Source organism: Juglans regia, chromosome 4 (assembly GCF_001411555.2).
Source record: "Juglans regia cultivar Chandler chromosome 4, Walnut 2.0, whole genome shotgun sequence".
Classification (NCBI taxonomy): domain Eukaryota; kingdom Viridiplantae; phylum Streptophyta; class Magnoliopsida; order Fagales; family Juglandaceae; genus Juglans; species Juglans regia.
This window is the reverse complement of record NC_049904.1, coordinates 1,476,721-1,537,668: the sequence shown is the minus strand read 5'-3', so window position 1 is coordinate 1,537,668 and position 60,948 is coordinate 1,476,721. Positions and strand designations below refer to the sequence as shown.

The following is a 60,948-nucleotide window of genomic DNA, read 5'->3' as shown; positions in this document are numbered from 1 at the left end:
CTATCCAACCCCCGGTTCCCTGACCACACGCCGCACTCCTGACGTGCCCGAACCCGGTTCTATCCCACGAGTACTCCACGTCACGGTTTATCAAATAAAAACTCATTCTTTTTTATTTCTTACCCTTACAGTGGCTCTCGGCAGCAGCAACCCAGTGGAGGAGCCACGCACTCGGTGGATTTAACGTCACTCGGTGCTATACGCCGTGATGGAGCCACCCACGCACTCCCGGAGTGATGGAGACGCACGGGGCTGGCAGATGGTGAGGCCGGCGGCGAAAGGACACCAGCTGGGGGAGTGGAGGAGAGAACGCGGGGGAAGGCGACGACGCAGAACGCGGGGGAAGGGAGACGAAGCAGAACACGGGGGAAGGGAGACGAAGCGAACTCGGGGAAGGAGACGGCGGGTATGAAGGTAGACGGCGATCGCATCAAGGAGACGACGCAGTGTTACACGGGCGTAACGCGCGACGCGGAGACGGTAACGCTGGTCGGGGAAATTGAAATCAAACTAAAAAGATAAACGCACGTTTTCATTAAAAAAAAAAAAAAAAATACACGTCGGATGGAGTACGGTGGATGGGTGAACAGTAGGCACCTGTATAGTAGAACTCGTGGTTCAAACCTCTACCTTCAATCTTCAAGGTAGATAGTGATAGTCAATACCACTGAGCCACTCGACAACTTCGACAATAACAATGGACCCAAATTATTATAACCATAAGCAATAGTTTACAAACTTTCCTTAATCTCTTTTTCTAAAATAATTCATAACTTTCAAAATAAATCTCCAAAATATTATAAATAATAAATATAATATATTATTTTAAAAATATTCTACCAGTCTAGGGTTCATTAATATTTAAATTCATATATATATATATACACACACACGCAGCGAGAACATGATCATGAGCAAATTATTAAAGACCTAGAATGATGCATGTTGGGGGCATTTGTTCTCTCTTTTTCACTTTATTGAATGTTAAAAACTCAACCAATAATCCAAAAATTTTAGGACTCATGCAAGTTGGATGTTAATTTGGTTAAACATTTAACCATCATGATCATAATATTCTATTATACTTTCAAATCAGATGCGTCCACGACGACCCACTCTATTGACACTAACCTGGTGGTAGCCTTTTCCCTTTTGGCCGATTCACTCATCTATCAATATTTAATGACTTTGGTACTGTGTTTGACCATACATAGTACTAAAGTATTTTAATCTAGCCTATAGGTCGCCCTCTCCGTGACTTGAACTCGTGATGTGGTCCTTATTCTGATACCAATTGTTAAAAATTCAATCATTGATTCAAAAATCCTAAGACTATTAGATAATAATTTGATTAAATCTGTTGCAAATATTTTAAAAATAATATATATTATATTTATTATTCATAATATATTGAAATTTATTTATGAAAGTTATGAATTATTTTAAAAAGAAAGAATATATGAAAAGTTTATAAGCTATGAATTATGCTTATAATAAATTAGATCAACACAAGGATATTAAGCAGTCAATGACTTAATGATATTGAGTAACACCATTGATCCTTATGGTGATGGTTCGCTTTTCTATCCAAGACATGAATAGCTAGCACAAGTGCAAAACAACTTTGAAAGCCAGGGGTGCACCATGAACCTAAGATCCAAAATCCTTGGGCTGAATACAAGGCTCCCAGTAGTTATTGCAAAACCTGAAATTAACTTCCCTTTGCAATCTCTAGCAAATAGCTCTGTCTGCACCCGATGAACCTGTGTTCCCCAACGAACAACCATCCATGTTTTTCTTGTGCCAACCTTCCTTCGGTTTCACCCATTTCAAAGGCAAATAAGATATATGTTTTTGCTTGATAGGTATATTAATCATCAATAATATCTCCTCATCTCGCTTAGATAATTCGGAAGAAGCCTTCAGATTTTCCCAAATCAAACCCAACCAATATTTAATCGGATTCCACACCGAAAGTAAGGACTTATGTTTTCCTTCCATTCTAGCCATGCATCGTCGAGTCCATAGCTTTCAAGTGATTATGCTAGGAAGAAGACCAATTAATTGGCCTTGTTGAGTTGAAAATTTAGCACGCCTAAACCATATTTCTACTTTGTCTCTCGAGTTTTGACCTTCCATCCGAGGTATAGCAAGTGTAGAGCAACATTTGCTCCGTACCTGTTTGGCAAAAGTCCCAAATGCCAGTACATGACTCTGATCCTTGTATCCCCCATTGTCATAGCAATCACACTTAGATGCCAATGGAATCCCTGCTCTGCGAACATGATCATCCACCGGCAAACAATTATTTTGTGCCTTCCACATTATTAGAGACATTTTTTTTGGTTGTGCAGGATGCCACAACCATTTATTCCAAGGCACTTTTGGGCCTCTAGACCTGATACATGATTCCCATGCAGAACGAGTGGAAAAAATTCCTTGGGCATTCGGTAACCAAATAAAAGTATAATTTCCCTGCTTCACTCTACCCAATTCTTCTAATATTTGTTCCGACTATTCCATGCCAACTAATCGGCCAAATAGTTCCACATTTCCAAGTAGATTCAGCAAATCCCGAACTTCATGTCTTTGAATAAGAGGATCATCATTGAACCATTTGTCTTGCCAAAAGGAAATGTTCCCTTCTTTCACCCTCCATTTGGAAAATTCTTGTACAACAACCATGTTATTTAAAAGCATCTTCCATAAATTCGATCCTTTAGAGGAATCCACACAGGAGATATGATTATTACCGACATATTTAGCAACCAAAAATTTCGACCAAACCGATTTTCCTTGAAACAAATTCCAGACTAACTTCATATGAAGGGATGTCTGCACGTCATGCAACTTTCTGAGCCTAATACCCCCCTCTGAAACTGGTTTACAAAGCTCATCCCAAGCCTTCCACTGTTTCTTAGGCTTCCCATCTCTAACACCCCAAAAGAAGCTACTTATCAGTCTCTTCGATTTATCCAATACCACTTTCGGAGTGTGTAAAATAGAAAAGCTATGGATAGGAATGTTTTGCAAAACATGCTTTAAAAGCAAAAGCCGAGAGCCATTTGAAAGCAATTGGGCCTTCCAACCCTCTATGCGATCTCTAACTTTCTTAATCAATCCTTCAAAATGTGCCACTAGAAGTCTTCCTAAAACAATGGGGTCTCTGCTATATGAAAGGAGTTTCTATTGTATTTGTTTTTTGTGAATTTCTGTTTTTTGTTGTTTGTGAGTTTCTAATTCCAGCAATTGATAACAAAGTGGTGTACCTGTCATGGATGTGGGTACATAGACCTCAAGTTATTGAATTACTCCACAAACGAAGTAACTTCAATGGTTTAGGATAATGAATATTCAGTCATATGGCACGAAAATGAGAGCTTCTTCAAATGGAGATAGAAATAATGAAAGAATACGTTAATATGAATGAAAAAGAAGAGAATGAAGTAAAATATGAATCAATAACTAGGTGGGGGAAAAAGGCTATATTATCAAGAAGAAGAGCATCTGGTCTCAACAATACAAAAGATATGGCCAAGAAATGGTTTACTTGCTGCATAAATTACGATCTCAATCCTTTAGACCTCCTTTCAATTTAAGAGGTTTGTTATCTCAATACGCAATAGATGTGGGAAATTGTGCAAAATGATAAGTTGAAAGATTAGTAGCAGCAGTTATCACTTTTCAGTAGTTAAATCAATGCTGGAATAAGCTTTGTCCTGCCTTTTGTTGCTACGAAAATGAAGAAATGCTTTGAGATGAAATTTTATTTTAAAAAGAAAAAAAAAAAAAAAGGAAGACTTTGTGGTCTCTTCTATCCTACAGGAGTTTCTATTCTATTGCTTTTGTTGTTTGTGAGTTTCTGATTTCATCATTGTCTAATTAACTTTAAAATGACTGACATTAGCATGAGCATGGTTGGTTGTGAGGTTATTTTTCACCTTTATAATCTTCTCGGAATCTTCAAATCTTGTTGTCTTTGTTTTAATTTTCCAATTTTGCATATCTCCATGAAATGCCGTGCATGCCTAGGACTTGGTGCAAATCAATGGCTGAGTTTGAGCAACAATTGGTTAAGATGAATTGGTGTAACAAATGGGGTATGGAAATTATTTTTGTAAATGGGGTATGGAATCCAAAAATGTGATTGCAAAATGGTTGAATAGGGTATGGAAATTTTTTTTGTTGTGACTTAATAAAGCCGGATGGTCGGTCTTATACATTAAGAAATTATGGTGGACTTGTAAATGTGTAATATGTAAATGATCAGATTATGGAGCCCAATGTATAATATGTAAATTATGGAACCCTGAAGGGTGTTAATTTTTTTTTTCACTAAAGATCAGATTATGGTTGTGGTTGTAGTTAATGTTTTTATCAGTTGAGGAAGTGATGGTGGTTATGTTGCTAGTGATTTTTTTTCACAGGTTATGGTTATGAGAAATTGATGGTCGTTATGTTGCTACTGATTTTACATGTTATTGTTATGAGAATTTGATGGTGATTACGTTGCTGGTGTAAATGGTGGTTATTGGATGTAAATGAGCTTGTGGCAAGAGCTGCCGCAATAAACTCTGACCAAGCCTTCAAGGGAGATGTGCAAAGAGCGTTTGGGCATGGTAGATGTAGGCTCATAAATTGCCAAAAAGATCACCATAATAATTCCTGAAATACTGAATGCTTGGATGTGTTTAAAAACTTGGCTTTATGGTTTGTTAAGCATAATTTCTATACTCAGAATTATCCTTAACCTTGATAATTCCTTTGTAGTAGTCCATCTATAAGCTTATGAGCAAATATCAGCAGTATCCTAAAGGTTAGGAATGTGAGAAGAATCTTTTTTTTTTTTTTTCCTTTTTTGGTACTTCTTGTTGTTTAAGCTTGCAGACGTATCTTAATGGGTATGGCACTATAGACGCTTTTGAATGGGCATAGAAGAATGAAAGCACGGGCAAGAAAATAGAAAGTAACGGCTGTCATCCAAATGAAAATATTACAAGTAAAGCTCATATTACATAATCATATACGAAATATTACAACTACCAGACTGAAAATGCCATTACATTCTTGGACTTCAGAAGTATTACAAGAGATCAACTGACTCCAGTACCACCCAGAAGTATTCAATTGGTTCTATATACAACTAACTCTCGAGTCTTCATTTCGAGCACAAGACAACTTTGGAATTACCGCCAGTAAAAGCAGAAGCCACAGCAAGTGTTCTATCTTTAGCTTCCATCACTACGATCTGAATGGGGGCAAAAGAGAGTTAATAACATCAAGGTATTTTAATAGAGACACATAACACACACAATATGCTAACCCATTTCCTATATACACACATATATTGACATATATGGATAAGCTAGCTTTCACACTACCACAGGAAGGAAAGCAATAGCTAGGTAGAACATGAGGAATAAAAGTTCACAAAACAAACATAACAACAATTCTTCTATGCAAATTCTGAACATAGATCATGAACGCATGTTTCAATAAAAGCCTCAAGAGATCTGATGGGCCTTCTGTTTTCAGTTATGTGCCTGTGAAAGTGGTGGAGTCTATTGAAAAGATGTTTGGAAAGGAAAATGATAGAGATTAGTGTTTTTAGTGTTTGCAAAAAATGAAGGGGTCCACTTTAAGTATAAAAGTTCTGTGAGTATTTTTTGGGTTTTTGTAAATGCGATTATTAATTTTTGGAGTTTTTATGAGAATAGTGGGGTCCAATAATAATCACATGAAAACTTTCTTGGAGAGATGAAAAAGTATTTTTGGGTATAAACACGATTGTGTTGAAACTTGAAAGTTGAAGGAAAATGATTCTTTTTTTATTGGTAAACATAGACCAAGCTACATTGACAAACTTAAGGATTATCAACTTCTACTCAACATCAAATCACGAAAACAGATCATCCCTAGGTCAAATATCTGGTCTCCAAACACAAAAAAAAAAATAGAATTGTTACATGAAGAAAGCCAAACCCAGTTCCTTTTTCTTTATTTTTGTAGATATTGTCTATTATAATTGGTCAGAAAGGACACAAGTAGCTAAAAAATTAACCACCACCAACCAACTCAGTTCTATCTAATAGAGGCAAAACAGAAACAACATTTTCAAAAACCAAATCCCATAAACCACAATCTCACCTCCTTGAAACGAGCAGAACAGGAGGAAAAAGACAAACATGAAAAGGACAAGCTCTAAAGCACTCTGGTTCTACTTTTTTTTATCGGATTTTATAAATTACAAGTAGTAGAAAATTACACGGAAAACCGAAATAAAAAAATCCACACGAAACGGGAAAAAAATAAAATCAAAACATCCTTCAGATTCCAAAAAATGGTCCATACCGACGAACAAAAATCCAACAAGCAGATTCACATCAAAAAAAAATGGAGAACAAATACCTAACAAGCAAAAAAATGAAATAAAAAAATCCACACGAAACGAAAAAAAAAACCATCCTTCAAATTCACATCCCACAGAGTGAAAAGAAATAGAATCAACAAAAACCATACCCACACAGCACTGACACAAAAACGAAGATGAATCGCAGTGGTTTGGGAACCCACGCGTTTCCTTTAAACCGCGCGTCGGCGCAACGCGCCGCTCCGATTGGCTCCGAATCCAGTCGACCACAAGATCGGCGGATGAGGCTTCTCCCGGTGGTGTGCGTGTCGGACGATGGTCACCGGAGGAGCTCGAAACGGCTACCCCCTTTATTCGGCCAAAAACCTGAAAAAAAAAAAAAAAAAACAAAAAAACTCAACAAAACCACCGAAGACGAAGGGACGGCGGGGAGAGCGAGGAGAGGAAGAGGAAGAAGAAGCCGAAACTCCCCTTCCCCCAGTTGGATTCGAAAGAGCGAGTCTCTAGAGAGAGAGGGTCCGGTTTCTGTCGAGAGAAGCTTCGGTTTCTGTCGGGAGAGTATGGTTAAATAGCCCACTTATATATATTTCCGTTAAACTCCGTTAAATAGCCACTTATATATATTTCCGTTAAACTCCGTTAAATAGCCACTTATATATCTTGCCTATAACTTAAAAGCATGTATAACATCTACAGTAATTAACTTAAAAGCATGTATAACATCTACAGTAATGAACAGTTAAAACAGTATACGTACAACACTTTCTCTTCATCTCTCATTCTTCTGCGTCTCATTCTTCTGCATGATATTTTCTTTATTTTCAGTTACAATTTTACTTCTTCGTTGATTCTTCGTTGAGTACCAACATCTGGTTAGCAATATATTGTGGCGGTCGGAAATATCTAAGCTGTGTCGATAGAAGGCATGCAGTCCATATATATCTCGTGCTTTTCAGGCATTTGCAGATTTTTCGGACTGAAGTGGAAGAAGAAAAAAATTTTGCAGTGCTGTTTGAGGATTCTTCATGCCTTTGGTATGCAAAATTATTCTAATTCTACTTCTATATCTTCTTTCCATATTTTTCCAGTGCTGTTTGTTTTTCTCTTTCTCGCATATTTCTCTATTTCTCGCATATTCTTCTCGGCAATTCTTTTTGTTTTTCTTCTTCGTTTCCCTTCTTCGGCAATTCTTCTTGTTTTGCAATATCTGTTTTCTTTGTTCTTCGTTTGCTTTTGGTTTGAAAAGAGCGAGAGAGAAAGTTGCCGTGTGTGTCCGAATGGTAGTGTGCGATGGAGAGAGAAACGGAGGTTCGTGGTGGCCGGGTCTGGTGGAGGTTGTCGCCGGTGTGAAGTGGTGGAGGTGCAGTGGCGTGGGTGGCCACGTACGGCGGCTCACGTTCACAGAAATCGGACAAACCCATTTCGGATGGGTTTCCGCGGGGGAGAGACACAGTTGCGCGTGGGGGACATCTGTTGTGGCTGCGTTGGTCGCCGGCGTGGCCGGGTCTGGTGGAGGTTGTCGCCGGTGTGAAGTGGTGGAGGTGCAGTGGCGTGGGTGGCCGCGTACGGCGGCTCACGTTCACAGAAATCGGACAAACCCATTTCGGATGGGTTTCTGCGGGGGAGAGACACAGCTGCGCGTGGGGGACATCCGTCGTGGCTGCGTTGGTCGCCGGCGTGAGGGGGACTTGCCGGTGGAGGCGGTGACGCTGGCCGACGCACGGCAGAGCCGAGCTGGGCTGAAACACAATCGCTCCGTCGGATGAATCGCGCACCAGAGAAGAGAGAAACCGTGAGGGGAAAAAAAAAAAAAAAAGGTATAAAATGAGGTCCGTGGGATGAATCGGGCACCAGAGAAGAGAGCGTGAGGAAAAAAAAAAAAGTATAAAATCACTTAAAAAAAAAAGTATAAAATCATTAAAAAAATTATTAATCTGTAAAAAACAATCCTTATTTTTAATTAATAATAATAAATTTCTATTTTTTGAAAGATCTAATATCAGATTATTAAATCTTTTGAAAAATATGTAAATCACTATATAGTGTATAAGACTCTCTAAATATTATATATATTTCTAATAAGAACTTTAAATTATTAACATAACTTGATGAAACATAATCGAACCAAAATTTACAAATTTTAAAAAAATAGGACTCATAAGTAGAACAAATACCGCACTATTTTTGTTTTCAACCACCTTATGTGAGGAGTCTTTGTCAACTATAAATGTGTGGGCCTAAGGTTAAGCAGTAGATGGAACCTGAACCCGTGACAACCATGTAGTAACATAAATGATGGGGATGGTGATTTGTAAGCCCAACAGATAACGTATGGACGGCCCAAGATTTTACTTTGTCTATATTAGAACTGACAATAACATAGCTTGGTAACACAACTGGTCGCATACTTTGGATCTATTCAAAAATAATTAAAAAAATCCACAACTGCGCCTACTATTTGCATGAGTTATTGGGATGTTGGGACAGCTGCCCGCTACGACCCTCCATACACACGTAAGTTGGCACAGTGACTACTATGCTCCTGATTCCAACCTATTTAAATCGATCCATATTATTTGATAGTAAAACTAACACTGTTATTAAATTCGCACGCATGTATAATCAGCTACAGTTTGTTTTGGAAACGACGAGGGACAGTTCCCGTCGAGCAACTTGTTCGCGTCGGCCGGAGATGGAATTTGGGACAATGGGGCATCGTGTGGGAGGCTATACTTGGTGAGGTGCATCAGTGCTGAGGTTCAACGAACCTGCGTTCCAGACGAGACCATTCAGATAAGGATCGTGGATCGTGCAAACACTTCGGATTCTAAGCCAATATCCAGGAATGCCACTACCATGTTTCTGTCCACCACTGCATTTGGTACAATCGCGAACCTTTCGGCTACCTTCATCAACATCGAATTCCAACAGTAAGTGATATTGATAATTTTGACTTTGATTTTTCAGCTTCTAATTGGTATAATAAACGTCTGAATTAAAGACTAATTTCTTTGCATCTGCAGGGTTTGAAGGGCAGGGGACATGATACTCTATGAATTGATTCATCAAATTACTGCAGAACCTGACTGTCCTGACTTGAAGAAGATCTTTAAGTGATTACTTGAAGAAGATCTGCAGAAACTTGAATTGCGTTATAATTCTCTGAATGGGAGCATTCCAGCCTCTCTGTTTTCCTATTTATTATTACAGACTCTACAACTTTCCAACAATAATTTTTCTGGTCGATTCCCGGACATTGCCGCATTTTATCTGTAACCTTACCGTGTTGTCTAGAATGGATTTTTCAAGTTGCAATTTCAGAGGATCAATTCCAGCAACAATGGCAAATCTTACCCAATTGTTTTACTTGGACATGTCATCCAACAATTTCATTGGACCAATTCCATCCTTCAGCAAGGCCAAGAATCTGACTGAAATAAACCTTCCTCATAACGATTTAACAGGTCAGATTACCTCTACTCATTGGCAAGAGCTGAAGAACCTGGTAAAACTTGAATTGCGTTATAATTCTCTGAATGGGAGCATTCCAGCCTCTCTGTTTTCCTATTTATTATTACAGACTCTACAACTTTCCAACAATCATTTTTCTTGTAACATTCCAACAACCATTTTTCTGGTCGATTCCCGGACATTGCCGCATTTTATCTGTAACCTTACCGTGTTGTCTAGAATGGATTTTTCAAGTTGCAATTTCAGAGGATCAATTCCAGCAACAATGGCAAATCTTACCCAATTGTTTTAATGACTCTATTTTTGTATATAATCCAGTTGTTGAAAATTGAATAAATCGTACAAAATTCAAAGCAGTGTTCTTCATCTTTTATCCTTTTCTCTACACCCTAGCTTTGAGTTTGTGCTCTCCATTCAATGAACTTCAATGTCCATATTTAATTTCAAAAATTTTATTCATCATCTTCATATCACACACTACATATAATTTTTAAGTTTTTTTTCTTATCAAATATGTGATATATAGATTATGAATAAGAGAATTCAATTAATTTTAAAAAATAAAATAAAGTAAAATAAATAAAGCTAATATAATGTAAGAGAAATTATATTTTCAAGTTAGAGTATAGAGTACACCGAATAAAATGATAATATGTTATAATTTCATAAATCAAATATTATCATTTCAGCAATATAAATGGTGCGCTCTACACACCGACTTAAAAATAGAATAACTCATAATATATTAACAAATAATATATATATATATATATATATATATATATATACACACTTATTCATATTTTGGAAAATTGATATTAGACTATGAAAAGGATGTCTTCGGCAGTTTAATTTCCGTCAAACAGAAAGAGAGCTTGATATCTATCTCTGTATATGCCGATGTCAACGCTACAATTAACTTAATTCCTTTCTTTTTTTCTCCTAATTTCTATATTGTATCTAACGTTACTTTTAATTTAACTCTCTCTATATATATTTTGAAGAATTAGTTTAACACTAATATTTTAAAAACTCAAACATGTGGATAAAACATTTGGATTTTAACGATTAATGTTGACTTTTCTAAGCATAGCATTTCCAAGAAAATATTGAATTAATATAAAATAATCATGTTGTCGTACATACCATTAAAATTTAAAACAGGGATAAATTCAAATTCAATCACTACTCATGAGTCATAACTATTTATAAACATTCTATAATACTTATCACTATTATATATAAATAAAAAATAAAATATTTATAATATTTATCACTATTAAATATAAATAAAAAATAAAAACACTATAATATATAAATAAAAAATAAAATCACTATAATATTTATCAATATTAAATATAAATAAAAAATAAAATCATTATAATATATAAAGAAAAAATAAAATCACTATAATATATAAATAAAAAATAAAATCACTATAATATATAAATAAAAAAATAAAATCATTATAATATATAAATAAAAAATAAAATTACTAAAATATATAAATTAAAAATAAAATCACTATAATATATAAATAAAAAATAAATCACTATAATATATAAATAAAAAATAAAATCACAATAATATATAAATAAAAAATAAAATCACTATAATATATAAATAAAAAATAAAATCACTATAATATATAAATAAAAAATAAAATCACTATAATATATAAATAAAAAATAAAATACTATTAAATATAAATAAAAAATAAAATCATTATAATATATAAATAAAAAATAAAATCATTATAATATATAAATAAAAAATAAAATCACTATAATATATAAATAAAAAATAAAATCACTATTAAATATAAATAAAAAATTAAATCATTATAATATATAAATAAAAAATTAAATCATTATAATATATAAATAAAAAATTAAATCACTAAAATATATAAAAAATAAAATCACTATTATATATAAATAAAAAATTATATACTATAATATTTATCTCTATTATATATAAATTAAAAATAAAATCACTATAATATATAAATAATAAATAACATTACTATAATATTTATCACTATTATATATAAATTAAAAATAAAATCATTATAATATTTATTATTATTATATATAAAAGTAAAATAAAATCCCTACAATATTTATTAATATTAAAAAATCACTATAATAAAATCATTATAATATTTATTATTAAAAATAAAATCACTATAATATTTATGAGACTTACACATTTTTCAACTACCTACTTAAAAGTTAACAACTCAACATACTTCACAAATCCAAACAACTCAAAATACTCTCAATGGGATCCACAAACTCACTTCAATTTCTACTCATAACTATTCATAAATATTTTCAACACTTCTCAATACTTTTCACTACCCAAACATATAGCTCGTTTTTAGCCTCTTCACGCCACAAAATTAAAAATTAAAAATAAAAAATAAAAATTTTTATCAAATAATTGGTTGGGGGGGGGGAGAAAAAACCAAAAAGGAGTGATGAAATATCCCAATTTTCCTTCAGTGGCATGATTCCGGAATGTTTGGTCGGGATGAGTACGACTCTTGGGGTGCTGAATCTAGGGAGAAACAATCTCCATGGCATGGTTCCCGATACATTTCCAGACGATTGCGGATTACAAATTTGTCCTCTATTCTAGTCACTAGTCACTTGTATTATCTTTATTTGTCCTCTATTCTAGTCACTTGTCACTTGTAGAACTACTTGTAGGCCACCATGAGAAGTGGAATAAGTCACCATTTCGACCTCTAGTAGTCTAGTAGAAATAAGGCAGCAACATCATGGACAATAGTAGCAGAAAATCTTGTTGCAATAGTAAGAAAAATATTCAACCCGATAGCTTCAACCTTCCTTCCTCTCAACTCTCATCACCTTCTTCCCTGATTTTCCTTGTTCGAGACCACCTCAAAAAGTATCTCAGCCAGTACAGCAGAATTTAGATGCCTCAAACAGCAACCAGTAAACTAGATTTCTTGTAGGACATGAAATCTAGTACTGACAGCTTCCTCCCAAAATGACTAAACTTCTTTCCTCTCAACAGTATGCAGTCCTTGTCTCTTCCCCAGACCAAAGGGAAAAAGGAAAAAAAAAAAGTTATAACTCGCTATGGTATAGCTTCAAATTTAACTAAAATTAACTACAAAATCAAATTCCAAAACCAAAAAGAGGTTAAGTGATCCTCTTCACCCAAAAAATGGCTATTATTAGTTTAAGCCATGTATCACAATCCACTCGGACAAAATCAAGCAAAGGACCCTAAAATCTGTTACATCTCTGTTATAAGACCATGTCTGAACAAAAAAGGGAGACAACAACCATACTTGACCCTAACCTGGTATTTATCAATAGTATGTATCTCCACAGAAGTTCTGCATACAGTAAAAGTAAAGAAAATAGAACTACAAACAGATGAGACATATCACCTGGACAAGAGGAGGTAGTTGATAAGCAAAGATTATGATTCATGAAATAGCATTACTGAACTTTTGTTAAACCAAGATTTTTTTAGGCTTATCATTTAACCACTTAGTTAATACAGTTTTCTTGATGAAATCTGTAAATGGGCAGTTGAAATAAAGGACGGGAAGATTGTAGCCATTGTTAAAGAAGAGGATAGACATTGGAATTCCAAGGAGGGACATGTAGCTGATTATGGAGAGGCTGTTGTCATGCCTGTCCTGATTGACGTGTAAGCCGTGGAAGCTCTCTCTTCCTTGTAGTATATTTCTTCACCTTGAAAGCATAATAAATGGTTGCATAGATTTAGTGCCGTATTTTGGGTTGTGTCCGGCCAAAGACATTAATTTGCAAAGCTCTTTGTCTAATTATAAGTCAAATTTTCGCACTGTATTGCAACTTTGATTATGTCAAAAAGCAAAACAGAGTCCATTCAAATGTTCTCCTTTGTATAGTTCTTTAGTTGAGCTATAATTTGCAGTGCATAGTCAATTTGATTGTATCAATAAGATAACTTGCTTGCAAAAATGTAAATAAGATATTATTATTTTTTTTTTAATGTGAATTTCTTTGGTTTTGTTCAAGGAAGGCATGCACATCTTGATGATCCTGGAAGAGCTGATTGGGAAGGATTTCCATCGGGGACTAAAGCAGCCGCTGCAGGTATGGCAATCTCCCTCATTTGTACTTGTGTTCCGAAGGTCCTTCTGTTGGTTATGAAGGTCCTTCTGTTGTACTAAAGCAGCCGTGCAAGCTTAATTATAGTTATAAGCAAGCTTTTGTGTTAAGAGTTGTTTTTTTTTGGTCTCTAGGCAAGTTAAGAATGGATTCAATATTTAGAAGACATTATTTTTAATCAGTTTTACAACATAATCATATTAAAGTCAACGCTTATGATGATCTCTTTGATCAGATTCATTGTTTGTATTCCATATTCATAATAGTCTTTAATTTGGGTATTCTCCAACCAATGAGATAACCTGAAAACATTAACACCGACTTCTCATATTGTTCAATAGTTGCAATATAACAAAGATGTAACAGATTTTAGGGTCCTTTGCTTGATCTCATGTAGGACAGTATTTTGATTTGCTTTTGCTTGATAATAAAAATGAGTTCAAACTGAAAGTTTGATTTTGAATATTTCTCACTTCTAGCTGTTTTCTGTATTGAATTCAGCCGTGTTGCCAATTATGGTGCATTTTTTGCTTTTATTTTTTATGTTTGAATATACTTCTAATTTGTTAAAGGTTCTCTAAAGAGAACAAGCTTGTAAAACTTAGTGCATGTTTTACTTCACACTTGTTTTTATGAATACTTGTCCTTATCCGGTATGCACATACATGTTATGACCATGGCTTTGTATAGCAACAGTTGTGCTCTCAAACAAATAAAATCTTACGAATTCTTTACTCTTGACACAACTATTGGTTGATTTTACAAGACAAAGCTCACATAATATAGCATGTGGCATGGTTTAGAAAAACATTAGCAGTGTTCTTTTGTTCTTCTGTTTTTTGTTCTGTGGATATCATGAAAAAATGATTAGTTTCAGAACATGTAATTGGTCTTTATGTACTGTACTTGACCACACAACTTTGAAAATTTTACAAAACAAGGTGGCCATTGTTCCCATTATCCATTCTTCACAAGATGGTTCTTTTCCACAGCTATTACATCTTGCTTCTCTGTCAGGAATACTAAAATGTAAGCTGCTTCGAGGGATTGTATATGTTTAAACACATTTGTTTAAACATATACAATTGCAAGAAACCTTTTGTTTTGTTTGTGATTCTTTTCATACAAATAACTTTTACTTGTTTCATCTAGACTGCGTACTAAATAAAAGATTTGAGAGCTGCGATTAAATATTAGATTGAATTGAATTGAGTTGAGATAATAAAATATTAATTTTTAATATTATTATTATTTTAAAATTTAAAAAAATTAAATTATTTATTATATTTTATATTAAAATTTAAAAAACTAATAATAATAAATTAAAATGAGTTTAACTTTCGATCAGCTCTGACCGACTTTTCCTTTCTAAAAAATGGTGAGACCTGGTGAGCCATGTGGACTAATAAGTCAGCGTAACGCGTGATTTTAATCTAATGGCCGTAGAAATAACCGGCCCAAAGGTTCTGCTTTTTGTCGGTGGAGCGTGGGGGCATCCCTATCTTTCAGCCATCCTTTTTCTCTAAACCCTGGCTTTAATGAACTCCAATGTCCATATATAACTTCAAAAAATTTATTTATTATCCTTATACTATATATTATATATAATTTTTAATTTTTTTTTCTTATCAAATATATGATATATAAATGATGTATAAGAGAATTCAATTAATTTTAATAAAATAAAATAAAATAAATAAAGTTAATATAATATATAAAAATTATATTTTCAAGTTATAGTATAGAGTACATCGAATAAAATGATAATATATTATAATTTTATAAATCAAATCTTATCATTTCAGCAATATAAATTATCGCTCTACACATCGCTCTACACGCAATATAAATGATATTAGACTAAGTACTATTCTTGCCTCTAGATCTATAACTTCTTCACAACCGTGACCATACACGTATGTGATCTTGGCTTTTAATTTATTATGTTTTTAATGTAATATACACATGATTGCCATTCCCTTGTTATGAAAAAAGAAGCTTATCTAACTTGATTCATTATTGCTTGTTTAGGTAGGACACATGAAAAGGATGTCTTCGGCAGTTTAATTTCAGTCAAACAGAAAGAGAACTTGAGATCTATCTCTGAATATTTTTTCATTTCTATATTGTATCTAACGTTACTTTTAATTTAACTCTCTCTATATATATTTTGAAGAATTAGTTTAACACTAATATTTTAAAAACTCAAACATGTGGATAAAACATTTGGATTTTAGCGATTAATGTTGACTTTTCTAAGCATAGCATTTCCAAGAAAATATTGAATTAATATAAAATAATCATGTTGTCGTACATACCATAATGACTACTTTTTCTTTTTTAAATGACTACCATAATACTGCTTACCAACAAATAATACATTAAAATTTAATTTCAAATTGCAGATTTTTTGATACTTTATAACTTAAAATCATTTCAACTTATTATTATAATTATTTTTAAATTTTAATATAAAATATTATAAATAATTTAATTTTTTTAAATTTTAAAATAATAATAATAATATTAAAAAATAATATTTTATCATTTCAATTCAATTTAACTTAACTCAATTTAATATCTAAATAAATAAATTGGATGTAAAGAAGAATTTACAAATAAATCGTCGCATATTATATAATCGGAAAAATAGTTTTATTTGTTAATTGTACGTACCTTGGCATGCCGTACTCGTACCGCCCAGCAGAATAATCAACACGTTTTTAGCCTCTTTCACTCCACAAATTAAAAAATAAAAAATTTTATCAAATAATTGGTGGGGGGAGAAAAAACCAAAAAGGAGTGTTGAAATATCCGTGTCGTGAATTTAAATTTTTTTTTTAGTGAAATTATTATTTATTTTAAAATTTTAAATTAATAAAAATAAATAAATTTTATTATTTTATATCTTAACATTCTATTTCATTTATGAACTAAATTTCTCTCATTGAATAGGTTTAATAAGTAGAATATTTAATTAAATAGGATAGAATATAAAATCAAAATTTAAATTCAAAATTTTTATTTTGATATTATGTAAAATTTATTTTAAAAATTTAAATTGATAAAAATATATAAATTTTATTATTTTATATTTTAACATATTCCGTACATTATTTTTATGAAAAAAAATAATATATTTTTGTTGTTCTTATCCGGTTCATTACTTTTTCAAGCTTTTCTCCCCCGTTCACATCAGAGTTGGATTCCAAAATCCCGCCCTATCATCAGTATTTTTTCTATCTTTTGAGGGCATAAGGATTTCGAATAGTTTGATTATAGATGAGATGATATTTTATTAAAAATTAAATAAAATATTTTTATAATATTTTTTATTATTTAAAAATTTAAAAAAATTAAATTATTTATTATATTTTATTTAAAAATTTTAAAAAATTATAATCATTATATAAAATGAAATAAAATAATTTAATTTTATACAAATAAACCAACATTCAACCATGACAACACATTTTGTTTCTATGAACTACAACTTTCTCTTCCTTGCTGATCATGATCATGATAATAGAAGAAGTCTGATTAAAATTATCATCCATAGAAAAGAAGCTAATTACATATAAGAGGTGGCCAACATGACCATGATTACAAGAAAACGACTTTTCGGTTTTACAGGATGTGGGCTTACCACGTTTTTCCCTCTTCATGTTGAGTTTTTCATCATGATTGAGAAAAGTTAGAAAACTCAACACTCTTTAGTGGTTTTTTTTTTTTTTTTTGAAGTCTTTAATTATTCGAACTAAAAAAATTTTAAAAGAAAAAGAAAAACATAAAATATGTCTTTAATAAAATAAATCTGAATAGAAATTAGTTTAATTAACGGTCTCATCTCACCTCATCATTACAATTTTTTAAAATTTTCATATAAAATAAAATAAATAATTCAACTTTTTTAAATCTTAAAATAATAATAATATTAAAAAATATATTCTAATAATATTTTATTTAATTTTTTAATTTTAATCTCATCTCATTTTATCTCATTTTATCTTATCTCTAAAAACAAACGAGCTTTTAGTAACTCAATTATTCATTAGTCTAATTTTCAAAACAGGTAAAGTCATGGAATTGGGTTTTGATATTTTCTAACCCGGCAGAAGCATTTCCATTTTCCACTCGTAAGCTTGAAAAGTCATCCATGGAATAAAGAAACGCCATCAATGATCAAACTCAAACGCGTCTTTTCCGAGATAGGGCATCTAACATTATACAATTACACGCGCTTTACTTCGACCGCTCCTCTCTGTTGACTACACCCTTCTCTTTCAAACCCTCTCTTCCTCTCTTGGGTTTCCAAATCCGAATGGTTTTTGGTCGCCAACCACCCACACGACTCAGATCCACAGGTTCATGGGATTTTTTATCTTCGTCAATCCGCCATTAATTTCATCAGCTCATCGATTGTTTGCAGCTTGCAATGAGAATTCCGTTCTTTCTATCGATTTTCTTGATACCCATATGCTCAATTTTGCCCGGCTTCTCGATCTTTCTAGTCTTTGGCCAATGTTTGGACGATCAGAAAGACTTGTTGCTCCAATTGAACAACAGCCTCCAATTCGACATAGCGTCCTCCACAAAACTGAGATACTGGAATCAGAGTTTCGATTGCTGTCTGTGGCAAGGTGTAAATTGCAGCCGCGAGGGACGTGTTATTTGGCTCGACTTGAGCAGTGAAACAATCTCCGGTGGACTCGACAATTCCAGCAGCCTCTTCAGTCTTCAGTACCTCCAGAACCTAAGTTTGGCATATAACAAATTCAACTATTCTCAGATTCCGTCAGGGTTTGAGAAATTGACGAATTTGAGTCATTTGAACCTATCAAATGCTGGCTTTGCAGGTCAGATTCCGATTGAGCTTTCGAGTTTGAGAAGGTTGGTTATTCTTGATTTATCTACCCTTTACTTCCCCTCTGAAATTCCTCCACTAAAACTTGAGAATCCAAATTTAGAGATGTTGGTTCAGAACTTTACGGAGCTTATAGAACTTCATCTTGATGGTGTAAACATATCAGAACAAGGGAACGAGTGGTGTGGGGCTTTATCATCATCACTGACCAATTTGAGGGTATTGAGCTTGTCAAATTGCAATCTTTTAGGCCCATTGGATCCCTCCTTATTAAATCTTCAGTCCCTCTCAAGCATTCGTCTGGATAATAACAACTTGTCTGCTGCAGTTCCAGACTTCTTCGCAAATTTCACAAATTTGACGTCCTTGCGTCTCAGTTCTAGTGGGTTGTTTCACTTATTTCCAGAAAAGATCTTCCAGGTGCCTACACTAGAGGTTCTTGACTTGTCTAATAATCTACAACTCCGTGGTTCCTTGCCAGATTTTCGTCAGAATGGGTATCTTCGAATCCTGGTACTTAGCCACACAAATTTCTCGGGAAAATTGCCGCATTCTATCGGTAACCTTACCATGTTGTCTAGAATGGATTTTTCAAATTGTAATTTCAGCGGATCAATTCCAACTACAATGGCAAATCTTACCCAATTGCTTTATTTGGACATGTCATCCAACAATTTCACGGGACCAATTCCATCCTTCAGCAAGGCCAAGAATCTGACTCAAATAATCCTTTCTCATAACGATTTAACAGGTCAGATTACTTCTACTCACTGGCAAGAGCTGAAGAATCTGGTAAACCTTGACTTGAGTTACAATTCTCTGAATGGAAGCATTCCAGCCTCTTTGTTTTCCCATTTATCATTGCAGACTCTACAACTTTCCAACAACCATTTTTCTGGTCAACTAAATCTTTTTTCCAACATTTCTAATGTACTTCACGTCCTTGATTTGAGCAGCAACAATTTGGAAGGGGCAATCCCTGTGTCTGTCTTTGATCTTCGAGGTCTTAAGATCCTCTCACTTTCTTCAAATAACTTCAATGGCTCTTTCAAGCTAAATATGATCGAGCAGTTGAGAAATCTTTCCAATCTTGATCTTTCCTACAACAGCTTATTAAGTGAATATGATAGAACTGATTCTCCGTCCCCCTCCTTTCCCAACATCACCACGTTAAAATTGGCTTCCAGCAAATTGAAAGTATTTCCTGATTTTTTGAGAAACCAATCCAAATTAACAGTTCTAGACCTTTCAGATAACGAGATTGGTGGAGAGATACCCAACTGGATATGGAAACTGCCTGTTCTTCTACAGTTAAATCTTTCTTTTAACAATTTGGTGAGTCTAGAAGGATCTTCACTCAATGTCTCTTCTCTGACTATCCTGGACATTCATTCCAACCGACTCCAAGGGCAACTCTCAGTTCTCCCACCATCTGCCACGTATTTGGATTTCTCAAGGAATAATTTCAGCTCTGTCATACCAGATAACATTGGTGTCTTCATTTCTTATGCTTATTTCTTCTCTCTTTCAAGCAATAAATTCAAAGGGAGCATACCTGCATCAATTTGCAATGCAACATACCTCCGAGTTCTAGATCTGTCTAATAATTCCTTCAGTGGCATGATTCCAAATTGTTTGGTCGGGATGAGTACGACTCTTGGGGTGCTGAATCTCGGGAGAAACAATCTCCACGGCATTGTTCCCGATACATTTTCAGACAACTGTGGATTGCAAACTTTAGATCTCAATGGAAACCAACTTGTAGGGCATATACCTAAATCTTTGGCAAATTGCACAAGGTTGGAGGTCTTTAATATTGGTAACAACCACATTGAGGATATCTTCCCATGTCACTTGAAGAACGCATCCGTATTGCGTGTCCTTGTTTTGCGCTCTAACAACTTTAGCAAGTCCCTTGGTTGTCCAGGGCATAGTGCCACTTGGCCCATGCTTCAAATTTTGGATGTAGCTTCGAACAGTTTCACTGGTAACCTTCCAATAAAATGCTTTCATACCTGGAAGGCTATGTTGAAAACTGAAGATGAGACCGAATCAGAGCTCAATCACCTTCGATTTAAATTCCTGGGATTTGGTAACTTTTATTATCAAGATGCAGTCACAATTACGGTTAAAGGTTTCAATCTCGAATTTGTGAAGATTCTAACGCTTTTCACCTCGATTGACGTTTCCTGCAACAATCTTGAGGGGCAAATACCAGAAGCATTTGGTGGACTCTCATCACTATATGTTCTAAACTTGTCGCATAATGCTCTTTCTGAACATATCCCAAAATCTCTAGCAAATTTGACACAGTTGGAGTCATTGGACTTGTCAAGAAACAAGCTTACAGGGGAGATTCCTATGCAACTTGCAGAAAGTCTTACTTTCCTTTCATTCCTAGACCTCTCCTTCAATGAACTGGTGGGGCAGATTCCAATTGGCTACCAATTTTCTACTTTCTCTGAAAGTTCCTACGTAGGAAACAAAGGATTATGTGGCAGTCCTCTTAAGAAGATTTGCAATGCTGGAGGGACTCCACCGTCAGCAGCACCAAAATCTCCAGAAACAACATCATATATGCTGATTGGATTTGATTGGCAGTTCATACTGACTGGGCTTGGCTTTGGGGTAGGAGCAGCATTGTTTGTTGCTCCCCTGATGTTTTGGGAGAAAGGAAGAAGATGGTACAACGATAGCACTGATAAGATTATTCTGGTGATTCTTACAATGATGGGATTGTCTTACACGGGTAGCAAAGATGGCAAGCTTGAGGCAGAGGAAGATATTGAAGATGACAGCATAGAAGACTATGATGATGAAGATGGAACGGAAAATGAAGAATTTCGAGGGCGATACTGTGTTTTTTGTTCCAAACTTGACATTAGTAGGAAGAGGGTCATCCACGACCCGAAATGTATATGCCGTAGCTCACCTATGATCTCCTCCTCTTCCTCTACATCCTCGTCTTCTTCATAGTGTGGTTGTGCCATCAAAGTACATCTTTCTTCTCTCTCTCTCTCTCTCTCTCTCTCTTTGTTTTTTTTTTTTAGGCTCTCGTTTTATCCATAGAATTCATTTTTTTTTTTTGTATATACCTACAGAATTATCGACCCATGAGAGAGAGGATTAGTAGATGATCCAAACATGTAACTGAGTAGCCCTTTCAGTTTAGAAGTAGTCTCCTTTTGAACTAAAGTGAGAATGGGTGTTTCTTTCCTGGTATGATATGGACAGAAAGCATGGCAGAGGCGTGTGGAAAATCTTTCAGAAACTTCATCAAACAGGTGGGCGACTCATAAAACTTGTAAAGAAACCAGAAGCACTTGTAGCATGCATACCTGAACACGTACAATAACTGAGGAACGCCAGAAGTGCAGCCTGCTTGTATGCCTCGCGTGCCCGTTGGAAGTCTGTTGCCCTTTTGATGGTTCAAGGTTGCTAGATGAACTGTATGTGTATCGTTTATAAGATCAAAAGGTCTGTGGTCAAGTTCTAAGGACGGCCAAATCAACTGTATGTGAAACTTGCACTCGAGGAGAGAGAAGCAAAATTATAAAGCCTATTTTGTATATAATAATATTAAACACATTTCACATAAAGGTATTTTTATAAAGTAATGTTATTATGTTTTACAAAATTACCGCACATTTAAAATATTATTGTGAAATGTGTTAGAAAATATTGTGTATACATCATTTTTCAAATTATAAATGCCAAGAAAATATTAAGGATTATGAATGAAATCCCACCACGTGATAAGCCGATCGATGGCTCTTGTACACACTATTATGGTACGACACCTGAACATTTATTAAATTTAAAAAATAGAAACCACATAGAAAAGACACCTATAAAATGAATTAATTGTACTTTAGTAAAAAAAATAGATTTTCTAAAAAATATATTAAAATTAAAAAATGAAAAAAAAAAAAAAAGGGCTGCCCGTGAGCGGTGGCTTGGCAACCTCGATCGGTAACCCTTGTTCGCCACCTATTGAGTGGCATGAGAGGCCCACCAGCAGCCACCCACTGGATTATCTCACCCAAGTGCACCGTACTTTTCCTATTTTCTGTTACGTCTTCAATATGTTTCTTTTTTAATTTCGTTGTTTAATGTTTTCTAAATTTTTATAATGTATGTTTTATATGTTTTGTTTTTATATTTCACATTTTTTTCAATTTTATTTTCTTTTTAAATAATTTTTAAAGAAAATGATTTACCTATAACATATTGTACAATACATTGTACAATAATATATTAAATAAGGGATATATTTATAAAATCATCTTATAAAAGTAAGATGATTTTACAAATATATCCCTAATTTAATATATTGTTATACAATACGTTGTACAAAATATTATGAGTGTATCATTACTCAATTTTTAATACTTTTGCTGATGCAGCATGTTGAGTGGACATTTTCAATATTTTAGAAAACATGTCTATCTATGAACGTGGTAAGTTAGTGCCTCACCAGAAACTTCTCGACTATAATTTTTTTTTTTTTTAATTCTCTTGGCAATCTACAGTAAAAAAATGTACATATCCCAAATACACCTAGAGGAGATAAATATGTGTTTTCTAAATTTATTCAATTATTTAAATTAATAATTAATGAGATCATAATAAATAATCAACCTATCAAATTTGGGAAAGAAGTTCTTTCTTATCGTTATTTCTTGCTGGTGGCGTATCCAACAAGTTGACATACAAAATACCTTTTTACTTCGACATATCACAGAGGATGTATACATAACCCAGCCTCCTGGTTTTATCTATCCACAAATTCTAAACCATTTATGCAAGCTTTGCAAGGCTCTCTAGAGCCTCAAACAAGCACCACGGGCATGGTTATCACGCCTCCGCCACATTGACCTTAGATTTGATGACACTAATTCAAATTCTTCCATGTTCATCTATTGGGATGGACCACTGATACTACTTACTCATCTACGTTGATGGCATCATTATCACAGGTTCTAATCTTAGTGATATCTCCACTCTATTTCGCAACTTGAGCTTTGAATGATCAGTAGTCAAAGACTTGGGTTAGTTACACTTTTTTCTTGGCATTGAGGCTCTGCCTGTCCCGGATGGTTTACTTCTTACTCAATGATGCTACATCATTGACCTCTTATAGTGTGCAAATATAATAACTACTAAGCTTATTTCAAACCCCATGTCATCTGCTACCCCACTCTCTCTATTTACAAGAGACCCATTTCACGACCCAAGACTATATAGGAGTATTGTGGGTGGACTCCAACACATCTACATCACTTTTCCTAATCTAGCGTTTGCAGTCAATAAGGTCTATCAATTCCTTCACAGAACAACTACTGTTCACTGGCAGGTTGTCAAATGCATACTATGTTATATCAAACACACCATCCATCATGGTCTCCTCCTCAGGCACTCATAATCAACACAGCTCATGGGATTCTCGATGCAAACTAGGCTTGCTGCCCTGATGAAAGAAGGTCCATCGACGACTTTTGTGTGATCCTAGGTCCTAATCTTCTCTCTTGGAGTGCTAAGGAACAACATGTTGTGGCTAGCTCGAGCACTGAAGCTGATTATCGCACTCTTGCTAACATCACTATTGAATTGGTTTGGTTTCAATCCTTACTTTGTAAGCTTGAAGTTTATACAGATAAGCCATCGATGTTATGGTGTGACAACATCAGTGCCACCTACCTCGGCCTCAATATTCTTGCCTTTCACACTAGCACTAAGCATATAGAACTCAACTTCCATTTTGTTAGAGATAAAATGACATCTGGCAATCTTGACGTTCGGTTCTTACCGAGTAATTATCATATCGTTGACATCTTATGGGGGCTGTTGAAGCATTATCTGATAACGTAGTGCAAGCTCACTACAAGAAAAGAGTCTTTTTGCAGTGCCAAATTTCGTCACTAATACCCTAGAAAATCGCCACAAATACTTATTTCCATCGCAATTTCATTCGACGCATGTTGGTCGGAATTATATGTTTTTTTTTACATACAATTAGCGAATGTCAAAATTAGTAGCAATTAGTTACTATTTTGCGGCGATTATTGGTCGCCGCAATTACCTCTCTAATCGCTACAATTAGCTATACAGATCCACTCCTACATCATTCGGAATAGTTATTTTCGATGAAAAGTTTCCTCGCAATAGGTTAAATCTCCGCCGCTAATAGTGAGATCATTTTCTCTTCTAATCCCTAAAATCGTCGCAAATAGCCCTTTTCGTGGCGATACCATGTTCGACGCAACTTATTTGCGACATACGATTATCGTCGCAAAAATATAATTTTGACGATAAATAGTCCTTTTGTGGCAACTTAAAGTCGCCGCAAATAATCTTTTACACAAAAAAAAAAAAAGGAACTAGTGAAACGTTTCACTAGTATTCCAAACCATCAAGCAAAGTACTATTATCCGTATGATATCTTTTTATAGTATCATCAATGTAGATAATCTACGTTGATGATAGTAAAACAAAAAAGTTATAGCAGAGTATTATGTGATTGAAACACATGGAAACTTTGCATCCATATTCCACATGAACATTAAAGTACCCTAATCACCTTAAATTCCTCACAACAGAAGGTGAGGAGCCATCAATATTATATAGTAGTATATTTAAAACAATACCAAAATAATTAACACACCTACCCAGAACCACAACTCATATGCACAAAACAGATCCACAACACAGATGCACAAAAAAGACTCACAACTCAAATGCACAAAAACAGAACCACAACTGTCTTCTGCACTAAAATGACACTGCACTAAAACATCACTGCACTAAAATAGAACCACATAACAGATGGCATGAACCACATGTAGAGCTCTACCTATCACTGCAATAAAATCACTTACATGTTAAACATCACTGCACTAAAATCACCTACATGTTAAACACATGTAGAGCATCTAAAGGCATGAATCACAAAAACAGGTTCCACCCGCAAGCAAGAAAAGTGTCAGATTAGGCCATGTTTTTTTTTATAAGTAACTACTTATAACCATCTGATAAAACTTTTTCCATTTTTCAAATTATATATAACTCTTCATACATTAATTAGCATAGTTTTATACTTGAATATTATATAGAAAACATATTGATAACTATATATTCCTAAAACATTGACAGCCACATGCAATACTACTTGAGCTCTCTCTCATATATATAGATGTGTTGGCATATATAGGACAAACCAAAGAGCATAACAACATTTGCTATGCTAGAGAGACAAAGAATGAATCAAACACGTTGACCAGATGTTTAGCCATTAATGTTTTCCCCCTTTTGAAGATACATTTTTTTTTCTTTTGGGTGTGTGGGGAAGGGGGCAGGCAGAGCAAGAAAGTAGGACAACAAAGCTTGGATCTGTCCTTGATCATGTTCTAGGTGACATACAGTCTCCAACAAAACCAAAACACATTTAGCAACAAATAGCTTGTTTTCAGTTGTTATGTTTCCTGACTGCCACCCTTATGATCTCTAATCATTTCTTTATCATCTGGGTCAGTGGAAATAAAAGAACCTAAAACTCCACTAATGACTAACCAAATTATGTTCCCAAGTCAAATCTCTGTCATATACATTAATTATCCAATTTCTTTTTCAAATCTCCAATATCTCTCTCTTCTATGTGCCCCCTTAGACCTATTTAATTTACATGTACATGAGTATGAGAAGGCAATGTTCAACCACCAAGCTTGTTTTTTTTTCCCTATAATTATATTAAATGCTGCAAATAAAGATTAAAAAAATCGAACAAGACAAACAAAAGATTAAATGCCAAGATAGCTCTTAAATCATTTATCTTTTCTTGTAAATTAATACACACTCAAGCATTAGCATTGGATAATGAACAAACACTATAATCACTACAATAAACACTATAATCCCAACAAGGAAACAAGCAAATCAGACCAATGAAACAAATGAGTGAGAGAGGAATATATCTAGCACAAGCTCTTCCACATTAACCTAAACCAAACTGAAATTTAAAAAAAAAAAAAAGTCAAATCTAGGGTCCAAATTCTAAGAGCATCTAGGGTCAAATCTTTAAATCATGAGATATTAAACATCTTACCCTTAGATGTTTTGCCATGTCCTTCTCATTGCAATTTCACAAATAGAGCACAAGACTAGATAGTATTATAAAATCCATCCATCAGTAATACATTAGATCTAAAAATAATCTGTTACAAAAATAAATAAAAAAAATACTAGTGAAACGTTTCACTAGTATTTCCAACACAAGCAACAACTTTATTTCCAATAAGCTCGAGACAGGTACGAGTTATAGCCTAGTCATTGGGATGAAAGAGAGGAGGAAGCTCACACACCGCTCAGTTAGCTGTACAGAACGTTTTCCCTACGCTACCTAAGCAGGGTGTGGAAACAGAGCGGTTATACTCCTTTCTGCAAGCAATTTAAGTGAAAAGTTACCAAGCTATTCTCATATGGAAGATTCATATGATCAATCAACTATTCTTTTTTTGTTTTTCTAAATCTAAAAAAAAGAAGAAAATAAATAAATGACTAGAAGATAAAAGCAATATGAAACCTGGCGCTGCATATACAACCACATTTGTACTATGTTTCATAAGCAGTGACTAGATGACATCAAGAGATCATCTAGTTTATGTAAAGTAAATAAAGTTAACAATTGGTTCATAACGATATTGTATATTATGAAATTTCTTTGGAGGCTCAAACTATAAAAAGTTTAAATGCTTGAAGGTTTTCAATTATTTGATTCATGACATGCACTTGGTTATAGATTTCAGGACGTACTAAAAAAAAAAGATTCCCTACATCAACAAAGTAATACATAAGCAGAGCCAGAATGGTGCAACTAGTATATCCAAAATGGTGCAACTAGACCCAAAGCCCAAGTCGCTAAGCCCAAGATGCAGAAATGTTATCTCTATCAATTATCTAAAAGGAAATACTATAAATTGCTCATCACAATGGTCAAGTCAACCAATGGTAGAATATATTCAGTAGAGAACACAAAATCAAGCCTAAAAATCTTGATACACCAGCTTGAGATGAGGACCTCATAATTCTTTAGTGTATACCCGATGTCCTGTGTGAGTCTAAGAGACTCTAAAAGTCACGGGCTGGAAAGTTCCTTAAGTTTCGTAAAAAAATTTTAATCACATGACACAAAAAAGATACAATAGAATCCAAAAGTTTGTACTTTAAAGGCCAGGAGCAAGGGCAAACCTGAAGCGGCTCATTTTCATCAATAGAACCAAGCATCTCATTCACTAGTAGCAAGCATTCACTAGGAAAGTTCTGCAATAAAAGAAATGTGAAGACAGAAAAGCAGCAGTGCCAACAGAATCTTCAGGAGACACTTTAATTGCTAAGAAAAGAAGAATAAGTAATGGAATGGGAGGCTGGAAGGTAAAATAAATGGAAATAACACGCCCCAAAGGACTAAAGAGTAGTTAGGATGGTGCCAATAAGTACAACAACAAATTTTACAGGCACTCATCCAAATATAACATGTATCTTTAACCAACATGTATTCATCTAAGTGATGACACTTTAAAAAAAAATGTTTGATGGGATTTCCATGGGTGATATCCTAGTAGTTGCTTTTATACTTAGCTTTTTTTCGCATACCGAGAACTTCCTCCTCCTATCTAGAATCTACTTTTTGTATGCTTCAATCTTACAAGGTATGAGTAAAAATATTTATAAATGCAGAAAGGTGGCTAAACAATCACTTCACTTAAATTATTAAAAAATAACTAGTGTCACCACCATGATCAATTGAGGGTCTGGAAAGAGCTAGAAGGCCAGAGAAGTACTCACTCATCTCAAAGATTGGAGAGACTTAATTTAATTAGAGAAAGTGCTGCAAATGTCCTAATTTCTTCATGTTTTTTCTTTACAATTTACCCATTTTTCCGTTGGGTATATATCATATTGAATATACTCGACAGATGATCCCTATTCTTCATGATGAGCTTTAACTCCTAATTTCTGAAGATAGAATTATTTCAAAATGTTCCAAACTACTCCTTAGCTTGATGCCACAAGATTATAATGGGATAGCTTAGTCAATGTCTCAAAGCAATCATTGAGATTTCGATGAAGAAATTACGGTGAAATTTCACTTCAAGAAAAGAGCCACGACAAATATTGTATCCAATTTCTATATAAACCTAATTTGGAAATTAGAAGAACACAAACACACATAGAGTATAAAGCAATAAAAAGGTGATGGAGACACTGATAAGGAGTTATCAGGACCACAACCCATTTTAATAGCTTAAGGTAGAAACAACATGAGTACACCAAAAAGCAAAAGAAATTACGGATAAATAAAGAAGACGACAATCACCACATAAATACATGCAGATCCAAAGAAAAAAAAGAAGAAGAAGAAAGAAGCTGAAAGAAGAAAGAAATACCCTGCCTATAGGCATGTTTAAATGGGCATTCCATGGTCCTCCATTTACAGCTCTCAAACTCAAGAGAAACAGAAACTGATGGATAAAAGAGGTCCTTCATTTCGGTGCAAATTACGTTGCTTTACCCAACAACAAATTCACAAACCAGTAACACATTTTGACACCTATATCAAACCATTGAAGACAAACTTAACACAAATTGGAATAGTAATGTTCTAGCTCAACATACTCTGCAACCCAGAGAAAGTGCCCATCACAAAGTAGGGATTTCATGCAAAAACCCATCAAACTGTGGTGTGCAAATTAAAAATATCACCCAAAAATTATGAACATCTAATACCCATATCAACACGTAAACAAAATGCAGCACAACAAAATTTTTCTCGTGCAAAAAAGGACATGTTTTCAGATTCAAAGATCCCGAAATTATATAAGAGTATCTTACCAATGTTAATCGGCAACAACCGAGTGGAGGAGAGGACGGGGAGGACGCGATCAACGAAACCTTATTAATCGACTTAGAAAATGTCAAAATAGGGTAATTGTTGAACTGGAAATCGCAGAAAACTGAGAAATACACAAAAAATTGGTGTTTACCGTGCTAAGAGGAAATGTAGAACAGGCTGGCCGCAGGAGCCAAATCGGTGGAGGCAGATTTGCTGTCAATGGTGGTTTTCGGTGGAAGAGGACAACCGTGTAGCAACAGAAATGGGTCGGTTTTGATTAATTTGCAGGTACAGAGAAAATGGAGAAGACGAATTTGAGGAAGAAAGGGAAATCAGGATTTTTTTAGCACTGTACGGGTTAAAATCGAAGGGAGGGGGGGGAAAATAGAATTTTCGTGCGTATTCGCGCCTGCCTTTAAAACCACATTTCCAGCGATTATAATTCGCCGCAAATAAACATTCATTGGCCAGATATGACTTTTACAACGCCAATTTTAGCCGCAATATTTATTTATTATGGCGATTTTCCTATTCGAAGGAAATAAGATGCCGCTACAGTAACAAATTTTTTTGCAACGACATAAATCGCCGCAATAGCTAAAAAAAGTCATTGCAAAATTGAACAGTACCATTCTCCATCAGCCAATCCAAATTTGCAAAAAAAAATCAACGGCGAAATTGAAATCGCCACAAATGAGGTCTATTTGCAGCGATGTTATTTGCAACAATTTTAAAATCGCTAGAAAAAATCCATTTTCTTGTAGTGAAGTATCTAATAAAGACAAAGCCTAGCAACAACTAGATTGAGATCAAGCTGACAAGGACAAAACCCAACAACATCTAGATATCGATAGGATTTCCTAATCTAATTGATCTCCAATATTTACACCATTGTATTTTTATATGGTTTGATGATTGAGAAACGCTTTAGACCAGCCCATTTGAAGATGTGAAAAAAATAGCCCTCCACTTATGTAAAGACATGTAAGAAATTTGAGGAAGTAACAAAAACTCATCATCTGTTCATTTTGCATTTGATTAAAACCCATCTAAATATAAACCTTCTTCCCTACGAACAAACCCCTTCTACCCTTGCAACTAAGAGCATTAGCATTGATCTATGAATATACATATGCAAAATCACCTCTTTTACATATCCACTTTGCCATTCAAGCAAAATTCTCATATTGACTTATGCATATTTGAGATAAAATCATATTGGCTTATGATTATTAATTTTTTGTTAAAATCAGTTTTTTATATATATATTTTGAAATTACCATCTACTACATACATTTGACATTAATAATACAAATGCAATAATAAAAAATATAATTTTTTTATATATTATATTAAAAATATAATAAAATGAATGTGCAAGTGAAGATTTATTGTGTTGTTGAATGATGGAGAAAAAGAAAGGATTGTGAGAGAGAGTGGGAGGAGAGATAAATAATGATTAAAATATTATTTGTAGGGTGAATAGTGGTTATCTAAATTTGGATAAGAAATATTCATAGGTAGCTAAATATTTGGATATGCATAAGCCAATGTGGAAGATTTTAGGATCATATTATGCAAATATGACTTTGCATATGCATATGCATAGATCAATGCTAATGCTCTAAAGAGTCTTCTCCAGCAAAACAATCCAGTTCATGGAAATTACAGACACAATCCAACAACATAGCATCAAAAGTAGATGCCCCACCTTTAGACCAAACCCAACTACGTGAAGAAAACTCATTAACAACAGTAACCAACACAAATTAACAAGAAATAGTAACAATACGAAGTGAGTTTGACTTCTTGATACTTCCACAGAGAGAGAGAGAGAGAGAGAGAGAGAGAGAGAGAGAGAGAGAGAGAGAGAGAGAGAGAGAGAGAGAGAGAGAGAGAGAGAGAGAGAGAGAGACCTAGTATGAAATCCGTAGAAGCTTTTAGTTAAAAAAATAAAAAAAGAAAAAAAATTACTTGGAAGAAGCTGGTGAAGGAGAAGAACTGGAGAATGAAGCTCAGCCACCTCCGATTTCACTAAAAGCAGGTAAATTGAAGTGGAAGTGGACAGATGCTATCTTGTCCACTCAAACAACTTCAACTTGGGAATGCAAAAGTAATCCCAAGATTAAGCGAGAAAGGGGAGGCCACCACGTCAATCAAAAAAGCATGTTCTTGGTTGGTAGGGTCGTAGTGAGTCCGTCGATGCGGCTCTGGGAGGGTGGGTTTGTGAGATGGAGCTCTTTAGAGAGACAGTTGTCGTGTTCTTTGCTGTCGGGGATGAGTAGGGTGTTGTCGAGTTTAGGTTGGGATGGAGTGTGGTGAGGATGGGTTTGGGTTCGAATAGGAAGAAAGCGAGACACGGGTTGCTATTCGGGTGTAGGCAAATGCATGGTAATAGTGATAAAAATGCTTACGTGATGGGCTTCTATCGGAGGGCTAGTTTTCTTCTAAAAATAGATGGGCTGATCTCCAGGTTTTCTCTTTAAGATTATCTATACTCTATAAATATAATACAAATGCTCTCTCTTAATTAAAGAGCATTTTTCCAAACAATACACTTCAATTGAGTGTACTGTTATAGACAAATGATTAGAGACAAACATTTCAAGGTCTCATATGATGTTTAGATTGAAATTGAAATATTTTATACAAAACTTTTTTAAAACCGAAATAGTCTTAGAGCACTGGCGTTGGCCAATGTCATTATAGCTACATTAATAGCTAGTCCCTCCAGAATTTGGATCACATGGAGAATATTAAGAGCACTATGGAGGAGTGGAGGCTTTAAAACTAAAAGCTTTCTAAATTATTTCATAAGACAAACATGATATTATAGTCTATACCACACAAACCCAAAGTGTCTTTGTTTCCCAAATTGGGTGTTGATAAAACTACCAGCATAACCCAAACTAACCACATTCACACTTGGGCCATGTTTGTGTAATAGATATTGTAATAGCGTGATGAGTCCTTTTTCTATAGGTTGGGTTTGAATATACGAATTTAAATTTGAATTTGAATTTGAATTTGAATTTGGATTTTAAATCAAGAGACTTAAAATGTCTTGACTTCAAATCTCATGATTTTCAAATTTTTTATTTGGATGAATTTTAGAAATGAAGGGATTTAAAGTTCATTGTAACCTATTTGTTAGAATGATTTGGAATTCCTTTTCAATAAATCAAATTTGAAATCCAAGATTTTGAGTGATTAAAATCCTGCTGGGATTTGATTGGTGAGGTCATTGTTTTACCATAACACCATTTTCAAACTCCCCAACTTATATTTCAAGGTCCCCAACTATGTTTCTTTCCCTTGATAAGTAACACAAAAAGGTTATCATTAAAACGTTGCCACTGCATGGGTTAATGAGAAACAATTTTTACAATATTTTGTATAATAATGAAATGTATACAATTATTTCAGCTGATGTTTATTTCCATTACAGAGGATCCAACTTCTAGATGTCATTGCTAGTTGATTCATTACATTAAGAGTATATGTTTTGTTTGAGCTGTTGTTTGAGCAAGTGTTTATAGCACTTGCTATTTGTTTCCATTTACTAAGCATCCAGCTTATAGATGTCATTACTGTGTGTTTACAACTTAAATGTATGTCATTAATGTTATACTCATAAAAAAAAAAAAAAAAAGTGAATCAAGGATAGAATTCATTTTAGAATCTATTTTTATATATAAGTTGGAATTATGAGTCTAGATCTGGTTTTATGCAATTATATGGGAATTAAGGATGGACATTACATTTGATGAAGATCTCTTCTTCACCACTCAATTGCAAAGTGGTGAATAAGGTATCTCTAGCATCCTAATGGCTAGCAGACATGATAATGTTATACTCCAAGCAACATAATTGGAAGGTGAAAAAATGTCATCTAGTAAGAAAACACAACGAGGTGTGTCTTTCACCATAGAAGAGGATAATCTTCTCTTGTCCGATTGGCTCAATATTAACATGAATGATATACGGTGGATAACTCAAAAATCTTCACAAATGTGGGAGAGAAGTAACGATTATTACAATGAGTCTAAAAAACCTAGCATGACAAATCGTTTTGGAGGATCATTGACCAATCGATGGTCAGTGATCTAAAAATGCACAAAGAAGTTTTGTGTTGTTGTGGACCTTCTGGATCCAAGTGGTGCGACAGAGTAAAACAAAGTATGTGTTTCTAATTACATCAATTTTAAAATTTGCTACTAAAATTCTCTTCCACATTCTTACTACTTGGTATATTTACATTGAAATAGCCAAAATTATGTATAGAGAGACTAAGAAGGCCACTTACACCATGGAATATTACTGGTGTCTATTGAGACACTAACAAAAATGACAAGAACATATGTCCACATTGTCAATGAAAAGGAAATCATATAGGAAGTACCTAGGTATTGTATAGTCGACTCCACTAGGAGACGACATGATAGATGACAACATAGAGGTCATTTATGAGAAACCTCTAGGCAAGCAGGTTGAGAAAGAAAATGAGAGAAAGAGAAAGGTTAGAGAAGCTTCCAATGCTGAATTTGGTGATGCCTTAACTTGTATGAGAAATGACAGAGTCATATGTATGGTGGAGAGAAGACAAATGGTTATTTTGATAAGGTTGAATTACTAGTAGAGAAAGAAAGGAAGAATGATATAGAGAAGAGGAAGATTGATATGGAGACTATGAAGTAAGATCTTGTTGGCATGAATGGAATGCAGTAAGAGTATTTCTTGAATCTTCAGAAAGAGGTTTTTGAGAATTCACAAAAATGATTTTCATCTACATCTCCATTTTCATCTCAATATTTTGAAGATGTGTGACCTTTAGTATAATGTTTTGGGGATGTTCTTATCTACTTAATATTATAACTAAATACTTTACAATTAATTTTAGTAGCTGGGCAGTCACATATGGTTGAAATACATGTGGCTGGACAACTATTGCCTATGCAATTTTGTGATTTTTTGTTATTTTGGACTTTAAATACGATTGTTTATGACTATGGGCAACAATTACATGTTGTTGTAGGTGTGTAGCAAAAACTAGACTAGGAAATGCTATAGTAAAAACTAGAGTTGGGATGCAGCTGAATGGAATGCACATGCTCTGTTGGGACTACCATATATTTGTCAAAACTATATGCAGTTGTTGGGACTGCATATGTCGGAGTCTGTTAATCATTTTGGGTTGTTATATGTTGGTGAAATTCCTTATTTTTTTTATACCACCTAGGTTCATCTATATGCTATGTTATAGAGTGTGATCATGTAGTTTATGCATATGGGGTTGTGAATGTGCATAAAAATTATATAGAAATATTGATAGGCAGTGAACATTAGCATTGTGAATGTCTAAAAACTGACAACTACTTTTTGCATGCATAAAAAATGAATGTGCATCCAAAACTGATTCTCTTGTTGACTGCATATGGATTGTGAATGTGCATATATAATAATTTTTATTATTGTGAAATTTAATTCGTTCTTAACAAATTTCATCCCTAAAAATAAAATTTTTTGTAGTGATCCCTACTCATATAATTGCACTTTTTTTCTTTTTAATATCTTTTAAAAGAATATGCAAATTTACTTATAGTAATCCAAGCTAATAAAAATTATTAGTAATTGTTGAATAAAATGCAAATTTACTAATAATTTAAAAAAAAAATTATGAGAGGGCAGCAGGGCACATTGGCTAGTCATCCAAGCTTTCCATGCATTAAAACTTACTAAAACAAAAATAAAGCAGCTTACACAAAACCAAGCCATTAGCCACGTCCAGTCGCTTTGACAAGTACCTTTTGGATTTTATTCAACATCAATCATATATATAGTACCTTAAGTTAGGACCTAGAGTCCGCTTACGCGGGTGGGCGCAGCCCGGAAGGGCCTTTTGGGGGGGGGGGGGTGGGGATGAGAGTTCACGTATTATCGAATGCAGTGCAGTAGTACTATATGCGAAATTCATAAGTCAATGCCATGGAACGGTTCTGAAATTGTTTAGGTTTCCATGCAACGCTTTGGCGAGTATGATATATGAATTGCAAATGCTTACGAGATGTTTGGATGAAGGGCGACACTGAATCATTGTAATTTACAATATTCCATTATCACGCATCCCCTGATCAAATAATACTCGCGAATACTCACGCGTAACATGCAGTATGACAGCTTATGCTTTTCTGGGAAGCGTCGGATGACCAAACTACAACACCAACAAGCACTTTAGGGACCAGAGATCAATGATAGTATTTCACATAAGGATCCAAAGTCAAGGTCTCTGGAGATTGGAAGCAGGAATTCGGCAATGGTACTGGTCGTGATGGTTCCTCTTGGTCCGCTAAACTGTTTTGTGCATTAAAGGTCTGTTGGGAAGGAAAAGAAGAAGCAAGGTCTAAGCTAGATGGATCCTCATCGAAAAAGCTGATCATGGTTTGATGAAGCCAAATTTGAGTCTGGAGGAACTTCACGTAGTGAATAGCTTCTTCCAACATTGACACCGTGTCCATCTTACTCCCACCTGGAACTAAGCTCTGCAAGATCTTGAAACGGTCACTGATCCTGTGCCTCCTTTCCCTAGCAGCTACGCTTTGTGGATCAGTCGAGAGCTTCACTCCTCTGCTTCTCTTCCCACCTTTCTTCTTCTCTTTGCTGCTGTTTGCCACTGAAGAAAACTCAGAGCTAGGGTTAGCAGTGGAAAAGTTGTCCATTAGCAGCAATAAAGACACTTCAAACTCACACACTGCGGGTGTTCAGATTCGTAGTTGGAACTGAGAAAGTATGGTGTCTATTGGACATATTTATAGAGAGAATGCTGCTTTGATATGTTAATGAATGGATGGCATATCGTCATTCTGTCAATCTATGGCGGAGGACACGGATGTCTACCGTAGGGGACTAGACCCAGCAGGCAGCTAGCAGGTCTCCTTATAAATTAGCATACGCAAAGGTTTTTGCTTTGCAGATTGCATTGTTAAAGTCACTGTAGGCATCCTCTTCTATTTTAACTAGTCTGCAAGATCGAATTCAATTTATTTTTTAAGAGGCCTGCAATACTTAATTATCGAATAGGGATAGGAGTAATGATACTGAAAAATTCTAAAAATGCGTTTGAATATTGAGCAAAGTTGAACTAAGCTAAATTCTTTATAAATAATAGTGAGTTGATATAATAGAATGAGTTTTGTAGGGTTTACTTAAAATGAGTTTAAGGCTGTGTTTGGTTACAAGACTCAGCTGAGTTCAATCTAATTTTAAATTGAGTCTAACATCTAAACACCAAACTCTCAAATTACTAAACTCATCTCAACTCAAAACCTTCTTACACGTGGGACCTTCAACCTTTTTCAACTTAATAAATCTTTATATGTGGGACTCACAACCTTTTTCAACTTTCCATAAAAAGTATTAAACTCATCTTAACATCCAAACACACTTTAAACTCAGTTTAGATGAGCCACATATAACTCCATCCATTACTCAACTCACCACTATTTATAAAAAACTAAGTTCAGCTGAGCTCAACTCAACACCCAAATGCAGTCTAAATGTGTTTGGATATTAAGATGAGTTTAGATGTATTTATGGAGAGTTGAAAAAGGTTATGAGTCTCATGTGTAAATAAGTATTGAATTGAAAAAAATTGTGGATCCCACGTGTAAAGAGGTTTTGAGTTGAGATGAGTTTAGTAATTTGAGAGTTGAGTGTTTGGATGTTAGATTTAACTTAAAATTAGACTAAACTAAGTTAAACTCATATGAGTTTAACAACCAAACAGGGCCTAAATGTATAAATCTTTTCTTAAAAAAAAAATGAATTCCATTAAAAAACATGATTTTTCAAAAAAAAAATTTTTTATAGTGAAATCTACTTATTTATAAAAGGTTTGTGCCATCTTTATATATTTCAGTCTTGTATGTATCATTAATATATCAAATTATGTAATAAAATAGTATTATTTCAAATTTTACTTTAACTTTTTCACTTTTGATCATTTGATATTGATGTGCTTAAATTTCATAAAAAAATATTATTATATTTAAAACAGTAGGTAAATTGTAAATGGATTGAGCATTAGCATTGGCTTATATAAATATAAATATAAAATTTGCATAATATAACATGATTTTACATTTGGTTATTCCACTCAAACTTTTTCCCACGTTAGATTATCCATCTCACTATAAGAAAACTGCTTATTTGTGGCCAGTTAATTCTAACAAAATGACTATTTATAGTTAAAATGAGTCTGTTTTGGTCACAAATAATCTTTTCACTGCAATTAAATAGTCACAAAAGTCCGTTTTTCTTATAGTGTCTATTAGTCAAAATAATTATAAAATATTATAAATTTAATAATATTTTTTTTCAATTTTTTTGTTCTATTAATTCTTTTTTTCTAAATTAAAAGTTACATGAAAATATTATTGTTATACAATATGAGACTTGAATAAATATGTGGTTGGGTCCTAGAGTGTAACGAATATATTCTAAATATTTAATACAACAAACTTATTTCAAACATAATGTCACTGTCATATTCTCATGATCAGTACAACCAACCAGCGAAAGTTGCGTTAAATCCCAAGTAGCATCTCAGGCAAACCAAGGTATGTGTTTGTTCTATGTCAATACTTGTTCCTTTACTAGGCTTGATGCACTATATATGTATAGAGGCTGGATTGAAAAAAATTGAGGGAAGAGAGAAAGCGCTTCTAGAGGAAGAAAATAATAAACAAATATTTGGTTGAATTACAGTATTAAGTCAAATATGACTGCAGGAGTCGAATTATTATAGCTAAAAATCATTTAGTTTTATATTTGCATAATTCAATACAGCCCTCCATGTTTTATTAGCTATTTGACCTTTTACATTTACATTTAGATATTTCGATGCGAATGCTCTTAGGGTTTGTTTGTTTTTAGAAATGAGATGATATGAGATTAAAATTAAAAAATTAAATAAAATATTATTAAAGTATATTTTTTTAATATTATTTTTATTTTAAAATTTGAAAAAATTGAATTGTTTATTTTATTTTGTATTAAAAGTTAAAAAAATTATAATAATTAGATGAGATGAGATGAGATGAGATATTTTTTTAAAATAAACTACGCCTTAGCGTCTAACTACTCATATATATCTTAAGGAAAATGATTTATCTACAACACATTTTATAACACATTGTACAACAATGTGTTAAATGAGGGGCATTATTATAAAATCATCTTATAAAAATAAGATAATTTTATAATAATACCCCTCATTTAACACATTATTGTATAATATATTATAAAATGTGTTGTAGGTGTATCACTACTCATATCTTAATGTTAGTACGTCGTCCAGGACAAACTATCATTTTTCACAAGCTAGTCTGCGCCCAGTGTTTATTGTTGGACGTGACGGTTAATACATTTTTCTGTTCTTTTAAATAATTTTTTTTAAATATTTTCAATACACAAATTTACAATAACTTTTTAAACATTTAAACAAAAATTAAATTGCAATAGCATTTTCCTACGGCTACAAATCTAGGAAACAAATCAGTAGGCCAACTAGCATTTTCCATATATTAATTAATCACAGGTGTGCTTACAACTAAGAGCATTGGCAATGGCCTAGCCATTGTCAAAGCCAAGTGCAAATTTTACCTTTTTTTATCACAAAATTTCTACATTGAACTAGCTATAGCCATATATTTTAGTTTTGAGCTACAGTAATTTTTTCTACCTAGCTATATTTGGCTATACACTATTGAAGGACCAAATGAGTTTTTTATTATTTTTTCTCAATTTCCCTCCCTTTCCCTCCCTTTTTGGTAATTTTTCTTGCCAAATTACTTTTCTTTTATGATAAAGTTTCTAATTGAGGGTACATTTATTTTCTATCATTATTAGCTTAATACACAATATAAAAATATAAATAGCAAAAAAAAAAGTTAGCAAAAATTAATTTGTTGGTTTCAAGAATTGTTGTATAATTTTTTTTTATCAAATATTATTAAAATATATGAAGTATATTTACAAAATATGAAAAAAAAAATTTGTCAAATATTATTAAAATATATAATATAATAATATTATTTTGACTTTAAAATGCTAGTCCAATGTGGACTTAGATAGTCAAAAGTTAATACAATAGCCAAAATGTAAGATTTTAGCCAAATTTTAGACTTGGCAATGGCTAGTCCATTGCCAATGCTCTAAGGACAAAGTTGTTGCGGGATTTTCCAAGTGTACGATTCCAGCCATTTTAACTTCGGGTTTTACTGTTTGCTGAAAGAGAATCACTATTCATGTTTGCTCGTGTTACCTGATTACCTCTCGTTAAGATGTTCAGTAGAAAGAAAAGGAGCTCAGTCCGATTTGGATGTACAAAACTCTCTTTTTATTTTATTTTATCGTTATAATTTTTTAAAATTTTTATATAAAATATAATAAAAAATTTAATTTTTTTAAATTTTAAAATAAAAATAATATTTTAAAAATATTTTATTTAACTTTTAATAAAATATCTTATCTCATCTCATTTGAATTGCATAATCAAACGAGTCCTTAATGTCTCCTCAGCTCTTCCTACTAATGGAGTTTTGGAGCCAAAAGTTCTTCTACTACTGTTTCTAGATCGAAGTTAGATCCGTTATTACAAAGGGCACTGCTATGGATCTCGAATTCGGGACCCATTTTGTGTCCCGAATAGACTTTTTATTTTTTTTGTTTTTTTGTTATATATTTTTTTAATCATCATAAATATTTTTAAAAAAATAAAAAAATTATAACATCATTAAAAAATATTTTTTTAATCATTCAGTAAAAAAAAAAAACAAAAAAATAAAACATTCGGGATACATTTTGAATCCCGAATTCGGGAGCCAAAGCATTTCCCAATTACAAAATGTGTATAGCGATTTTGGTGTGGCACGTAGGATATTTCTTCGTGTATCCACGGAGTTCAGATATTTTTCGGTACATATATCAGTTGCTCCCATTCTCAGTTGTTTCGATTCTTACATAGGACATTGAGAGTTTTCGTTTGTTGTACTGTAGCGTACTTTGCAGGTGCATAAGAGGCCGATGCAATCTTATTTCCCTTTGGCAGGTGGCTACAGTACTAGAGTCTATATATAACATTGAGAATTTTCATGGGTGTCGCATCGTAGAGATTGTCGGAAGATACATCATGTGGCCGATGCAGATCCTACTTCCCTTGGATTCGAAGTAAGTACATCAGGGAGTTGAATCCTTCTGGTATCTTGGGTGACGATTCCTTGACAGGGATGAGTTAGCGATCGGTTGAATAATTGAACAATAGAAGTATCTTCCTAGGGAAACTTTCCATCTCTTTATTTTGTCGCTACACAATCAAACAGAATGATTTCATACATGGTGGGGTCTGTACGTTAGGGAAAACTCTTATTCATTTGAAGCCTTGCAGCTTGGTCAGCCTTGTTAATTTGACCTTGCTTTACTCTTAATTTGCTTGTGGTTGACATGATTGCGTGTTTGGTCTTTTTTTTTCCCTCTTTTCGCTCCTTCGAGGGTTTTGTTTAGGTTGACCTTTGCTTATATGGCTAGGTTTGTTGCTAATTATAGAAGCATGTATATATATGTATGGTTATAAGGCTAGAGAAGAGTACTGCATCCTTATCTTTGAAAATTAAAGGAGATTGATTATATATACATGAAAAGTAATCCCTTTTTTCTTGTCACCCAGTCCAATATCAAGTATATATATCGTAGGCATAATTAATTGGGGGCCAACAAGCTGGCCAGCATGAAAATGTTGTGAACGTGATTGTAATTGTGCATGGTTCAATAATCCAACGTAAACTTCTATTTATTCTTTATTCAGCAACATAAATGGTGAAATGGAAATTCCCAGAAAGAAAAGACTGAAAAAGCTGAAAACAGTAGTACTCGATCGAGATTGATAGCTAGGGAAAAGACAGAGAGACGAGGGCAAGCAAAAGCACATGATGTGGCTCCGGTTTTCACATCGGGGGTGGGTAGAACCCTAATTATTTTTACTTGTTCAGCTGAAAATTTTACCTGCTTCACCTGTCTTCTCAAATCTAGCTAGCTTCTTCAACACATGCATACATCAGTCTCTGGCTCAAAAAAATTGAAAACAAAAAAGACATCAATCACAACTTTCTGGTGCATGTACCTGAGGGCAATGGTACTGCAGAAGACTTCAACATAAATCAATAGGTTCGTTCATTAGGGGCTCTTGACAAGACCACTTAACAAAACCATATCAAAAGAAGATAAAACCAGAACAGGTCTACAAAGCTGGGACAACATGGCAGGTAATAAGTGTCCCTTGGATTAGCCATTTCATTGAAAAATACTGAATACAAGGGCCCGCGGCCAGCAGTATTTAGGTGAGGCTGCTAATTAATAGCGTGGAAACATGGATAAAACCTAGTATGATTACTTTCCTGCAAGAGCAGACAGACTTGCTCTTCAATTCTTTTTTGGTGCAGGGTGGCCTTTGTTTTGAAGTTCTTGAGTAACAGAACTCCGTGTCTCGGCGCCTCTTCCTTCTTCTCTCCCCTGACTAGTTTCACCAACTAGGTCCAAATATTTGGTCAAACTATTCTCCATTTTTTTAAAAACTTCAAAAGTAGAGAGACAAGTGACAATAAGTTATAGCCTATATATCTAAATGTTTTAGAGATATACGTATAAAATTGATCATGTTATAACTTTTTATTACTTCGATATTTATTGTTGTCTAAAGTCTTAGACACGGCATTTAATACCCATTGAGGAGCAATTTTAGATTTTACCAATTATCAATTACTTTTTAGACATGGAAATTTTAAATTTTAGATTTATTTTTCGTGTCTAATTATATGTTATTATATTATATATAGTATTACGTGTTGTTAACTTGTTGTACTAGACTTATTTTTATGTATTTTATAGAGTAATATTTTATTTGTGATTTGAACTTATGAGTGTTTTATGTTTGTTGCCTTTTTTGACTCTAATGTTGGTTACGTATTTTATGGAGTAATGTTTTATTTGGGACTTGTTGGTTATGTTTTATGGAGGAAGGTGCTACTTGATACAATCATAGAACAAGAACCATAAACTCTAATACAACCATAGACTCTAATACAACCATAGACATACAACCATAGACTTGAACTCATTATGAGGCACTATATTGTTGCCATAAATGCTTGACGAGATCTGCTTGGAGTTGACGATGAATTTTCCTATCCCTAAGAGCATGATGGCGTTGAATGAACTCACTAAATTCAGGTGTAGGGCCAGTTGACACTGCATCATGTATGCTTTCTACCAACTGTTCATATTCGAACTCTTCTTCTTCGTTGTCAGTCCGTTCATCTTCAATGATCATATTATGTAAAATTACGCATGCCATCATAATATCATTGAGCGTTTCAATGTGAAAAAACCTTGCAGGTCCACGAATTATAGCAAATCATGTTTGAAGCACACCAAAAGCACGCTCCGCATCCTTCCTTGCGGACTTTTGGGCTGCAACAAAGTATTTTTTCTTGTTTCCTTGAGGAGCTGAGATGGTCTTAACAAATGTTGCCCATTGTGGATAAATGTCATCAGGAATATAGTATCTCATTGCATAGTTATGACCATTAATAGTGTAATTAACAGTCGGAGTAAGCCCTTGACCAAGGTCAGAAAATATAAATGATCGATCAAGCACATTTATATCATTATGAGATCCCGGTAATCCAAAAAAAGCATGCCAAATCCATAGATCGTAAGAAGCCACTGCTTCTAAAATAATTGTTGGTTCGTGGATATGACCAGAGTACATACCATAACAAGCAGTTGGGCAGTTCTTCCACTTCCAGTGCATACAATCGATGCTCCCTAACATACCTGGAAATCCACATTTTTCACCAACTGCTAGCAGTCTAGCAATGTCATTATTGTTGGGTTTTCTTAAGTACTCTTCAGAAAAAATTGAAACAACTGCTCTAACAAACATTTTTAGGCTTCTTAATGCCGTAGTCTCTCCAATCTTCAAATATTCATCCATAAAATCAGCCGTGACACCATATGCAAGCATCCTCAGAGCAACTGTTATTTTTTGAAGGGAAGAAAAACCAAGCCTTCCAGAATTATCTCGTCTTTGGACAAAATAAGGTTTATGGGCTTCTACCACAGCTTGGATACGAAGAAATAGAGAACGACTCATTCGAAACCTTTTTTGAAAATATTTGTGAGGATAGATTGGAGGATCAGCAAAATAGTCAGGAAAAAGATTTTGGTGGGCTTGCAATCGATCATGCCTTATGAATTTACGTGATTTTTTAGAAGAACCACGTGAGCTTGATCCTTCTTTTTCCACAAGTTGTCTTGCTATCTCAAATTCTTCGTCAGAATCTGAATCGATAAGTGTCATTTTGTGAAAAAGTGAACGATCCATTGAGAAGAAATGAAAAGAAAAGGTTTCACAGGGACACTTGAGTTGAAGTAAATGAAATTGTTGATGAAATGTTATGTTTTATAGTGGAAGAATATAGCTGTTGGAGAATTATATCCATTAGAAAATATAGCCGTTAAAAAATATAGCCGTTGGAAAAATATAGCCGTTAAAAAATATAACCGTTGGAGAAATTCAAATTACAATTAGAATTAAAATAAATGAAAAGTTCAAAATCAATATTTTAATAGAATAGTGAAATATTTGTTGAGCCTGTTATTTGATGTTATTGAAAAGTAGCTAGCTAAATTTGTAAAAGTAGATTTTTTAATCAAATTTTAGCTAAAGTTTGTTGAGCCCACTACTAGTGCTCTTATATATACTAAACTATTAGTTTATTTATATTATGGTATAAATATATAAATTTATAATAATTAACTCATCCTAGTATCTTTTTTAATTTAATTATATAAGTTCTAGTTATATAACTATATAACTATATTAGTATATATGATCAAAATATAAATAATACATATTTTAAAAATATATGTACAATATTGGAGTCAGAGTCGAAGTGGAGTCAAACAACACCTCTTACTAAAAAATCCAAAAAATATCCGACTCCGACTATGAACCATCGGAATCCAATTTTCGCTCAGTCCTATAGGACACTTGTTCCTTTAGTGAAATATTATTTACTAGCTAGGGTCATTAAAAATTATAATGAGATAATAACCATTATATCCGTATAGTGGGACCTATTAAATCACCTGGATCGGATAGTTATGTTTTCTATCAACAAAGTTGGGAGTTGATTGAGGAGAAGTCTGTAAGGTAGTGCTTGAATGCTTGAATCCTAATATTAAAAGCTTGCATTCCATAAAATCTACTTATATTTCTCCGATTCCAAAATATAAGGAAGCTTCAAAAGTTACAGACTTCCATTGTATCAGTCTTTGTAATGTCTTGTATAAGATTTTTGCAAAAGTTAGACCTAAACATACATTTCCAAAAATCATTTCACCAAACCAAAGTGCATTCCTCTCGAGCTGTTTCATAGTAGATCACAATATTCTTGCTGCATATGATGCCCTTCACACAATAAGGAGTAGCATTAAAGCTCAATATGAATAAGACATTTGATCGAGTAGAATGAAAGTTATTGGAAGCTATTATGAGGAAAATGGACTTTGCTGATAAGTGGATACATCTCATTATGAAGTGTATTAATTTAATCTTATATTCTAAACTAGTGAATGGGGTTGTAAGACTCAATCACCTCTTCTTTGCTTATAATAGTTTTTTATTTTTTCGGAAAGCTAATTCTTTTGAATGGTCAATAATTTTTCATTTGTTGTATTTATATGAGCATGCTTCAAGTCTGAAACTAAACATGGATAAATCATCGGTGTTCTTCAACAAGAATACATATATTCAACTTAGGGAGCTTTTATTGGCTAATACTGGTATAAGCACGGCAAGGGGACCCTTTGCCGCCATATTTATTTATATTGATACAAGAAGTTCTTTCAAGGCTTCTTCGGAAAGAATTTGAGGAGGGTCGCATTGGTAAGTATTATCATCCTATGGTGGCACCGTTGGTGTCTCATCTGTTATATACAGATGATATTTTAATTTTTTTAAATGGTGAAAAAAGATCTCTGAGACATTTGGGTACCATATTATCATGCTATGAAAATTGGTCAGGCCAACAGGTTAGCAAAGAAAAATCGGCAATTGTTTCCTCACCAGTAATTAGTGTTGCCAGGCAGCGTGGTTTGGTGCATTTAACGGGGTATGCACTTGGTAATTTTCCAGTCATGTATCTAGGGGTTCCGTTGATATATGGGTGCTTGAAAGTTGTCCACCTGGATCTTGTGGTAGCGAAATTTTGAGCTAAGGTTGCGGGGTGGAAGGCAAGATTGATGTCGCAAGGGGGGCGATTGATTCTGCTCAAGCACGTTCTCTCTAGTATGGCTTCCCATTGTTTGGTTGTGATTAAAAAAATTAATTCAATTTTAGCCCATTTTTTTGGGGAGAGAAGAATGAGAAAGCAAAAAAGGAAGTGGTGTGTGTGGTCTCGAATCAGTAAGCCAATAGAGGAGGGTGGCCTGGGTTTGAGGAATTTTCTGGAAATTCAAAGAGCAATGCACATGAAATTGGCCTGGCGTGTTTTGTCGTTGGACTCATTGTGGGCTCAATTCACGGTGTCGAAGTATGGAAGAGGACAACATGTTTCGCTGCTAGTAGCTCGCAGTAATAGTTCGAGAACTTGGAAGTCTATAGTCTCAGTTATGCTTGACGTCTGTGAGGCTACCAAAGTTAGAGTGAGGGAGGGGACATCGTCCTTCTGGTATGGTAGGTTCGAATGGCCCCTTATGCAATTTGGTGCGGGTAGTTAGCAGGCCTTCTCTACAAATTAAGGAGGTTTTGGTTGGGGATTCCTGGGATTGTGACATACTGCAGCAGTTAGTTGGTGAGGAGTTGGCGGTTGAGGTGATTAGGGAAATTGGTATTGGACATCCTGGGCAAGATGTTTTAATTTGGAAGCTTGCTTTGGATGGAAAGTTTACTACAACCAGTGCGTGGGAGTTAATCCAAGTGAGGAAAGATCATCACGGTTGGATGGATTGGATATGGAGTAAATATATGCCAAAGAAAATTTCAATTTGCATGTGGAGGGCTCGTTTTAACTACCTAGCTACGGATACTAAGGTGCAGTCACGTGGAGTTGTCATGGCTTCAAAGTGTGATTGCTGTCAATCCCCATAAACCGAAACGCTGGATCATGTGCTTGCTACTGGGTAGATTGCAGAACAGGTTTGGCGCTTAGCTTCACTGGCAATGGGCATAGGCTGTTTGCAAACCCGAACCTGGTGGCATCGAGTGGAGGCTTGGATGGTGTGTGCGAAAAAATGAACAAAAACGAGTATTTGAGTTGGCCTGCTACCAAGCATCATTACTTGGGGTTTATGGTGACGACGCTGTCAATCTCGAATGGAGGGAGTACAGGCAAATGCAATGGATGTTTGGAGATCTATTCGGTTATGGCTAGGAATCTTGGTAAATGATTTGAATGATAAGAAGGTCACCACGGTTGATGCACAGATTTTGAAGGCGTTGGACATGAATATACCAGACTAGGCTGTATGTAAACTACTTCAAATTGTATGGTTAAAACCACCTGTTGGCTGGTGGAAATTGAATATGGATGGTAGTTGCCGTGGAAATCTAGGGAATTGTGGTGTGGATGGAGTTTTGTAGGATCATAGGGGTCGAATGAAGGCGGGTTTTTTTGTTCACTATGGGTTTGGAACCAACAACGAGACTGAATTAAGAGCTTTACTTCAAGGGGTTCGACTATGTAAAGAAATGGATGACCAAAATATTATTTTGGAGTGTGATTCTAAGGTAGTGGTTGATTGAGTAAAGAAGCGAGGTTGTAATTTATGATATCTTTAGAATTACTGGGATTCCCTCCTTCAAGAACTAGATGGAGTTCAATTTCAAGTGGTGCATCAATTTAGAGAAGGCAACTAAGCTGCGGATTATTTGGCAAGAAAATTAGAAGAGGGTTCAAATTGAAATTTTTTTTCCTGGTGATTGCGTACCAAGGTTATTGATGGATATTATAGGAAAGTAATGGTTTTTGGGCTTGTCGTGTTTTTAGGCATGTTTTTTTTTTTAGTTTTATATAGTTTTCTTCTTGGGTTGGTTTTTAGTTTATTGTTGGGTACTTGGTTTTTGGGTTAGATGTAAACCCCAAGTGTCATGATGTTTTTCAGCAGTGTTTTTCCATCATAAATGAGAGTTTTTTTTTTTTCAATAAACTTAAGACGGGACTGTTATATAAATGGCTACCGACTTTTTTTTTTTTTTAATTTTTGAAAAATATCTCGATTTACTAGTTTTAATTGGAAAATCAAGGGTTCAAGCATTTTATTGATCTATTAAAAGTCGAGTATGGTATAGAATTAAAAATTGGAATAATAGTCTTGTTTAGTTACATGGTTGAAGTTAAAAGATGAATAAAATATTATTATAATATTATTTTTTTAATATTATTTATTATATTTTATGTGAACATTTAAAATCTTTGTAATGATTTTATAAGATGAGATAAGATAATTTAATTTGTATAACCATGCCTAAATTTACATCTCAAACAAGAAAAAATGTCATCATCAAAACTGTTTTACAAGCTATTCTTACTTATAGGATTAATGTGTTTCTCTTCCCAATAAAGTTATGCCAGATCCAAAGTAAGATGATTAGGAGATTTTGGTGTAGTTTCCAAGACAAGAATCATGGTGTGTTATTGGATTTCTTAGGATAGAATGGGAATATCAAAATATGCAGGTAGTTTTTCTAAAATTGTTTAATTAGACGAGAAGGGAGACCAATTCAACAGCGCTACGATGTTCATTATGTAATCGAATAATATTGTTGAGGCAAAGATATATTGATTGTTTAATCAATGAATGTACGGTTTTTCAAAAAAAAAAAAAAAAGATCAGCATCAGGAAGAGAATTAAAAATGCGAATATTAAAAAAAAGGTTCATTAATCTCACGTTAGGGAGAAAGATACTCGAGTCAAAATTAAAGACGCTGCATAATTAATAGATCATTAGAAAACGGCCATCAAGACAGCTTCTCCCAGCACATGCCCTTGAATTGCATCCAATAGCTTGTCTTTCGTGACCTACAACGTACATAAAACCCAGATCAGATTGAACTAAACAAGAACAAAACTGTCAACTTCATACACACACACACACGCAACATATATTAATGTCCACATACAACGACAACTGCTGCATGCAGATGCAGATGCAGATACGTTCCTACCTTGTTACCAAGATGGAGCTGATCATCATCCAAAGCATAGAGTTTAAACTCGAAGCGGTGGCCATGGGAGGGCAGCTTGGGCCCGCGCCAACCTGGGACCTTATAGTCATTGTACCCTTCTTTGATTCCAGCGTAGTCACCACCCACTTCCTCTTCCTTCCCAGAGAAACCCTCGGGAACACCCTTCAATGTCGGAGGAATGTTCGCTACCACCCACATCGTCCATGGCACAATCGGATCACTTGGGTCCGGAGCATCGATGTCCTGAACCACAAGAGCCAGGGCCTTGGTTCCATCGGGCACGTTGTACCATTCCAGTGGCGGAGATATATTTTTCACAGCACCTTGACCTTCCTCTGTATACTTCCTGGGAAACTTTCCTTCGTGGTTTATTGCAGGTGACACCAGCCTGAACTTATCGCTAGCCATCTTGCGCTCTAGTTAACAAATTTGTACCCATTTTCTTCCGCTCGCTCACTGCTTTAAGGTCGAAGTTGAGGGGTTTGATCAATATTGATTAGCATTTTTGGGTTATGTGATTTGGAAGACACGTGGTGCGAAGTTTCGTGTTGGCGAGAGAAGGTGCGAGACGCATTAAAGCAGGGACACGTAGTGTGCGACGTGGGGGATGGTGGAGCGTCTTAGACAAAAGGCCTGTCGAACCAGTCAGTCTAGAAATGTCGCGTTTTGCTCAGGCTGCCGCTCGAAGTTTTTTTTGGGTTTATCACATGATTTATTTTAAAAAATAAGTGGAAAGTTTGATATTTATATGATTTTTTTTATAAAATATTTTTATAAATAAATTTTATTTATTTATAAAAATAATATACATAAACTTATAAAATTAATTTTATTATAAAATAAATATTACGTATCACGTTATAAATCAAGTCCAACTTATTTTTATAAAAAAAATTATATCTTAATCACTTATTATTTTTTATTGATAATTTCTACTTTTTAACAAAAATAATTTTTTTATACAAAAAAAAGTATTTCATTCATACAAGATAACAATTACATACGTTTATCAAATCAAGTAATTTGAGAAAGAAAGTCTAGAATACAATCCCACCACATTTAAATACTATCAACTATCTCTCTCTCTAAAAACCAGACTCTCTCTCTCTAAAAACCCTCTTGTTCGGATCGAGCTAGGGGGAAGGGGAGCTTCGGCTCCTTCTTCCTCTTCCTCTCCTTCATCTCCTTGCCGGCCCTTCGTTTTCGGTGGTTTTTTTGTTTTTGTTTTTTTGTTTTTTGTTTTGTTTTTGTTTTTGTTTTTTTTTTTTTCCAGATTTTGGCCAAATAAGGGAGGATAGTTGGCTCGAGCTTCTCTGGTGGCCAACGACCAACATGCACACCACTCGGGAGAAGCCTCACCCGCCGATCTTGCCGTCGACCAGATTGGGCGCTATTCGGAGCTGCACATTGCGCAAACACGCGGCTTTAAAGGAAACGCGTGAGTCCCTCAACTACTGTGATTCATCTTCTGTCGACGCCATGTGTGGCAGCTTAGGGCCCAGTGACTCTGGCAAGATCTCGACCAACTGATTGGCTCCTTCCCAATGTGGTGCGTGTCATGCACACGCCACCAGCTGCCTTCTCTTTTGTGTTTCCCGATTCAATTTAGTTGGTGTTGTTTGGTGGTTTCCGACTTTATGTCGATGTGGTTTTTTTTTGTATTTGTTTGTTGATTTTTAAAAAAATAAAGTGAAATAGGCTATTGGACTTATGTCCATAGCAATGTTGGTTCCTCCCTCCTCCTAACAGGAGGATGTGTGTAGTATTTACTTCTCCTCTTTTGGATGATGGAGTTTGGTTACGGGTTGGTTCTACCTCTGTTTTATACAAAGATTAATACTCTCTTTTGACAGTTTTTGAAGTTCAGACAATGCCGTTGCAAAGATATTTGTGTACAGGGAGTTTATAACAGGAATTTAGTTTGGCTTGTAATTTTGTGTCACAGATGTAACTTCTTTATAGAATGAAATGATGTCTATTTTCTAAAATAATAAAAAAATAATTAAAAAAAAAAAACTATCCATGCATTTCTAGCTAACTTATGGGCTGCTCTATTCCCCTCTCCACAAACATGATTAAATGAACATGTTACAAAGTAAGTTTTAAGTCGTGAAACCTCTACAAATAGCACAGCCATAAATGAATCGACCATGTTATTTTGCTGTAGCGATTCCACTAACATCAAACAATCACTCTCAACAATTATATCAGTTATGCCCATACTGGAGCAGAGCTGTAGCCCTCTAAAAACTGCTAAAAGCTCAATAGTTTCTGGACTTTCAACATCATTTTCAGCCTTGCTAGCAGCCATGATCACATTCCTTGCAGCATCACGAAGAAGCATCCCAATTCCTGCCTTATTAAGGTCTCCAAACAAATCCCCATCTGTATTTAGCTTCATCACATTTTCTGGTGGAGGTTTCCGACTGAAATGGTCTTTATCTGAAACTGAGTCTTTACTTTAACTTCCTTAAAATTCTTCATAAGACATAAAGCATGTTCTGTCACATGCTTTACACTCAAAATATGTTACTCAAATTCATTTTTATTGCTTTTATACCATAACCCCCAGGCCAAACTAAAGAATAAGCTTAATCTGTCAACCTCTTCAACTTCAACGAGCTGTAATACCAAATCAAAGAAATTTGCATGAACATTGCTATCCAAAGATGGAAAAAACTGATGCCATATCTCTCTCAACTGAACACAGCTAAAAATTGCATGATACAAATCTTCAACTGAATTCAAACAAAAGCTGCAGTTCCCCTTAGTTATAACATGCTTCTTCAACATATTTTCCTTAATAGGCAAAACTTCTTTAGAAGCACACCATGCGAAAACTCTAACTTTATTAGGAACAAGCATCTTCCACAAAACCATCCACAATTTATGCTACCTCATCCTATTAGAGCCTTCAGTTGAATCAGAATTATTGTGTTGCATAATCAATTGGTAACAACTTTTCACAGAAAATTAGCCACTTCTTTCACACTCTCATATCCACTTATCAGCCATAATTCTAGGAGAGATCACCACTTTCAAAGTATTTGTCACTACATTTGGATTGAAAAGAGATCTAATTTTCTCCAAATTCCACCATCGAGTAGGATCATCAATAATAGAGGCTACTAAGTCACTTTTGTACTAATCTGAGTAACCAATTTCCTGTTCCAATGACTTATAACCTAGGATCCATTTTTCAGTCCACAAATGAGCAATTTGACCTTCCCAATCCTCCATCGACACATTTCTCTTAACCATCTCTTCGCCTCCCATATCCCCCTCCATGTATATGAAGGACAATTTTCCAACTTACCTTCAAAGAAATCTATAGTAGAAAAATATCTTGCCTTTAACAACTTATACAGCAAGGAGTTCTTATCTTGTAGAAGCCTCAAACCTTGCTTAGCAAGGAGAGCAAAGTTGAAAGTGCATAAGTTTTTAAACCCCATACCCCCTTTTGACTTACCCTCACACATACTGTGCCAACTAACCCAATGAATCTTTTTTTCTTCACCTCTCTACCCCAACCAAAACCTTGACATTAGCCCTTCTAATTCATAACATAAACCAACAGGCAAAAGAAAGCAACTCATAGAATAAGTGAGTATCGATAAAGCTACAACCTTCAAAAACACCTCCTTACCCCCTTTAGATAATTTCTCCTTCCAACTTTGAAGTTTTTGCCAAACATTCTGTTTAATGGACTGAAAAGCCTTTGTTTTTGAGTTACCAACAATTGGAGGTAAACCAAGATATTTCTCATATTGATGCACCTCACTATTACTCCATAAAATTTTAATTTCTTCTCTCAAATCCCTACCCACATTACCACTAAATACTATAGTTGTTTTTTCCTTGTTGATTTTTTGACCCGAAACACACTCATACAAGTTTAAGATAGATCGAACCTTTATGTTCTCTTCCACATTAGCTTTGCAAAATATAACGCTATCATCGGCAAAGAGCAAATGATTAATGTTTGGAGCCCCTTTACAGGTTTTTATACCAGAAATTTCCTTTCATAAGCCTGCCTCTCTTAATAATGCAATAAGACCTTCTACACAGAGAAGAAAAAGATAAGGGACAAAGGGTCCATTTGTCTTAATTCCTTGGAAGGAATAATATGATCTTTTGGCTCTCCATTAACCAAAACTGAAAAAGTAACAGATTTCACACAATACATAATCAAATCATTAAAACTCTGTTGGAAATCCATCACCTCCATTATAGTGGAAAGCAAACTCCATTCAACACGACCGTAGGCCTTACTCATATCCAACTTAATAGACATATAACCCTTTTTTTTTTTAATGCTTTAAAAACTAAACCAATTCATAAGCAACAAGAACATTATCAGTGATTAAATAACCCGGAACAAAAGCATTATGATTTTCGCTAATAACTGAAGGCAACATTGTTTTCAGCCTATTAGAAATCACATTTACAATCAATTTATAGGCCACATTACACAAGCTAATGGGCCTATAATTAGCAACAGTAGTAGGGTATTTCTTCTTAGGAATAAGAGTAATATGAGTGTGATTAAGAGATGAAGGGAAGTCACCAGTATTAAGAGCTTTTAACATTGCTCCTATGACAACATTGCCCACTACATGCCAATATTTTTTGTAAAACATTGGGGACATTCCATCCGACCAGGAGCTTTGGAAGGATGCATTTGAGACAAAGCAGCCACCACCTCTGTTTCTGTATAAATCTGACTGAGAGTAGCATTCATTGGACAAGTAACTTTTCCAGCAATTGACTGAAGAAAATATGTTGAACCCTTTGGATTAGAACTAGAAAAGAGCTCCTCAAAATAATGAAGAATAATCTGATCCCTCTACTCCCCAAACTGCTAGGCCCCTTGCTCATCTTTAAATTTAATCAAACTATTTTTTCTTCTTCGCTGAGAAGTCTTCATATGAAAATACCTTGAATTTTGATCACCCTCTTTAAGCCACAAAGCCTTAGATCTATGTCGCCACATGACCTTATCCCTTTCTAACCATTTTTGTACCTCTTTATTGGCCTCATTTTGATCATCTAAAAACTCTCCCACTGGATCAGCTTCACAAACCCTCTCCAATTCTACTCTTGCTTTATGTAACTGCTTTTGAACATTGCCAAAAGTAGTTTTATTCCAACTATCCAAATGAGTGCCACAATCCTTTATTAAATCCATAACAGTATGCATATCATCACTAACCCTATCCCCTCTCCAAATAGATTTAATAATGTCTTCACATGCCTGCTCCCCTACCCACATATCTTCAAATTTAAACCTCATCTTTGGTCTAATATACTCCCATTCTCCCTCAAAATATAGCCAAAGAGGAACATGATCAGAGTATGCAGCCAAACCATGGATTACACAAGCATTTGGAAACCTGCTCCTTCACTAAGAATTAGCCATTACTCTATCGAGTCTCTCACTAAGACAAAGAGAGCCCTCCCTCCTATTACACCAAGTGAACTTATGGCCCCTATTCCCCAAATTCTGAAGAGAACATTCATCAACTACATCCCTGAAAGCTTCAATCTGCCATGCTGGTCAAACCCGACCTCCCCACTTCTCATGAGAGTACAAAGGTTTCTTAACAAATTCCAAGTTTTAAACCCTTGACTTGTTTCTGGATGGCCACAAATACCAGTTAAAAACCAGCTTCCCATTATAGAACCCTTATCAATAACAACATTCACATGATAATGAGAATAATTAAGAATAAACAGATTTACATCCCTTCCCCAAAGCAGTGCAATAGCCCCATTTTCGCCCACAACAATCAATAGCCAAACAGTTGGAAAACCCTAACTTAAACTTACATACCTTAAATTGACGAGATTTCAATCTAGTTTCTTGCAAGAACAGGACGTTGGGAGCTTCCCTCTTCACCAAATCGCAAAGGATCCGAATGCCTCGTGGGTTCCCAATCCCACGAGCAATCCAGCTTAAAATTTTCATGGAGTCCAGCAGGGCTTCTCAACAGCCACCGCTGATCCATCTTGTTGAATGAGAACCTCAATAAGCACACACTCACCATCAGTAGTGATCCTTTTCAAAGGCCTTCCATGGAAGCGGTTGGCTTTCGTTTTCGGGAAATTAGAGACTGTTGAGAAAGTCAAGAAATATCTCCCTTATAGTCGTAAAACGACCGTTGCTTCCACTTCTTACTAAGAAAACCATGGGTCCTGTCACTTTTAATTTGACCCAGTCCAGCAAATGCAGCCATAAAACCATCCTCCTCATTAGTATTACCTGGCCCATCAGAATCATAAAGCCCATAGAGGTTTTGTTCTCAAAATGACTTCGTTTCCCCTTTCGTAATTCCCACCAAAATGCCACCACCTTCTTCTCTTTTGTTAACCGCTGCAATTTTTCCTGTAGCATCGGTCCCACCAACATTCCGTTGCTGACTTCGTCTTGCCTTGCTGTGTGCTATGGGTTGAGCCATAGAAGCGGAATTCACCATCGTAGATGGAGACCCTGGTTTTTGACTTTCTTTGTGATCTCATGGTTTTCCATCTGTGAACTGATCTCCATAGCTAGATGCACGTAACCAAGGTCCATACGGGAATACAACTTCTTTTTTCGGTGGAGCATCACTTTGTCGCAAGCCATAATTCTTATCCCCATACCCCAAACAACCACACAAATAGCAAAAATCAGGTAATCTCTCAAAAGAGAATCTATCCTAATAAACATCCCCATCTCACATTGAAAATTTTGGACCCCGTAACAGAGGTTTCATAATATCCACAATGACCCTTATCCGTAGGAACTCCCCCCTGGCCACCTCCCCTTTCTCAACATCCACCTCCTCAACCCTTCCAATATTCTTACCAATCCTATCTCCCACATAATCATTCCTAGCACGCAATGGAAGATCATGAAGACTCACCCAAAAAGTAGCCGTAGTGATCTTGATATTTTGAACTTGTTGATGACCATTTACTTCTTGAATAAGCACCAGGTGTTTATCAAAAGACCACGAACCATCCCTAGCCACACGGTCCTTATGGCATCGATCTTCAAAATCTGCCAGGATTAACGTCGAACTGAGATCCCAAAATCGCACCTCTTTTGCAAGCTTCAAGGCCGTCTTCATTGTCTTCTTAAAAGCATCGCGATTATAATGCTTGTTAGTCAATAGTAACATAATCAAATCCTTTCCCCCACATAAGGAAATGTCTTGCAAACGCGCATCCTCCACAACAACTTCATCCTCCTCTTGCTTAGTCAAAGATAATATCTTATATAGCACATCCAAGTTTTACTCCATACTGTTGAAATACTAGAGACTACCTAATTAGGTAACACAGAACAAAGAAACCCACCTACACTAAGTAGTAGCATAAACATCCACTCGAACTAGAGAGGCAGAGAGAGGATACCACCTAACAAAAATACATCAAACTTAAACATCCTCAAATTTTATCCGGTATTATTATGTGATAAAATGCATAGTAGTAAATTATGCGGGACTTGGGATCATTAGTAAATTTAAAAATATCACATTTATAAATCTATTGTTTGAGACGCTAAGAAAATTGATAACGTGGTTTGGTTTGAAAGTTAAGAAGAGATTAAATGAGATAAAAAAAAATGTAAATAATAGTAAAATAGTTTTTGAATAGTGGTTAAATGTTTTAAATTAAAATATTTTATGAGATTTTGAAAAAGTAGAGAGAAAAAATTAAATAAAAATATTATAAAATAAAAATATTATTATAATATTATTTTTATTTTGAAATTTGAAAAAAATTAAATTATTTTTTATATTTTGTTTAAAAATTTAGAAAAATTGTAATGATTAAATAATAATTAAATTAAAAATTTAAAAATTTAAAAGTAAAAGGTATTTATATTTGAGTGATCGGGCCTAATTGTGATCAGGTCCTCAAAGAAATGCATCCTAGGCTTTGTAGCACTTTCTTTTTCATTTTTAATTCTGATCGGGATTTTTGAGTTTGAATATTAGATTATGAATATTGTATCTAAATATCAAATCTTTATATATGTGCTCATTTCTTTCTAAACATATGAGTATGTTTAGATTATTTCAAAATTTTGTGAATAGTAGTGAAATAGTTTAATTAAAAATATTTTATTAAATTTTTGAAAATGAGAAAGAAAAGTTGAATAAAAATATTTTTAAAAATAAGTATTGTATTAGAGTTCATGAAAGTGAATAGATAAAAATAAAAATTTTGAATATTATTTTTATTTTGAAGTTTATAAAAGTTGTATCAATTTTTATATTTTAATAATAATTATATAATAATTAAATGAGAAGTTTAAAATTTGAAATAGATAAGTATTTTATATTTGAGTGATGTTGGAGTGAAATTACCAAGAGTTTTAAAAATTTTGATATTACCTAAACATGCCCTCAATCTTCCAAAAGATCAATATACGAATGAAAACATGGATTTTTTTTTTTTTTAAATGTCAGGGAACCTCTTTAAAGTAGGGCCCTTCAGACTGCATTGTAAACTCCGATCCTTTTACTGAACATGGAGATTATGCTCTTTTGACAATTTTTTTATTTTATTTCAGGTACTATGATGTTTGTAACATATATTTCAATATTTGAGGGTGTTCCACTCCTGATAGCTCTTTAATTTATTTCATTACAAATTTGATTTGTTTTAAGCAAAAAACCATATATATTATTGAACCACCAAGAAAAAAATGTCCTGAAAATATCAAACATTGTGAATATTTTAAAATAGAATAAATTGGCAGATCAGTTTACTTATAATTAAATTAGTATATTTTTAATTTGCAGAGTGAATTATAATAGATAATATTCTTTTTGGAATAAAAAAGGAAAAAGTTATGTGCATAATCATACATCATTAATTTGTTAAGACCAGTTTATAAATTGAATAATGTTAATATGACCTTTCATTTTAACTGTTTATGTATTTAAATTTATTTTCTTATTAATTAAGGAAGTGACTTAGTGTATTGCTATTTTTTTTATTTCTTAAAAATGTTTAAAGATATTAGAAAATATGATAAAAATAAAAAAATTAATTTTATCTAGACGGCACGTCCATAGCTGGACAGCAGCCTAATATCATTCTTATAAATTAGATTTGGATAATTAAAGAGGAAATGGTTGCAGGAGGGCATATCTTTTATTTATAAAATACTACAATTACAACTCTTGTTTCAAGCGAGTTCGCATATCAAATTACTCATCGATATTAACATGTAAGATATTTATTTAATAAAATGGTGTGAATTGAAAATAAAAATAATTTTTGTGAGATAGAAGATTTTATTCTTCTTTCAAAAAAATTTTTTTTAATAAAAAAATTATGTAAATATTAGTACGCAATTTAATATACGAACTCGCTTGTACCTGACCAGATTCAAAATATATATATATATATAAAATTTATAAATTCACATACTTTTATAATAAAATAACTTTACGTTAATGTCAATAAATTTATTTAATTAAAATCTTCCTCTTTTAATTTTGTAAGCGGCAAGGGACCACGTTTAGTGAGAGTACTGGGGCATCACGGACATCATCTAAATCGGATCCATCTCTATATTCATTCCCCATCCCCCCCTCTCTCTCTCTAACCTCGTTTGATTCACTGGTCAGACACAGTCCACCCTTTGTAATTGTAGAAGACAAGGATCTCCCGCTTTCCCGTTTTGCGGTATTACGATTCGAATCGGTTTTGTCGCGCTTTCTTTGCGATGGGCAAGAACTCGAATCAGCACGCGCCAGTGTCGTCTCCGAACGAGATCGAGTGGGAGATGAGACCTGGCGGCATGCTCATACAGAAGCGACACGACGACGTCGGAGGCTTTGCTTCTCGTGAGCCTATAATCAATATCACCGTCTCTCACGGACCTTCCCGTCACGAGGTCCATGTCCCGGCCGACTCTACTTTTGGTAAATTTTGTACTCTTTCCCTTCCTCGCCGTATGCCGCATTCTATTACCCTTACGAAAATTGAAATTGTTCACATTTGGCTTCGTTCTAGTTCTGATCTACGCAGATTTCGATTTCATCTCGTATATTTAATGAACTCTATTTGGTAAAAAAATTGATTTCATCAAAATATTCTTATCCATTTATATATTATCATTTTGTGTTTTTTTGAGAAAGAAGATTCAACCTAATTATTAGAGTTAGTTTTGATAAAAGGAAAAGTTAATAAAATATTGTTAAAATATATATTATTTAATATTATTTTTGTTTCGAGAAGATTTGAAAAAGTTGAATTTTTTTGTTTATTTTGTGTTGAAATTTAGAAAAGTTGTAATAATAAATGAGTTGATAAAAGTTGCTTAAACAAACTAGGCTAAGGAGAATTTCATAGCCTTTATATTGTGATTAGGATGTACTGTTAATTTTGAAGATTTATTATAATTGTCTGATATTTTTGCGCCATGAGTTCTTTAATGTCATATAGGCAGCAATGACGGTATTATTGTACTATCTATAATGTTTTTTTTACATCACTGGTCCAATTATGAGGTGTTTTGTTGAACTACGAGCAATTGTATTCAATATGCAGATATTCTGTGAAACTTGAGACATTAGATAATGGTTCACTAATGGATTGGTTAAATGTGCGCTTCAAGCCATTTACAAATATATTTTCTGGGAGATTTTCTGATCTACAAAAAAATGCTAAAGTTTGATGGCTAATCTCTACTTTCTCATAGTCAATTATGGTTTTTTATTTTTTTTATTTTTATTTTTTTATCTGAGATCGTATCATTGATGTTTTGTTGGAGATTTTTTCTTGTTTGTACCTAGTACTTGAGCCTGTCAGGTCACCGGTGTGAACCGTAATGTTTTCTTATTGATGTTTTACCACGTTTGCTTATAAGTTTTTTTAATTAATGACAGGGGATTTAAAGAATGCTCTTGCACAGAAAACTGGTTTGGATCCTAAAGACCAGAGACTGCTGTTCAGGGGAAAAGAGAAAGAGGATGAGGAGCATCTGCACATGGCAGGTGTGAAGGATAGGTCGAAGATTTTGCTTTTGGAGGACCCCGCTAGCAAAGAGAGGAAGCTTGAGGAAATAGGAAAAAACAATGAGATAGGAAAAGCATCTGGAGCAGTTGCAGAAGTCAGAGCAGAGGTTGATCAGCTCTCAGAAAGGGTAGACTAATCTCATTTGAAACCAGTTTTCATTGAAGGCTATATCCAAATAGTGACCCAATTGCGTCTCTCCATCTGTGTAGGTGGCTGCCTTGGAAGTGGCAGTGCATGGTGGGACCAAGGTTGCAGACAAGGAATTTTTAATATTGACAGAGTTGCTCATGAAACAATTACTGAAGTTGGATAGCATTGAAGCTGAGGGAGAAGCAAAGTTGCAACGAAAGTCTGAGGTTAGTATTGTTCTCGTTGATCCTTCACGTTGGATATTTTATCTGTGCTGGTCTGGAAATGTTCCTTTTCACCCATGGATCCGTTTTTTTTTAATTGGAGATGATATTTCTCAATTTGATTTTGACTCCGCATAGAATGATGCACCATGCATGATGATCCTGGTTGCCAAGTTGTTTTTGATCCCATATTCTATATTATGGTGTTCCATGTATTTGAGAATTTTCTTTGCAACATGTATAAAATGAATATATAATAGAGTGAACAATATCCATATTCATATGGAACATGGTCACCTGCACCAATCTAATGCGCTTGTGTTTTTAATGTAATTGTAAATTTCTGTACTTGTTGGAAAATCGGGATGCCCAGATTTATATTACTTCCAACATGCTTCACATTTGCATGCTGCATCTAAAGCATATATAAAGCAGTTCCATTTTACTTTTCCTTTATGCATCATGCTAGTCCTGCAAAAAATTAGATGAGGTAACCTCTAAGGGTTAGCTCAAGTGGTTAGGGCCTTGGCCTTGATG

General features: G+C 34.4%; 6 protein-coding genes and 1 long non-coding RNA gene across 9 annotated transcripts in view; 3 read left to right on the top strand and 4 right to left on the bottom strand.

Moving 5' to 3' along the window:
* The first annotated feature begins 8,832 nt into the window (after positions 1–8,832).
* On the top strand, positions 8,833–9,304 carry LOC108995135 (EG45-like domain containing protein 2). Its single transcript, XM_018970636.1, has 2 exons — positions 8,833–8,884; positions 8,997–9,304. The coding sequence occupies exons 1-2, from the start codon at positions 8,833–8,835 to the stop codon at positions 9,302–9,304; spliced, it is 360 nt and encodes a 119-aa protein (XP_018826181.1).
* An 8,802-nt stretch (positions 9,305–18,106) lies between these two features.
* LOC108995172 (receptor-like protein 6) lies at positions 18,107–22,476 on the top strand. 2 transcript variants are annotated; one of them, XM_018970674.2, is made up of 2 exons: positions 18,107–21,838; positions 21,946–22,476. In XM_018970674.2, exon 1 carries the CDS (start codon positions 18,416–18,418, stop codon positions 21,818–21,820), a length of 3,405 nt encoding a protein of 1,134 aa, XP_018826219.1. In that variant the 5' UTR covers positions 18,107–18,415; the 3' UTR covers positions 21,821–21,838; positions 21,946–22,476. The 2 variants fall into 2 exon arrangements, with proteins under 2 accessions (XP_018826219.1, XP_018826220.1); XM_018970675.2 differs by having other exon boundaries at positions 22,079–22,470.
* Positions 22,477–26,896: 4,420 nt separating this feature from the next.
* On the bottom strand, positions 26,897–30,118 carry LOC118348266. Of its 2 annotated transcripts, XR_004801361.1 has the most exons (5): positions 29,884–30,118; positions 29,732–29,791; positions 29,287–29,450; positions 28,088–28,159; positions 26,897–27,277 (listed from the first exon to the last, which is right to left on the bottom strand). It is a non-coding gene; the product is annotated as an uncharacterized LOC118348266 (long non-coding RNA). The 2 variants fall into 2 exon arrangements; XR_004801360.1 differs by lacking the exon at positions 29,287–29,450 and having other exon boundaries at positions 26,900–27,277; positions 29,884–30,100.
* Positions 30,119–35,977: 5,859 nt separating this feature from the next.
* LOC108995136 (transcription factor LAX PANICLE 1-like) lies at positions 35,978–36,448 on the bottom strand. The gene has a single exon (XM_018970637.1). It carries the CDS (start codon positions 36,446–36,448, stop codon positions 35,978–35,980), a length of 471 nt encoding a protein of 156 aa, XP_018826182.1.
* Positions 36,449–43,197: 6,749 nt separating this feature from the next.
* On the bottom strand, positions 43,198–44,145 carry LOC108995137. Its single transcript, XM_018970638.1, has one exon. It carries the CDS (start codon positions 44,143–44,145, stop codon positions 43,198–43,200), a length of 948 nt encoding a protein of 315 aa, XP_018826183.1.
* A 4,542-nt stretch (positions 44,146–48,687) lies between these two features.
* On the bottom strand, positions 48,688–49,511 carry LOC108995148 (UPF0098 protein CPn_0877/CP_0992/CPj0877/CpB0906). Its single transcript, XM_018970647.2, has 2 exons — positions 49,016–49,511; positions 48,688–48,869 (listed from the first exon to the last, which is right to left on the bottom strand). The coding sequence occupies exons 1-2, from the start codon at positions 49,442–49,444 to the stop codon at positions 48,795–48,797; spliced, it is 504 nt and encodes a 167-aa protein (XP_018826192.1). The 5' UTR covers positions 49,445–49,511; the 3' UTR covers positions 48,688–48,794.
* Positions 49,512–58,558: 9,047 nt separating this feature from the next.
* LOC108995198 (BAG family molecular chaperone regulator 4) overlaps positions 58,559–60,948 on the top strand; it is a 3,253-nt gene continuing 863 nt past the window's right edge. Inside the window, exons 1-3 of the mRNA XM_018970718.2 lie at positions 58,559–58,962; positions 59,929–60,185; positions 60,268–60,414. Of these exons, the coding sequence (XP_018826263.1) occupies positions 58,764–58,962; positions 59,929–60,185; positions 60,268–60,414 (603 nt within the window). The 5' untranslated portion in view covers positions 58,559–58,763. The remainder of the gene's footprint in view (positions 58,963–59,928; positions 60,186–60,267; positions 60,415–60,948) is intronic.

Coding starts and splice junctions, on each gene's coding strand:
- LOC108995136 (XM_018970637.1), bottom strand. CDS start 36,448: ATGGACAACTTTTCCACTGCTAACCCTAGCTCTGAGTTTTCTTCAGTG.
- LOC108995135 (XM_018970636.1), top strand. CDS start 8,833: ATGAGTTATTGGGATGTTGGGACAGCTGCCCGCTACGACCCTCCATAC. Junction 8,885..8,996: donor CTACGACCCTCCATACACAC/GTAAGTTGGCAC, acceptor ATGTATAATCAG/CTACAGTTTGTTTTGGAAAC.
- LOC108995148 (XM_018970647.2), bottom strand. CDS start 49,444: ATGGCTAGCGATAAGTTCAGGCTGGTGTCACCTGCAATAAACCACGAA. Junction 48,870..49,015: donor AGCTCCATCTTGGTAACAAG/GTAGGAACGTAT, acceptor TGTACGTTGTAG/GTCACGAAAGACAAGCTATT.
- LOC108995137 (XM_018970638.1), bottom strand. CDS start 44,145: ATGACACTTATCGATTCAGATTCTGACGAAGAATTTGAGATAGCAAGA.
- LOC108995172 (XM_018970674.2), top strand. CDS start 18,416: ATGAGAATTCCGTTCTTTCTATCGATTTTCTTGATACCCATATGCTCA.